Source organism: Neolamprologus brichardi, chromosome 3 (assembly GCF_056152115.1).
Source record: "Neolamprologus brichardi isolate AB-2024 chromosome 3, ASM5615211v1, whole genome shotgun sequence".
NCBI lineage: Eukaryota > Metazoa > Chordata > Actinopteri > Cichliformes > Cichlidae > Neolamprologus > Neolamprologus brichardi.
In genome coordinates this window covers 21,984,193-22,054,460 of record NC_142106.1, presented here as the reverse complement: position 1 = coordinate 22,054,460, position 70,268 = coordinate 21,984,193, and the positions used below count along the sequence as shown (strand labels likewise).

Genomic DNA, 70,268 nt, shown 5'->3' with positions numbered 1-70,268 from the left:
TTAAAAAAGTTAAACACTCTTCAGTAAGTGGATAATTTATGTTTTGCTGTTTAAAACTTTCACTTGATAGATGAAATTCAGTAGCCAGGGGCAGGAAATTCAGCAAAACATCAAAACAAAGCAGTGACATTATAAACTTGTTTAACTAGTCGGACAGTGTGGGCGTGTCATCCGGGTACAGTGAGCACCTATATTCAAATCATTAACATCTAAGAAATAAACAAGGAAGTGAGCTACAGAATAAAACACAATGATTGTGGACACTTGGTGAGCTTTGACTTATTTTCATTTTGTTTCTTTTCTTTGTTTCTTTCATTTTTTGTTGTTTATAAAATTCTTTTTAATACATTATTTTAAGATGTGTCTTTAAATCGTGCAGTGGTTACACACAGTCTGGCGGGGAAGTTATACAAGTGAAAAATAGCTGAAGTAGAGGATGCTTTCTAGAATGTGTGTTATGTGCCAGGAAAATACTTTTACTTAAATATTGACTCAAACTCCTGAAGCATAAAGTGATGAAGGGAAGTAAGACAAGACCTTAATAGAGAAAGAACAGAATCAAAACTTATCCCAGTGCAGACAGCAAAGAGCTGCAGACAGACGGTGTTCAGGAAGATGATGAAAAAGCAAATCTTTGATCTGATTTATATTATATGTTTTTTTGTATTTTTGTTCCATTTAATCTTTTGTTTGAAAAGTGTAATCATCACAGTGATTGTTTGTTGACTCTTTGATGGTCAAATAGATTTTTTCAGATTTTTTTGACAAACAATGAAACCTTAATTATAAAGTAATATAATATAAAAGTATAATTATGTATAAACAGGTCACCACCTTGTAGCTATCAAATATCTCAACAAACAGAAATAAAGCCAAGTTATAATCTGTGTGTTATTCTCACTTTTCTCTTCCATCAGGTGACTGCAGGTTACAAACATGGAAAGGTATCACACTCTAAACCTTGTATTATCTTCACTGCTAAAAGAACAAATACAGAAATGATTTCATACTACATGCAGTAACGTCATCATCTGCTCTCTCTTTTGTTAATTCATTTTAACCCTGAAAAGTTTTTCCAATATATGTTTCTCCTGGAGAGTAAAAAATGGTAAATATACAACCTTTCCTGATTCCTTTCCTCACTCCTCAGACCAGACTCTCCTGAACATGAACCTGAGCCGAGTCTCAGCTCTGTAACAATGAGGAAGAGAACCACTCAACAGGAAGACCGTCCTGACTTTAAAAGCAGGAAATTGTCTCCTGATGCAAAGTAAGAGTTAACTGAATGGATCCATGAGTAATCAGTGAGAAGTTTTAGTTTGCCACATGTGTAATCATTTATTATTATTATTATTATTATTATTATTATTATTATTGTTGTTGTTGTTGTTGTTGTTGTTGTTGTTGTTGTTGTTATTTTATTGCTGTGTTCATAAAAAAGAAGAAAACACAGCAACAAACAGACTAAAAAGAACAGAAGTCAAAGTTGTGCAGAGCATCAAACTTTTTAGCCTTCTTTTTTAGTCTTATTGTAATATTATTACTGTGACTAGCTCCAAGTTTATCCAGTACTTTTTGTGTCAGAAGGCTAAAAATGTAATTTCTCTGCCTGATGGTCTTTTTCTCTGTTCACCAGGATCACTGAGACACCAGATGCCCCTGAACCTGAACCTGGACCCAGCTGTGTGTCTTTGAAGAGTGATCGGTCAAAGGGCTATGTCATCTACTTTAAAGGAACAAAATCGGCTGCTGCTGAGGAGTAAGAAAGTTCACACCACAGATGTAGATGTAGTGTAGGCAGATTCAAGGTGTCATCATGTGGTTTTAATATGTGTATAAATTGACACAATAGGTTTGTTACAGCACAGTTGTGCTTGTTTTAATCAGGATGATCATCAAACAGCAGAAGAAGAAATCTTTGGCTCATATTTATGTGCAAAATGGTTCAAATTTCTTCATGATGTCTCCACAGAGCTGATCAGGAGAGTCTTCATCATAACCAGCAGCAACAAACTGATCTGGATTCAGTATTTAAGGTTTCTATATGTACACCAACCTCCTATTTAAATTGTTTTGATGTTGCACAGTCCAATATTCATCATCAAACACTTTTCAAAACAAAGTCTCAGTAACACTTTATAACATGGCCCACAAATAAGGCACAAGTACCCTGTACTTTAGTGGAATTTGCAGGAAACTACAGGGCACATAGATGTAAGATGGGGAAATATTGTTTGTTTTTCTGGAAATTTACCATAAAATAACCCAGTACTTAATATTACCTAAATTCATTTCTGTTATTAATTTTATTGTTTCCTGTACAAAATTACACATATTTACAGGGTACTTGTGGTCTAACTGTAATAATTATTTTAATTATTGTTTTATTGTTTCCTTCAAAATGAACGCATACAGGGTAAATGCACCTTAGTCACTCCATAACACGACGAGCGCCCCAGAAAGTACAGGGTACTTACGGTGTACTTGTTTATCAATTTTCTTTCAGAAATGTAAATTAATATTATTATTCTATGTTCTTACATCAATAAGTACCAAAATGAAAGTACACAGTTATCCAAAAAAAGTTATCCAATAATGTTATAAAAAAATGACATTTTGGAATTTCCTTTTTTCTTTTTTTCTCTCACAGGAGTATTATTTTAAAATGTTGTCTGCATATCTTTTATCAAAGTAACACTTTGTTAAATTCAAAACACACACAAAACAGATCTGTGAAAAAATATTTTTACTATGAAGATTTGATTTTAGACTTAGATTGTGTCATTTATTTCCCAGATGCTGGAGGAAAACATTATCACTTTTGTGAAGAACGAGCTAAAGAAGCTGCAGAATGATCTGAATCCAGATTATTCAGAGTGTCAGAGGGATGAAGAGGAGGTGTTGGACAGTGAGGAAGAGAAGCAGAGAAGGAGCAGCAGAGAGGCATTTCTGAAACTTGCAGTTAACTTCCTGAGAATAATGAAACAGGAGGAGCTGGCTGACTGTCTGCAAAGCAGTGAGAGGATTTCTCTTCATAAATTCAGTCTTTACAGGAATGAAATTGTCATATTTTCTATAATCATAACACTCATGTTTCTGTTGCTTCCCTGTAGAAAATCCTGATCCACTTTGTGAGTATACATTTAAATGTAACCTAAAGAAGAAGTTCCAGTGTGTCTTTGAGGGGATTGCTAAACCAGGAACCCAAACCACTCTAAATGAGATCTACACAGAGCTCTGCATCACAGAGGGGGGGACCGGAGAGGTCAACACTGAACATGAGGTCAGACAGATTGAAATGTTTTCCTGGAAACGAAACAGACCAGAAACAACAATCAGGTGTGAAGACATCTTTAAAGCTTCGACTGGAAGAGACAAACCAATCAGAACAGTTCTGACCAAAGGAGTGGCTGGCATCGGGAAAACATTCCTGACACAAAAGTTCACTTTGGACTGGAGTGAAGACAAGACCAACCAGGACATCCAGTTCATTTTTCCATTTCCATTCAGAGAGCTGAATTTACTGAAGGATAAAAAGTTCAGCTTAGTGGGACTTATTCATCACTTCTTCACTGAAATCAAAGAAGCAGGAATCTGCAACTTTAAAAAGTTCAAAGTTGTGTTCATTTTTAATGGTCTGGATGAGTGTCGACTTCCTCTGAACTTCCACATCACTGAGATCCTCACGGATGTTACAGAGTCCACATCAGTGGATGTGCTGCTGACAAACCTCATCAGGGGAAAGTTGCTTCCTTCTGCTCACATCTGGATAACCACACGACCTGCAGCAGCCAATCAGATCCCTGCTGAATATATAGACATGGTTACAGAGATCAGAGGGTTCACTGACCCAAAGAAGGAAGAGTACTTCAGGAAGAGACTCAGAGACAAGGAAGAGGCCAACACCATAATCTCTCATATCAAGACATCACGAAGCCTCCACATCATGTGTCACATCCCAATCTTCTGCTGGATCACTGCTACAGTTCTAGAGAGTTTGTTAAAAACCAAACAGGATGGAGGAAAGCTGCCCAAGACACTGACTGAGATGTACATTCACTTCCTGGTGGTTCAGACCAAACTGAAGAACATCAAGCATGATGGAGAAGCTGAGACAGATCCTCTCTGGAGTCCAGAGAGCAGGAAGATGGTTGAAGCACTGGGGAAACTGGCGTTTGAGCAGCTGCAGAAGGGGAACCTGATCTTCTATGAATCAGACCTGACAGAGTGTGGCATTAATGTCAGAGAGGCCTCAGTGTACTCAGGAGTGTTAACACAGATTTTTAAAGAGGTGAAAGGACTGTACCAGGATAGGGTGTTCTGCTTCATTCATCTGAGCATTCAGGAGTTTCTAGCTGCACTTCATGCCCATCTGACATTCACCAACTCTGGTGTCAACCTGCTGGAAGAGGAACAAACAGTCTCAGTGCATGTTTCTGAAAGCCACTTCTACCAGAGTGCAGTGAACAAGGCCTTACAGAGTCCAAATGGACACTTGGATTTGTTTCTTCGCTTCCTCCTTGGTCTTTCAATGCCGTCCAACCAGGAACTCCTACAAGGCCTACTGACACCGACAGGAAGCAGTTCACAAACAAATCAGGAAATAATCCAGTACACCAAGAATCAGATCAACCAGAATCCCTCTCCAGAGAAAAGCATCAATCTCTTCCACTGTTTAAATGAATTGAATGATGACTCTATAGTGAAGGACATTCAACGTCGCCTTAATTCAGGAAACCTTTTTATGGTTAATCTTTCCCATGCTCAGTGGTCAGCTCTGGTCTTCATCTTACTGTCATCAGAAAAACATCTCAATTTTATTGACCTGAAAACATACTCAGCTTCAGCAGAAGCTCTTCTGGGACTGCTGCCAGTGGTCAAAATCTGCAAAAAAGCTCTGTGAGTATGCAACCACCACTAAGCAAGTTAGTGGGAGTTTTCAATCAGTGCTACTTTCAAGAGTTTAGTCAGCTTAAATATTAAAAGGATGTCTTCTATTCTCTCATTAATACATTTCCAGGCTGAGTGGCTGTAACCTCACACAGACAAGTTGTGAAGCTCTGTCCTCAGTTCTCAGTGCTACGTCCTCTAGACTGATAGAGCTGGACATGAGTAACAACAATTTGCAGGATTCAGGAGTGAAGCGACTGTGTGCAGGACTCGGGAGTCCACAATGTGCACTTCAAATTCTCAGGTGAAATCAGAAACAACAAATTACAGTCAAATATATTTAAAAAAGAGTCGTTTTCTCTGCCAGTGTGACATGTGCTGTTTTGTGTTTGCAGGCTGTCAGGCTGTCAGATCACAGAGAAGAGCTGTGAGTCATTGGTTTCGGCTCTGAAGTCAAATCCCTCACACCTGAGAGAGCTGGACCTGAGCTACAATCATCCAGGAGACTCAGGAATAAAGCTGCTGTCTCCTCTATGGGAGGATCCCTGCTGGAGACTGGACACCCTTAGGTAAAGAGTCAAGTTTGTGCAGGAAAAATACCATAATAATGAAAATACATTTTGCTTTTGTGAAGGAAAAAAGTTGAAAACGTCTGTTTTTTCAAGCTAAAAGCGTTTGTGCTTTTCTTTGTCTTTACTAATTTCAGAATGGATCCTCATGGAGACCAGTGGATGAAAACGGGTCTAAAGAAATGTAAGTGTGTTTTATGTTAGTTCCTACTGTCATGTAACAAATCCCGTTATATTTAAATCCAATTTGCTCCACTCCAGCTTATACATTACATGCATCTCGTTCCTTTGTGTCCTGGAAGGTAGAGTTATTGTGCTAACACAATAAAAAAACAACAACACAATACTACGACAATAAAAGTACAGCAACATATTAAATATCCACTTTCACATGGCTGTAGCACATCACCCACGAATCAGAAAGTTGGTGGTTTGATCTCTGGCTACTACAATCTGCGTGTCAAAGTATTCTTAGTGACAATACTGAACCACAAGTTGCTCTGTGATGCATCCATCTGCGTGTGACTGTGTGCAAACATTAGGAAAAAACACACCTAGGCATAGAAAAATGTGCTTTGTGAATGTGCATAACGGGAATGAGGCATGTTATAAAATGTGTTGAGTTCTCAAAAGAGCAGAAAAGTGCTATTGATGACCCAGCTTGCAACAAAGATACTGTTTGCCCAGTGAGGGGCAGGTCTTGAGTATTTAGAGGTTTTTTGGGGAGACCAACAAAAATTGTGCAGAACATAAGATGAAGGATATTACAGTTCAATTGATTTTCATGTTTACACCACCTAAAAGGAAATTTGGACCACAAATTTCTAACATGAGAGAAGAAAAAAGTGAAAAGTGCTTATAAAATCACAAGTTTTAGTTATTATAGCAATTAAAAAATCATATATGCCAGGTATAAGAGAGCACAATGTGATCCCATGTGTTATGAAAGTTTCATAGTGTATCCTTTGATTTGGATTCAGTAGTGTTCAGGTGTGTAGTTTTATATCTTCATATTTTGTTTGTTTTAGGCTACTTTTCAGTTACGTATCGTAGAAATTTGTTCATGTCCAGTTAATTCTCCAGTACATTACATTCCACAATGTGTGTTGACAAAAGGCCATTTGCTGTCCTAGTTTGATTTGAGGTTTCATTGTTTATTGCAGTAGTAACAGTGTTTGTCTTGTTCTTTTAGATTTCTGTGGGCTGACAGTGGATCTGAACACAGTTCACCGCAATCTTAAACTATCTGACAACAACAGGAAGGTGGTGCACATGAAAGAGGACCAGCTCTATCCTGATCATCCTGACAGATTTGATAGTCCTCAGCTGATGTGTACTAACAGTCTGACGGGTCGTTCTTACTGGGAAGTTGAACACAGTGGAGAGGTTCATATTGCCGTGACTTACAAAGAAATAAAAAGGAAAGGAAACGGTGATGACAACAGGTTTGGAAGGACTGATGAATCCTGGTCTCTGTACTGTGATGATACAGATTATTTCGCAATGCACAATTACATATCAACAGCCATCAGCGTTCCCTGCTCATCTGCCCCTCACAAGGTTGCAGTATATGTGGACTGTGATGTTGGCACTGTGTCCTTCTACAAGGTCTTTCCAGATATGCTGTACCACCTCTACACTTTCAACACCACATTCACTGAAGCCATTTACCCTGGGTTTAGAGTTAGGTTTCTTGACTCCCATATCTACATCTGTCCTGACTCAGAAAACTGAACCTCTGCGGCTACTGTAGAGAGAATTCTGATATTGGTAAAGCAGCTTTTTTAATTTTGTCTTGATGCATGCTCAAATATCCAGGTAAGTAAATTTCCAAAAGTTGATTCTGTTCATCTGGATGTAGCGTTTCAGTGGGAGAAACATTTTGTCACTCATCCAAGTTATTTCTTCAGTCTCAGCTGACTGCAGGTTTCCCCAGTCTTATCAATCAATCAATCAATCAATCAACTTTATTTATAAAGCACTTTAAAACAACCACAGCTGACACAAAGTGCTGTACATTGGAACTGTAAAATAAAATTACATAAGATATAAGTAAAAACCAAATAAAAGAAGAGTGAAATCATTAAATAACTACTTCAATTAAAAGAGAAACTAAGTCTCGCTGAGGTTAAAAGCCAAGGAATAAAAGTGGGTTTTAAGACGTGATTTAAAAGCGGACAGTGAAGGGGCCTCTCTAACGTGCATGGGCAAATTATTCCATAATTTTGGAGCCACAATAGAGAAGGCCCTGTCCCCTCTGAGCTTCCTCCTGGATCTCGGTACCTCCAGGAGCAGCTGGTCAGCTGACCTGAGAGACCGACAGGGTATGTGGGGATGAAGAAGCTCAGAGAGGTAAGGCGGGGCAAGACTGTGGAGGCATTTAAAAACAAACATAAGAAGTTTAAAATTAACTCTAAAAGACACAGGCAGCCAGTGCAGAGAGGCTAGCACGGGGGTTATATGCTCTCTTTTTCGAGTTCCTGTTAGGAGTCGTGCAGCCGCATTTTGAACCAGCTGCAGACTTGAGAGCAATGACTGACTGACCCCCACATAAAGTGCGTTACAGTAGTCCAGGCGGGAAGAAATAAAAGCATGGATCACTGTTTCAAGGTGCTGTCTCGGAAGAAAAGATTTTACTCTTGTCAGTCGCCTTAAATGATAAAAACTGGACTTCACCACTGCTCTGATTTGGTTGTCCAATTTAAAATCACTGTCCAACTTAAAACCAAGGTCAGTAACAACAGGTTTAAAATAGACTTCCAGGGATCCTAAAACAACAGAGGAGGACTCACAGGGACCACTGGGTCCAAACACCAACACTTCTGTTTTCTTTTCATTAAAATTTAAAAAAAATTTATAAACAGTACAGCTTTTTTTTTTTTTTTTTAAATCTATATATATATTATTGACAAGTAAATAAACAATCGCTGGCACCCAAAATGCCACTGGTTGTTCCTCTGGCCATTGCATACCTGCTGTTTTTTTAATTACAATTGATATTATTATTGTTTATCATATTATTATGTTTTTTACCTGAAAGTGTATCTATGGTATATGTCGACTCTAATTTATCAACTTCCCTGGAAATAAAACATGTTTTCTTTTCCATAGTGTCAGATGTGTTGTAAAGACAGGTTGTGAACCTATATTTGTCACATTTAAATCCAAGTTTTCCTGGCACAAGGCTTAGGCATCAGAGGCACACGTCTCTCATATACTGTAGATACTGTTAAACAGCCATTTAAAATTGCATAAAAAATTGAAAAAAAAAACCCTTTAATTACCAAGAGGATATAAAGATTTTCAGTTATGATGTATAATTAAACAGTTTCCCAGTTTTCGTCAGTGGCTAATTGGGAAAGTCTGGCATGTTAACCACCTTAATACAACTCTGTAGGTCAGAATGCAACAGTGCGTTCAGTGTCCTCTCATTCCAACATAAACGGTTAAAAAAGAAATAAACTACTATGTGTAAATTTGCACACTAGCTTAATATAATATTTAGCTCCACAAAGCACCTTTTTTAGATTTAATCTTTAAATTTAAATGTAAAAACTTTGGAATTATTTCTATAAATATGGTTAACGGTGACTTTTAAGTCCTGTTTAAGAGCCTTTTTTTGTATTAGGTTTTATTTGTCAGGACCAAATAGTGAAAGACCAGTCACCTTCCACTTCCACAGTCTGTAACTAATCTGAGAAAAAGGCAGATCAATGTTAAGTCACATGTTAAGCCCTCACAGCAGTAAATACGGAACAAAAATTGTCACGATCAAACAAATGTCCTTTTCATCCACACAAACAGTGAAGTGTAGAAATGTTGATCACACAGATGATTATCTTAAATAAACAACTCAGAAAGGCCTGTCATACTGGTTTCTGAGCATGCTGCTGTCCCGATTCGTGATGTTGAGAACCAAAACAAAATACCAGAGGCCCAGGAGGATGCAATCAAACAGATGAGTTTATTGAACGTGCGTGGGAAGATGCACACTGCAAAACATCAGATGTAGATCTCCGCCCAAAAATACACTTCAGATTGCTTTTATAACGTCAGGGTTGGTTAACGCCCCTTCTCGTGTTGTACAAGAATATAAATTGTATTTTAAGAACATCATTTGCATGTTTTATAGACAATGAGCAATCTTAAGAGATAAATGTAGACACTGAAGTTCCCCTCTCTAGCATCTTCTCCAAATATGGCGATGGATCCAGGCTCTGACATTTCCCATGGACTTGTCCTCCTCTTTGGCCCATCTTCTGTCACCTGTTACTGAGCAAACTCAGATGCAACAATAAGCCGGATACATTCAGGCCTTCACTCAAGCCTGTTTCTAGATTATATGGATTATATGTGTTTTGTAGGTGTCACGGTTTGCCAGGGCAAGCCGTGGGGAATGTTGGAGAAAGGACCCAAACGCTGGACTTAGTGCAATGAACAGTGCATTTATTTACAGTGGGGGTAAATATACACCACACAATAAGTCTCCCGAGTGCTCCCTCAACTCCTGTGTCGTGCCTTCTCCCAAGTGCTGATATTCCGTGCTCTCTGCTCCTGTGCCCACACACACCCCGTGCGTCCTGCAGTCCCGTGTTCCGCTCTCCTGAGGAAAAACCAACAGACGCAGCCGTTAAGGCACCACTCCAGCAGGCATACACCTAGGCGTGACCAGCAGCTGGCAGGGCCACACCCATCAGGCCTGCAGGTGGCTGTCCTTCATCCTCCAGCCACACCCGCAGACACACACGTACACACACCAGCATGGAACACAAGAGCACAGTGCAGCAAACATACACCCAATAATAATAACAATAATAATAATAATAAAGGTTCACACCGTTCACGGACCCCGAGTCCCCGGAACCGGGTCCGTGACAGTAGGTGTGTGGCTTTCATACCACGATGAGCTAATGTGGGGTGAGATGACTCATATTGGAAAACAAATTGTGGCACTGGTGCATTAATGAGCACATTTTACACACAGACATCACAAACAAGTTGAAGGCTTCTTTTTGACCATTTATGGACATCCTGGTAACGTGCCTGTGCACAGGGTGTGTCCATCTTAAACACAAGCAGCACAACACAATGGCATATTTCTCAGGGCATGTTTACTCCACAGATTCAAAGGTGTTAGATGTTTACATTTAACTCAAAGGGGACATGTTGAAGAAGGAAAGATTTTAGCTGCTCCTCAGAGCTTTAACCACAGTTCTAATCACAGTTAATCCTTTTCTAAAAGCAGAGTGAGCTTGCTTTTAAAAAAGCTAAATAAAATGTTTTAAATCCCAGCTATGTGATTCAAAAATTAACAAATTAACCGTGAAGGACTTTAATGTTTATAAATCATTTAAACATTGATGTAAAACTTCAGGAACAGAGACACCCCTTAGTCTGTTCGTCTGATTATCATTTGATATTTAAATAATCTAACCATGTTTAACTACTGACTTGTTGTGTGTGCACATTCAAGTACAAGGTCTCTAAAAGATGCTGCTTTCTTAAATTACTCAATCTAAACTCCAGCAGGTAAACAGAAAGCTTTGTGTCCCTTAGACCGAAAAAAAAGACTCTATAGACTGATAGACTGAGAAGAATTGATAAAATAAAGCTTGTTCTATTTTTATTCTACATTACAAGCTGGTGTGACCACAAATGTCTGAATGGGACAGTTTAGAAATACTTGAAATATAATTTCAAAAAGATTTTGTTTCCTGAACAGAAGAATTTTCACATTGATGATAATGTTTGCAGGTTAATAACTTAATAAAAGTTAACAATTACAAAATATTTCTCAAAGGAGAGCTATTAAAATTATTTAACAAAGAAAAATGCTTTTAACATTTTGTATTGTGAGTTACTTTGTTTATCCCTTCCCCAACTTTCTGCACTCTGAGACTGGAGTTGGTCAGTAGCTGTTGTAGGAAAATGAAGTAAATTTCTTGGAGTTAAAACATTCAAACACATTTCTAATATAAAAGGCCTAATGATCTTATAACATTAAATTAAATAGATACATAAATGAAAAATTTTTACTACGCGGGGCGTGGTTTGCAGCGCCGCTGCAGGGGAGTCGGACGCACCTGAGCGGCGCCCGCAATCACGCCTTGTCGCCTTAAAGTCTGTGCTCTCTCTGTTGTTGTGTTGTCGGGGTGTGAGCTGAAAAGCTACAGCTGGCTGTATGCGTACAGCAACCGTGTGTAAAAAGTGGTCAATAAAGAGATGCTGAAAAGCATGTTCATGGAAACATCGTCGGGTCTGTCGTGATATTTTTACAATAAGACTTCTGCTCCTGAACCTCTGCGCACAGCGTCTGCAAATCGGGGCTTTCATCTTTATGCAGCACTGTAAGCTGTCATCTGTGGGGCGTGAGCGGTTTTGTTTTTAACATAGTTCACGGAGGAGAACAGCTGCCGACATAATGTGGATCCGAAGATCCATAACTGGCCTACCTGGGGTTGAAAGTCTCAATAAATGCACGGCGTTTCAGCGGGTACACCGGCTTCCGCGAGTGTGACGCTTATTTTGAGCAATGAAAAAATAATAAGATATAATTTTATTTTTATATTTCAAAATCACAATAATCTTCCAATTTAGAACTACAAGTTAAAAAAGGAACTAAACACAAATAAAATACACTAAAGCTAAATACTTCTAATTTATTTTCCCAAACCACCCGGAGCCGCAGTATAAGGACAAAAGAGCCGCATGCGGCTCCAGAGCCGCAGGTTGCCGACCCCTGTACTAAAACGCACATATCTCTTTAATGCACTGGTTTCTATGGTGGAACTACATATTAGCCTTTAGAGCTCTCTGCTGCCATACTCCATTGAGTTCAATTCAGTGTTCAGTTAGTGCAACTGCAAGTAAATTTCCTCTGAATCAAAGATGGCAGACAAACTGCCACCCCTGCCGACCACTGCTTGCATATCCTGTCAATCCTTCTATGCTAGAAGATCCCAACAGGTAAAAAAAAAATATGACGATATGCAGTAACATCTAGGGAAGGATATTATCTGTTTGGAATAAGAAATTGTTATGTCTAATATGTAGAAAACTACGATTAACCATGTGTCCATTGAAGTGGACATGCATTACCCACTATATTTTTTTAACATAAGTCATAAACTGCTTCACTGTTTCTTGGGACTGTTTGGTTATAAGTAAGCTTATAATTGTTACATTTATAAGCTACTCATTTAAAATATATATTTCTGTGCAGATCAGCTATAGTTTGAGTTACTATAATAATTATTTTATCATATTTTGTAGACTTCAAATGCAGCAAAGAATAAGGCAGCGTACAGAATAGTCCAGGAAATTCCACCCAGCTCCATTGATGATGATTTCATTGATGAGTGCAGTGATGATGAGTGGCTGCCAGAGAAGAACAGAGACATAGGAGCTACTTATGATGTAGACACAGACAGTCAGGGTACAGAAAGTGAGAATGATGAGGGCCAGGATGAAGAGGAAGGTCAGCATGATCAGGGAGCTGTGATGAGCACATGGCACCTGACCATACTCAAGCCCGCAAAAATGTTTGGAAAGTCAAAAACAATGACTTTGATGGAGACGTGCCTCCTATCTAGGAGAGTGGAAATTGAATGTGGAGGTGAAGGATCCCATAGATTTCTTCAGACATCTGTTTCCAGTAGATCTAATTGATAATATAACATACAACACCAACTTGTATGCCCTACAAAAAGGGAAAGAACTGTCAGTAACAGGAGAAGAGATTCAGGTTTTTTAGGGATCAACCTGATCATGGGGTACATTCGGTATCCTAGGGCACGAATGTACTGGTCTAGTGAGGACGGTCTTCGTCTTGGAATAGTTGCAAATGCCATGTCTGTAAACAGATATGAGCAAATCCTAAGATACCTGCACTTTGTAGATAACTTGACTTACCAGCCAGCAAACACAGACAGGCTCTTCAATCTTATGTGCTCTTCAGGAGACATTCAAGGCAGCAGCAGACCCTGATGAATTTCAGTCAGTAGATGAGCAGATAATTCCTTTCAAAGGCCTACTGTCCATCAAGCAATACATCCCAAAAAAGCCCAAACCCTGGGGAGTGAAGGTATGGGTGAGAGCAGGAACCTCAGGCTATATGAATAGATTTGAAGTCTACCAAGGCTCTGCAAGTAGTGGTCGCATCAGTGAATTGGGAATGGCTTGAGATGTTGTGATGCATCTTTGTGATGACATAAAACACAAAAATCACAAGGTGTTTTTTGATAGCTTCTTCTGCAGCATTCCACTCATCGAGGCCTTGAAAGACCAAGGGATCTATGCAGGGCTGGACTGGGACAAAAAATCGGCCCGGGCACTTTGACTAGAGACCGGCCCCCCAGGTATTATAAGAAAAGCCATAAAGCCTTTGAATGAAAACAGACGGTGTTGTGAAAGTGATGTACACTGTCTTGTTGGTATATGTATGATTTCTATATGCCTGTGAAGGTTCTCAGTCATCCAGGTCATCGTAGTAAAAGGAGCTTGCAAAGAAAAGCGTCTGAACTTCTTTAAGTTGCTTGAAGACGTTTCACCTCTCATCCGAGAAGCTTCTTCAGTTCTAACTTACTTAGAACTGTCATGCTAGTATGCAGTACGAGTTATTGTAACTGATTGTAAAAAGTCAGCACAACGAAAATAAACTCCACCTAAACTTGGTTTATATCTGACCCAGATAGACTGCAGGCCATAACTTCTTACCTGAAGTTCAGTTCACCTGACACTCGGACCGGCGGCCGCCTCGGGTCTCTCCTTCTCCTGCCTCCCCCTTCTCTCATCCACCTGCTGTCCTCCACCATTTGTTAATTTTATTGAATCTGTGGAAGCTCCGCCATAGCCACCACCAAACAACTGAGTTATTTTTACACACCGGCCAGCATCTGACCAATCCACCACCTTTCATTGTTTATACCGTTACCAAAAAAAATTAAATCATCGGCCCATAAAAACAAAACATCACCATCGGCCCACCGGGCTAATGCCCGGTACGCCCAATGGCCAGTCGAGCTATGGATCTATGGCACAGGTACATGAGGAGCAAACAGGCTGAAGGGAGCAGATCACAAACTCAAGAGTGAAAACAACTGAAAGAACTTGGCAGAGGAGCTTGTTCTCTTGTCAGCAATAATGCAAACATCACTGTCACACGTTGGCTCGACAGTTCTGTCATCCACCTGGTCTTATCCTGTGCTGGCCAATCCCCTGAAGATGGTTTTGTTATTTACGCCTAAACATTGGGGCTATATGAGTTGAAAGTTCCAAAAAATTGCTGAGATGTTTTTCAAAGCATACAAGCAAACAAGTGTTTGTATATTTACAATAGAACACAAGATAATTAATTTTTTACAGTAAGTTCCCAGTATTTCATGTTGAGTGCTCGGGTGCGTGTAGTCCACTGGATTGGAGTCTATAAGGGCTATAACTTTATAAAAAAAAACATATTTTTGGAAAAAGGGAGTTCAACTTTTTTTTCATGTCCTGAGAAGAATAAAAACACTTAAGAAACAATCTTGACCAAGGCTTTTATAATTCATGCATCAGAGGGTTAAATAAACAATTTCACATTTTGAGCTTTGTTTGTAATGAAATGTATTTTCAAGATAATTGTATCTGTGTTTTTGTGATGTGATGAGCACTTGTGTTTTGGTTTGTTTATGTAACCATGGAGATTAAAAGCCGTTAAGTTATTTGTAGTGAAATGTATTTTCAAGATAATTGCATCTGTGTTTTTGTGGTGTGTTGTGCACTTGTGTTTTGGTTTGTTTATGTAACCATAGAGATTATTCAGAGGTTTGTCTCATACTAATTCCTCCAAGCTAAGATAATCATTATATTTACCTGTCAGTCAAGTATCCTGGCCCAACCCAAGCCTCAAGCCAGAGACTGTTGTTAAAGAGATGTTAGAGATACTGAAGAGAACATGTCAATAATCAAAAATTGCACAACAGTGACATCTGAGCTCCATTTTCATGTTTCAGTTTCCATAATGAAACTAAAATGTGGTTCTTGACAATAAAAATGTTCAGATAGTAAACAATAAATTTAATTCTGTTAAGGCTACATTCCACTTTATTTACAGGCAGGCTAAATGTCTAAATTATAAAATTTAAGCGATAACATATAACTTTGTATCAGTTAAAAACTACTTTCTTTCGTTGTTAAATTCAAGGTTATTTAGTTTAAAATGAATTGTTGGTTGCTGAAAGTTGTTTACATAGTCCGGAGTGTAGTTGCCACTTAAAAACCGCGTGTGTCATTATCCAAGGGTTTGGGCTTGAATTCCTTTAAAACTGCCTATAATAATTACTTTTATTTATTGTCTAGGTTCTCTATATTTTATGTTGTCTGTGTATTCAGTTCTTGTGATAAGGTAGTTCTATAGTAATTGTAACAATAGTTGTTACAATAGCTGTTATAATTTTGTCCTTTTGTCTCTTTCTCTTGATTGTCTACATCTGTGTCTCATTGCCCTCCAGTTTTCACTTCCTTGATTACTGTTATGTGTAAAAATAGTCCTGTCATTCCCTTACTCTGTCATAGCATCTGTTGACCCTACTGTGTGTGTTCCTTGTTATTACTTCCGAAGATTTCTTAATTTGTTAATTTCCTGGGTGCGTGGTTTGTTGGCCTTTTGGTAGTCTTCACTGACTGACATCAGCCAAAATAAAGCCTTGTGTTAACAGAGTTTTCCTCTAACCCTACATTTGGGTTTATTAACATCCAGTTTGCTGCAGCCTGTTCGAAGAAAAGTTCACAGATGACCACTGACCTCACCTGAAGTGACTATTAGACTAAATCATATGAAACACGATGAAGGACACATAGTGCTTGTGGCAAGCAGGTCGACAAAGAATAGAACAAAAGCCCACAAACATCCAAAAGAAAACTTCAGAATATTCTTTAAGAAGGCTGGAGAACTATTCCTGAACAACTAAAAGACATTATTTGTGTTTCAATAAACTTCTGTACCTATTTTACATTTAATATTTCTTATGGCGAAATGTAAAGGAATGAGGAGTGGCTCAAGACTTTTGCACAGTGCTGTACTATAAGGTATGGCTCTCTCTTTTAGTAAATGTTATGTCAATAAACTAAATGTGGTAAAACTCGACATTGAAATATCAGCGCATGTATATAGAAGATTTAGATTATACATGGGATGCAGTGATGTCATCTACCACATGATCATCTTAGCTAGAAATCAGTGACTTTTAAACCTCATTCTGGTCACCTTGTTAACTGCAGATCAAGCAGGTATAATCAGGGAAATAAATCTGTTTTATTATAACATTTCTGTCATCATAATGTCAGATTTTATCACTTCTTGAATGTTGACAGCTGACTTAATTCAAACTATAATGATGATCAGATGAAAAGTCTGCTTTTTTCCCATGTTATCCTATCTGGGCCTACAGCCCAGAGCTAATTCAGGTTTTTCCTGCTGAACTTTTTTTTCTTTCTTCTTTTGGCAAAGACCACATAACCTGTGAGCTGTAGCCAAAAGTGAAAGTTTAAAGAGAAATGAAGTCAAGTTGGAACAAGTAGTGAGGGTATGATTGGCTGATCAGCAAACCGGAAGCAGATCACTCCGCCTACTGTGAGGCAATATAAAAGCAGGAGTCAGAGTAACCTAAACAGATAATAAACAGATCGCAAATGAAAGAAGAGGAGAACACTGCTGTATGTATTATATTTTTTAATGTATTTTTTTCTCCTTCTGGTCTGTTTTTATGTTTATTTGTATCAATTATCCATACAACATGAACCTGAATGCATGCAATGCCAGTTTGTCATATTTGAAACATACAGTGTTTTGTGAGTTCTACATCATCTGTGTATTTTTTCCCCCTGAGAAATCTAAATGTTTGCACAATATATTTTTAAGCAATTAAAAAAATGTCAGATGCAGCAAATATGATACAAATTAAAAGCCAAAAATGAAAATTACAATTTCTATTTTTTCTTTAATGGTTTTTTTGTTAGTTTGTTTGTTTTTTCCACTATGGTTCATTAAAATCTTGAACCAGTAATTTCTGGCAATTATTTTATAGTTGACATTTTACATGGTTAGACAATCATTTTCTCAAGCAGTGAGGTATGAAAGGTTAATTTATCAACATTTTGATTTGAATACAAAAACATACACAATCAGGCAGTCGGACTTTGAAAAACTTTAAATTCAATTTCCAAGTGTAGGAAGGACAAGGGAAGATTAAAAAAAAGAGGATTGAGAGGCGTGGGATTTTTGGAGCTTGGCAAACCTTACCAGGTTGTAGGCTAGCCAAGAAATATATTATTTCAATTTTTTTTCACTGTTGGAGGTTTTCCAACAGGATAAACAACAGCCACTAAAAGAGCAGCACAATTAATATAGACACACAGAGACAGACTTCAAACTCCCAGAACAAAAACTGCAGAAAGCTGCAGGAGTCAGTGTGTGTCAAAAAAAAAAAGTCAAATATTACAAACACTGCCATAGCCAATGATCCTACAGTGATTTAGAAGATTTGAGCAACCAAAAATTAATTTTGAAAAATATTTTTAATAAATTCAGAAAGTTTGTCTGGGTACAAATTCTGGAAATGGCTAAAAGTTTGCTAAAAAGCATCAGTTTCACAGTGTTAGAACATGCTGCAAATGTAAACTTTAAAGATAAAATATCGTCACTGTGTGAAAATTATTCTTATTCTATTCAAATTTCAGGTGGATGTTGTGAACCTGCTAAGAAGAGTACATTAAAATATGAAATATGCATCTCTGTTATCATAAGATGGTCTTATCTAACAGGTCCGACCTTATGCTTAACTAAAACATAAGTAATTAGTAAAAACAAACATAGCAAGGTAAAGGGCAGAGCCAGTTAACTTTATAATATCCTCATCCACCTAACAAGAAAAGTATGTGGCTGCTTGACACAAGCTATCCATGCCAAATAACAGTTAACAAAATTCTGATTAACTGGTAAGGTTTGACTAATTAATACAAAGAGTCTAGAAAATGGGACAAAAAACTGCTTATAAAATAACTAATATCCAAAAAACATTTGTTCTACATTAACTGCTGCTTTTTTTAAACAATGGTTGGTGGCTAATTGTGCTGTAAGCTAGTAATCAATATAGTATACTGTTGTGTAGTAATTACTTATAGAAAAGCTATTTATATGTTAACTTGCGTTCAATTCCCCTTTTGTATCTTAATGTGAAAAACATTTTGTCAGCCCTGAAAACTTTAAAATGTCAAATATTGTCAGAATAAATTAAAGTGCAGGTTTTTCTTCTTTTTGCTTCCATTGCTGTGTTTGTAGTTCATGTAGTTTTGGTCAGTCAGTGTAATAATCAGGATCATGAACAGGATCAGATGTTGTAATGAGTGAATGAAGTCAGACTGTAGATTTTCCTCCTTCTACCTGTACTGACTGACCTTTGACCTCGTGTGTTGATGACTCTTCACCTCTGTCCCCTCTCACAGGGAGAAGATGATCTGCAGGATCCTGCTGCTCGTCATCCTCACCTCATGTGTCTCTGGTTAGTTTACAGCTTCACTTTATGAACTCCAAATAAAGCTCAACAACAGATTTGTTCCAGTTCTCAGTGTGTCTGCTCCTCTCTTTCCCTCTCTGTCTCCTCAACAGGATCATTTGTAGTCAATGTGACACAGACCTGCTATCAGGCAGAGGAGAACCACAACATCACACTGGAGTGGACGTTCACCACCAAACCAGAAAGATCCTGGACTTACGTCTTCATCCTCTGTAACCTGATAACTGAGGATAAAGTCTCAGTCCTGTATCACGTTCATGAAGGTGTTGAGGTTTCAGAGTCTCAGGATAAAAAGTTTTCAAGACGAGTCCAGAGTGACAAAGACGCCCTCAGAGAAGGACGAATCAGACTTCAACTGTCCAGACTCAGGACTGATGACTCGGGTCTGTACCTGTGTGAGGTGAACACTGATTACGGCTTCGGTGTTGGAAGATGTCGACTAAACGTCACTGGTGAGATTATGCAGTAAAACATTTATTTCATGTTTAGCAGTACTTTGCATAAATAGAAATGCTCTGTTTGTGCTTTACAATTTTTTTGTGAAATGAATTCTAATATTTGTTATTTAAAAAAACAAACAAAAAACCCCCATAAATGAATCAAATTTGTTTGGTCTCTCTGCAGCAGCGCCGGATTATCCTGAATGTGAGATAAAACCGGAGACATCAAACACAGAAATTCAACAATTCACAGGTGTCTACGGTGGACTGTCAGCAGTTGTGCTACTTTTCTGCTGCTTTTCTTTCATTTACTCTCTGCATAGAAAACAGAATTTTTACTCAAAGCTCAGTGATGCATGTCAGTCAGTTTCCGTATGATCAGTAGAAACAGTATGAGTGTTTTACTTTAAGTGCTCTTTGCAAGTGTTACATGTAGGGCCATAAATCAAAAAATTTCCAAGTCAGTCTTCTTTTTTAAATGACATTTAAAATGTCATGACCATGAGATACAAGCTCTGATGTATTTCAGTATACAAACCTTCAAAGTTGTATTTTGCACAAGTGATATTAAACTGTCAATGGTGAGACATTCCTTTTCCCAGAGTTGAACATCATAAAGGTAAGACTAGTATAAGTATAAAAAACTGCAATGTTTCAATGAAATCTGTTTAACATCCTGATGGATGTACTCATGTAGGTTCAAGCTGATAAAACTGCATTTTAGTTGTTATTTAACAGAGAGTGCATTAGGACACATGCTGGCTAGAGAATAAGTGTCATGATAATGGACATCAAATGGAAGTTTTTTATCCTCTGTTTTTTGTTTGTTTGTTTGTTTGTTTAAGACACATTATCATATTGTCACTCATCAGAAAGATGATGAAATGTGCACTGTGTTCACTTTACTGTAATCATGCAGGGAAACACCTCTACCTCATGCAGCACGTGCAGATATAAATTCAGTGTTTAATGTTTTTACTGTTGTAATGTTGAAAGGATTCAGATTAATCATGTTAACAATGATGACGATCGGACGTGTTGTAAACTGTCATGGAGTTGTGTGTAGCAAAGGACATTATACTTAATATTATGTGCATATTATGTAAATGTACACAACAGACATCTCTACAGGTTCACTTATATCTGTGTTAAATTTAGAGTTAAACAAAGCTGGTAGAGCTCCTGTACCTCTCAGTCCAATGTACAAAAATGTCTGTCCCAAAATCTCTTGAAGTAAAGGTTTAATGACTTATTTTGTAAAAAGAAGTCAGACTGTTTGTGTTTCATTTATTGTTTCCTCCATATAATACAAAAAACACAGAAAGCCGTAAGGGCTGCCACTTGCTGCAGTCTAACATAAAGAAATGGTTCTCCCTTTAAGTTTTTCCTCTAGCTGATCAGAGGCCACTGTTTGGTGAAGGGCATCAACATGTGTAACATAAATGTATATGGAATTGGTTTACACTGAAAATTAAGCTGTAGAATATCTGGATTTCAGCTAATAATGTTTGTTTTAATACATAATAGATTTATATATAGTACAAGGAGGGAACCCACGCAAACACAGGGAGAGCATGCAAACTCCAGACAGAAAGATCCCGGCCTGATGGTGGAATTGAACTCGGGACCTTCTTGCTGTGCGGCAACAGTGCTAACCACCATGCCACCGTGCTGGGTTCCCTCCCGCCCACCGTCCAAAGACATGCAGCTTATGGGGATAGGTTAATTGAATAATCCAAATTGCCACAAGGTGTGAATGTGCGAGTGAATGTGAGTGCGAATGGTTGTCTGTCCCTGTGTGTTAGCCTTGCGACATACTGGCGACCTGTCCAGGGTGTACCCCGCCTCTCGCCCTATGACAGCTGGGATAGGCTCCAGCGCCCCCCGCCACCCTGAAAAGGATAAGCGGAAGCGAATGGATGGATGGATTTATATATAGTACACATATTAGGAAAAAAAGACCTTGACAGGAACATGGAGCCTGCAGCTATCAAATCAGTCATGGTCTGTGTCCACTTCGAATCTATAGACCCGAGTCATCAGTCCTGAGTCTGGACAGTTAACGTCTGATTCGTCCTTCTCTGAGGGCGTCTTTGTCACTCTGGACTCGTCCTGAAAAAGTTTTCATCCTGACACCTCAACACCTTCAAAACATGAAACAAGACTTAGTCTTTAGGACCAGTTTTGAGGCCACAGAGTATGAAGATGTAGATCCAGGATCTGTCTGGTTTGGCTGTGAAGTTGCCTCTTCTTTTGTTTCTTCTTTTGTTTCAGCCAATAGCTCTTTGAGAATCGCCTTGTTCCAGAAAAAAAAATAAAAAAAATATGTTTGTCAAACTCTGCTATCTTTGGAAATTTTTGTAGATTCAACTTAAGTAATGGGGACAGGTGTGTTTTGTCTTGTAGCAGACTGCCATATACAAATTTCTTTTGTAAGCAGTCTGTTATCCATATACATAGCAGTGGTTCATCCCTTGAGTTAGGTGAACCAGAACTGTCCTAAAAAATTGTAAATTTATTGATGCATAATATTTTTTTGTATTTTTTCTTTCTCTTTCTTCATATATTTTTATTTTCTATTGAGAAAATTGTTTATTGTTATTTTCATAACGCTTTTGGTCCATCAGCTGTCTGAGAGAAAAGTAAACTCTCTTATATAAATAGCATGCCTAAATATGTTAAATAAGCAGAAAGACCAAGCTTTGAAGAATGAAGCAATTAAGTGGTTAAAAACTCTTGTTACATTATGAAGCTCTAAACTGAAAACTTTGACAGAAATAAATTGGCAGAGACTGAATTTGGCATTGACACAGTAAACAAGTCATCTTTATTTTAGTTAAATAATAATGTGCGTGCTCACTGAGAAGCTAATGCTGAAAGCTGAGTTGGAAGTTGTAACAAATCTGGGACTCAATAAGCATACAGAGAGGAGAACGTTAGTGAAAGAAGTGCAGTAAATTTTTGAATATACAAAAGCTTGTATTTAAACAAAGATATTTTTGGTTTTAATCTAACATGAAGAAAAGAATCTATGATACTTCATTATAGAGAACATCTTTAGTTGGCTTTAATTGTATGTTGTTGTTTTTTTGTCAGAAAACATTCAAATTGAAAGCAGCAACATAAAACATAGGAGATGAAGTAGTTCATTTTAAAAGAGGACTTTCTATCTTATGTTTTCTAAAAGACTACACAAGACCCTGGACGGCAATAATGATCAAAAATATCATGCCACTAACTATTAAAAGTGCACTCTCTAAAACTCCCAGAACAATTTTAATTTGATCCCAGTAGTTCTTATTTCGACTTTCAGCACCTGCAAGAAGAAAAAACAGATGAACTTAGAATCTTCTTGATCAAGACCTTCCCATATCACAGCCTCGCACTTCTGGCCTTCTTGGTCTTCGAAGGACCCGGCCAACGTAGACTGCGAAGGCCGGGTCCTCCGAAGGATGCAGCCTATGAATTGGCACATAGCTGTTATGTCCCTCTGAGTTACTGATTCTGTCACTATTTAGCTAGTCTATAAGTTAGTTTATTAGCCAGAGCCAACCGACACATAATGCAATGCTCTGTACTGACAGCAGATGGTGCTACTACTACTGAATTACTTATTTCTTACATTCAGCTTAACAGACAGTCTTACATCTATCTCATTTTTTGAGAGCATGGCTGAATTATGTAAATTAGCCTTTATGTTTGTAGCGTTTCATGTTCTCTTTAACAGAGAGAATAACACAAGGGGATAAGATGGAGGAAAACACTCAGGTGGCTTCTTAAACTCCATAAATACAAATACCAAGAATAAGTAAAATATAACTATAACTAGAGTTTAAAAATAAAGTTAAATAAAGAAACTACAAACAAATAAAATTAAGAAGCAAATAGAAAACCCTTAATAATAAGCAAGAATGTTAACCCAACAAACTGTCAGTCCAGGCACGGATCACAACAATTATATTTTGGAACTATTTTTCAGCCATGACTAGACTCATAAACAGCTGTAGGGTAAATTTTACAGGACATAAACAAATTAAAAAATCAGACAAATAATAGAAATCTCCACATACTGCTCAGTGTGACACTGATAATTATCCTTTAAAAAAGGTGAAATAAAAAACTTACCAGAAACACTGACTCTGCATCTGGCAGAACTGAACCTGTAATCAGTGTTCACCTCACACATGTACAGACCCGAGTCATCAGTCCTGAGTCTGGACAGGTGAAGTCTGATTCGTCCTTCTCTGAGGGCGTCTTTGTCACTCTGGACTCGTCCTGAAAATGTTTTATCCCGAGACTTTGACAACTCAACACCATGAATGACACGATACAGGACAAAGTGTTCAAGGCGAGCAATAAGGCAACAAATGATGGAAAGAGTTTTGGTAGATCTGTCAGGTTTGGTGGTGAACGTCCACTCCAGTGTGATGTTGTGGTTCTCCTCTGCCTGATAGCAGGTCTGTGTCACATTGACTACAAATGATCCTGTTGAGGAGACAGAGAGGGAAAGAGAGGAGCAGACACACTGAGAACTGGAACAAATCTGTTGTTGAGCTTTATTTGGAGTTCATAAAGTGAAGCTGTAAACTAACCAGAGACACATGAGGTGAGGATGATGAGCAGCAGGATCCTGCAGATCATCTTCTCCCTGTGAGAGGGGACAGAGGTGAAGAGTCATCAACACGTGAGGTCAAAGGTCAGTCAGTACAGCTCGAAGAAGGAAAATCTACAGTCTGACTTAAGTCACTCATTACAACATCTGATCCTGTTCATGATCCTGATTTTTACAGTGAAAGCTCTTCTTCTGATGCCTTCTGTTTTCTGTCAGGATGATCCCACACTGCTTCAACAAGTTTGAGATCCTCTGGATCAATCAAGCCATGACTGATTGTGTGCAATGTACGCATTTCTACCGAGCTGTACTTTTAATGCTAAAGAAGCTGCCAGTCTGATTTTTTTTCCAGATTTTATTTCATAGTGTACAAAATCTGAACGTATCTTAATCGGCATTCATAATTGCATCAATTTTGACTGGCTGAAATACATCCCCAAACTAGGACTCGGCATTTAGAAATGATTTATAGATGACTGTAGAGACTCGCTGTTGTACCACTCTCCTTACCTCTTCTTTATATACAGATCATGAATTGAACTAAATGTTTTAAATTTGGTATAATAACTCTATAAGACCTATTGCTACTGCATCCCATTTTTTGTGAAGCAGGGGAAGTGAGTTCATTCAAAGAGTGGCTGGGCTCTACCTCAAAGATATGGTGAGGTCAGTAATTCAAGAGGGACTCAGAGTAGAGTTGCTAATCCTACACATTGAAAGGAGACAGTTGAGGTAGTTCGGGCATCTAATTAGGATGCCTCCTGGACGCTTCTAAGGTTTCTAGGTGAAGTGTTTTGGCATTTCCTACCACTAGGAGGCCCTGGGGCAGACCCATGGCTTATTGCTGACATTAGGCTTAGGAACAGCTCCCATGGATGACCACAAAGATTGTTGGGCTGACGGAGGTCTGGGTTTCCCTGCATAGAGTTTTGGGCCCACAACGTGAACACAGATAGCAGTAAAGGGTGGACGCATGGATGAATGTGGAAGTTAATGTACCCCGAGACTGTTAAACTGAAACCTGTTACAGTTTCTTAAGAAATTATTCTTGTTAAATTTCTCAGCTAGATCTGGTATTGTCTCCAATATTCTGACAAATTTCAGTCTCGGAAGTTCCCATCAATATTATGAAAGCAGCAAGAACATCTAAGTTTCTTTTTTCTTCCTTTTATTTTTTTAATGACTGTGATACTTAATTTGGGCCCTGTGGCAAATAATAACTGAATAAATAGATAAATAGTCCCATTTATTATACTGGAATTAGATGAGTTAGCGAGTTTTTACTGTGAATGAAAAATAACCCATTGTTTCATTTAGGGCTTATTGCTCTCTGCTGCAAATATTAAACACTCAGTGCTGTCTGTGTTAAGCTGCAGAAAATAGTTTGCCATCCAGCTATTAATTGCTTTAAGACAATCCATTAGAATGGATAGTTTATCCAGTTCACAAGGTTTAAAGTGAGGTACAATTGGATATATATATATATATATATATATATATATATATATATATATATATATATATATATATATATATATTCCTATATAATCAGATAATAGGAAAATAATTTAAAACTACTAATAATAAGGTGTAATGACAAGATCTATAATAAGAATAACAAAGGTCTTAAAACAGATCCTTGCAGAACACCACATGGAAATTCAGTTACATCTGACCAAAGGTTTACCACTGAGACAAAGTAAGGTTCCCTGCCAAGAAATCCCTACTATAAATCTACTGTTCTTTTTTTGCACTTAAAAATATAAATACTAACATAAAACAACTGGAGAGATACATACTCCTGCTGCATCCTCTTCTTTGAGTTGGTATCTGTTTCCAAAAACAACCTCCAGCTCTGTTATGCATCTTCAGTCTGCCCAAACTGCCCAAAGACACCAAGTTGATATGCAGTGTTACTTTTTATGCTGTATACATAAACAAGTAGCTGGCTGCTCACAGATAAGCATTTTGGCATCAGTCTCTGTGGTTTTATTTTTAACATAGAGTGAACACTATGTTATCATCTCTGCACATTCAGCAGTTTACCAACAGGTAAGGATGTGGAATTTTTTTTAATGAGGTTAGGATAAGTTAATGCATTCCATTAGAAATACATTAACTCTTCTGGTTTACTTTTGTAAAGGGATTGATTTACAGGTGAGTTTACTGCAATGATATTTTCATAATCTATAACTCAGACTACATCTCGATTTCAAATGTCAGCATTTATTTTTCCATCTTCAACTTACAGAAAAAAATGTCAAATATCTGCACTTTTTTGTGTGTTAGCACCAATTTCTGACAGTAAGAAGGCTGTGAATTAGAGATATCAAATTATTCTTATCTCCCTAAATACAGAAATGTGTTCAGTATACACAGCCATCACCACACGCCCACCCTCTGGTCATGACTTATTAACTGGGAGGACGAGAAACTCCTTCTAGTTTCAACTACCTTTACTTGATACAGAACGAACTGTACTCATGTTTAAACTGTCATTATTACCCATATTCATGTTTTCTATGCAGTAAACTGAAGCATCGCTTCCTTTTCCTGAGAGTTCATAACACATTATAAAAAATTTACACCTACAACTTACTTGTAATCAGCAAGAAAACATGGTGCAGATAAGGTACACATAACAGAGACCTCTCCAGACTCTCAGTTTTAATTGTGACGGTTATTTCTTCATTTCCTCAACAGGGAGGTTTGTTTTTAAAAGGATTTCAAACATCAAAAAGGCAGAGGAGGAGGAGACCATTAACATCAGTTTGGACAGTCGGATCCAAACGGATATCTCTCTCATCAACGGGATTTGTTTTTACCAGTTGGATAAAATTTTATATAAAATGATAAAAGGTGTTGAGGACTCCCTACACACAGTCTGCAGGATGGGTTCAGTGTGACAGAGATACTCTGGGGGGAACAAGAGTCAGACTTCGTCTGCCCGGAGTCGCAGCTGAAGTCTCTGGAAAATATTCACTTCTTAAACCATTAACAACCAAGTGGTCGAGCACATAAGACTTTTTCCATTGTTTTTTTTTCTTGGTGGGGTAGTTAAAGGGTTAAGCTAACTGTCTGCACTCATAAACAAAGATTTACCAGAGAGAGGAGACCATAATAAAATCATCAGTCTATGACATTATCTGCAGATGAGTCGGAAGGGAAAAAACTACTAGGTGAAACTGTGCACCCTTAACCTGAGATTATACTTCACAGCTCTCACAAGTATTTGTTGACTTTAGTGCAGCACAATGTCACAGTTTTGTTTTATATTATCTGTGATGGTGTATAGGAATTTCTTTTACTTATGTATTAATCACATTATTTTATTGTATAATGCCTTGGTGCCACTGGATTCTAACATGTGTCACATTCATGCAGTTAGACAGATGGTGGGGGTCTAGTAAGGAAGTTGGGGGAAGCAGACCACTCCAGAGGACCAGTCTTTTGTCTCTTCGAGGACTCTGGGAAGTAGCAAGGGAGCGTGAACCTTAAGGTGTGAAAAAGCTGTGTACTGCCTTTTGTTCCTGGAGAAGGTATTTGACTGAGAGCCATGTTTGACTCAGGGGAAACTCTGCTGACTGTCTGCCCTGCGATCATGTAGGCTCTCCACAAGCTTGGTTTGTCTGTTCTTTGATTTGATTAAAGAATGTTAGCTACCACTCACCGCTCATCTGCAGGCTTTATTCAATGGAAAACTTCCACAACAATGGCTAACTAAGACAGAGCACATCCTGCACAGCTCACTAGCAACCAAGAGATAGGAAATCATTCACCTCCACACCTACAACCATTTAAGGATTAGCAGTGGCTCTAACATTGAAAGAACACTCATGCAAGCATAAGAATAGAGAGGTTAGATAGATTAAATTAGATAAAACTTTATTAATCCCTCGGGTGGGTTCTTCTGGGAAATTCGGTTTCCAAATAGCACAGCACCGACAGAAGTTACAGAGTGTGAGCAGAATACCATATATACACATATATAATTACAGAGACATATATAAATAAAGAGTATACAAAAGGGATAAATAGAATAAATAGGAATAAGAATACAAAGGAATTGCACATTTCAAGTATTGAAGTCTATTTCACTGTTGGATATTAACAAAATGTATTGCACAGTGAAAAGGCACTACAGCTTAGTTGTTCACCCACTCCTTTGTCCTCCTGTTTCCTCTCCCTCTCCCCTCCAGAGAGGAGTTGAACAGTTTGATGGTGTGTGGGACAAAGGAGTTTTTAAGTCTGTTGGTTCTTGTCTTTGGGAGAAGCAACCTGTCACTGAACAGACTCCTCTGGAATAGCATGCAAAGGCTACATGGAAATGCAACACTGCTAACTATTGAAGCACAACAAGTCAAAAATATTCAACAAAGAATTAAATACCACAAATTCAAGATAGGCAGTTTATCAAATTTATTAGATTTTTTTAAAACCAATTTTAAACTTTGCTTTCTTTGAATGATTCATCTGATATCAAATAAAAGTTCTGAAATATCTTAAAACAGGCGCAAAACATGAACCAGCAGGTTCAAGGCATCAAGCTGTTTGCCTGAATTTGAGCAAAGTAAGACCACTTCTTGCATGTGTAACCCTGACAATGCTGTTTGTTAACATAAAGTATCCAGTGTTTCTGACTCTCTTTAGTCTATGTACAGCTCTTCAGACTGTGGCATTGTAAAGAAACCGCGGCAGACCCAATGACGTTTTCGTGCTTTTCAGCATCTTTACTGACTTGCTTTCATCAGCGGTTGTCATTTCCACACGGCTGGAGCACAAACACCAACAGCAACAATAACCAGTGCAGACCTTTTATGTCGGTGAGGCATGATTGCAGATGCTGTGCAGTTGCGTCCACCTCCCCTGCAGCAGCAGCGCAGACCACGCCCCACCACAGGCATAAAAGTATATTTGATGTTTTTTTTAATAAGTGTTGTAAACTGACATTGTGAACTGTAACAGAACTCAGTATTTTTACTGTTTTTTGTTTTTTTTACATTTGTACATATGTGAAAAAATTTAAATATGACTGCTTGTGTCTCAAAAAGAAACAGCAGAAATTTAAATAACTGCTTTAGGTAGTCTGCATTCAGTCAGTTGTGTTAATGCTAAACAACACGTTTTAAAATAAGAAAAAAAAGATTAAAAAGCAGAGAAGCTGACCAGTCTCTGTAACTCCCTCTGTTTTACTGCTTTTATCATTTTCATTTGACTATTACAGCCACGTCATGATAGTGATATGGCAATTCAGTGCTGTTTTGCATTTAAATTTTTGCTGAAGGAGAATTCAGGACAGATGATTTACACAGCAGGTGCCAGGACAGCTGACCTGGTTGAGTCAGCAGTCTGTGCACTGCAGGCTAACACCCATCTGTGTAGGGGCCTGGGTTGAAGTCTTTCAAACCGTTTAATGTCTGTGGAAAACAACATTATACTGACACTGATAACTCTGTGTCCAACTGTGAAAGATTTACTGCATTACATGAAAGTGTGACATTACGGATTTGCTGAAGTTTTATGGGAATTTGTTTTAGATTATGTATCAGAGTTTTATCTCCACTTATTATATACTGTCTCTTTCAATCCTGCAGCGCAACACTAGTATGGAATCAGCATCAATTCAGCTAAACCCTAGAAAACTGTTCAAGTAAAATACCCCATGCTGTGCAGTTATGCTGCAATAGGTGAAGGCTGCTGGGGATTCCCATGATGCATTGAGTATTTCTTCTTCAGTCACCTTTCTCACTCAGTATATGTTAATAGACCTCTCTGCACTGAATCGTACTTGTTATTAATCTCTGTCTCTCTTCCACAGCATGTCTTTATCCCGTTTTCCTTCTCTCACCTCAACCAGTCGCAGCAGATGGCCGCCCCTCCCTGAGCCTGGTTCTGCTGGAGGTTTCTTCCTGTTAAAAGGGATTTTTTCCTTCCCACTGTCGCCAAAGTACTTGCTCATAGGGGGTCATATGATTGTTGGGTTTTTCTCTGTATGTATTATTGTACGATCTACTGTACAATATAAAGCGCCTTGAGGCGACTGTTCTTGTGATTTGGCGGCATTTAAATAAAACAACTTGAATTGAATTGAATTGTTCCAGGTATGATTGGATGAGACAGTGTGACTCAATGTCCAGTTGTATCCCTGAGAGTGTACCGGAGGAGGTTGTGTTACTGAAACAGAGGCTCCACAAATGAAAAATGTCTGTTTTGTGAAAGTGAAGTATGATCTAAAAAGTGTCAAGTATCCGAAGGATGACCAATAACCATAGCTGGGATAACAGTGTTCCAGCAACTCAGTCCAGTTTTGTTTTTGTTTTTTCATTGCATTGACTAAATTACAAAAAATTGCTTATATCTATTTAAACAGTGCAGGATTGTTTCTTGTTTCCCTCAGTAACACTGCATTTAGTAGGAAATTAGAAGAGTTTATTTTTAATTCTGTCATACTGACAGAATGACATTAAATGACAGTAGAACATCCTTCAACATAATGAATGAAACAGTAAACAGATCAATAGAAAATACTATTTACATGAAATTACACATTACTTAAAACGAATTATCCTGTACTTAAAATTACAGTATAATCGTATCAGATTTGTTCCAGTTCTCAGTGTGTCTGCTCCTCTCGTTCCCTCTCTGTCTCCTCAACAGGATCATTTGTAGTCAATGTGACACAGACCTGCTATCAGGCAGAGGAGAAACACAACATCACACTGGAGTGGACGTTCACCACCAAACCTGACAGATCCACCAAAACTCTGTTTCCATCATCTATCAACAGATGACTAATTATAAAATCTTTGGCTTCTATCATGTGTCCAATGGTGTTGAGATGTCAGCATCTTCAACTGTCCAGACTCAGGACTGATGACTCGGGTTTGTACCTGTGTGAGGTGAACACTGATCATGGTGCTGGTTATGAGAGCTGTCGCCTCAGCGTCACAGGTAAATTACTAAGGAGTATTTGTATTATTTTCTTTTTTCTTATTTAAATATGATTTCACTACTGAGGATAATAAGGGCATTACTGCTTTTCATAACAGATGCATAATATATTAATGGCAACGCATGTCTCTGTGTTTTTTACAACAGCAGCTGATCAACGTCAGAGACTGACACTGAGTCCTCTAGAGAGCTGGAGAAGCATGAGCTTGTACGTTGGTCTGGGGCTGGGAGTAGCTGCTGTAGTTTCTGTGATTATTGGACAGGAGAAAAAGCCACAAAACCCAGCAGGGAGTGCCTTAGAGACACAACCCATCAGGACTAAGGGGACTTTTTCTGAAGGACCCGCTTCCTATGAGGACACATCATTTCAGATGTACTTATAGACATGAACCTCTCTCCCATTAACATCTGTTTGAAATGTCAGACAGCAGTTTATGATCTAAAACAGAAAACTGTAGTTTTTCTGTTTCATGATGTTTGTGCCACACTTGGTTTGACTGTTACATAACTAATAATAATAATGACGGATTGCATTTATATAGCGCTTTTCGAGAACCTCAAAGTGCTGTACAATTCATTCACTCTCACATTCACACACTGGTGGAGGCAAGCTACAGTTGTAGCCACAGCTGCCCCAACTACAGCAGTTTCCCCCGATGTGTAAAGAAAGAAACGATGATCAAACATTTACTGTTTTATTATAAATGTCATTACATCTTTGACATTCTCATTTAACCTCCATATTACTGTTTTAAGTAATGTTAATTTTAAACTTGTTTTGAATCCCACTGTATCTTGTTTTAAGAGATCAAGAAATTCTTGCATGTCCTAACTGACATGGATATGGTTCGGTTAGTGTTGCTTTTTTATTTTGTTTGATATTTATTGTGTTGTTTAGGGTGTTTTACTGAAGCAGTTTGCAATAAGTGCCATAAAATAATAATAATGTTATTATTAATACTACTACTACTAATAATATATTTGATTGGATACAGTGAAGTGGTGAGCTTATAGCACCATCATCTGGCCAAGAGGGTGAATTTCACTTAGTTCCATAAGTGGAGGAAAATACTTATTTTCATGGATATTTTTCTTTCCCTATAAAAACAAATCTTTCCATGCCTAAATCATTTTGATGAAATTCTTGTTGCTGTTATACTCCTTCTCCATAATGCATAAAGAACTGTATGTTGTATCTTCATGCAGGAACAACGTCTCATATTGACCTCAGAATCTGTTTCCAGACATGATTTGTGTCCTGCAGGCAGCGTCTTGAAATCTGAGTGTGGTTCAAAGTTTAGACTGGATTTAAAACAAGAAGAAAGCATCGGGCACGAGACATGAAATTCCTCCAGTTCACGAACTCCAGCTCAAAGAAATCGAGTTCATCAGCCTGTGCATGTTGATTTGAGAGAGAAATGAAATAAAAGCTGCTGCCACAGCTTTAGTTTGAGTTTGTTGAAACCATAAGTTACATTTTAGGAACAGGAACCTGCAGCAGAATTTTACACTTTTCTTTTATTTCTGCTTCTAAAGTATTTTTAAAACCATAAGCAATGAAACATTGAACCATCTGCTCACCTGAGACCCTTGTTTATGGAATATGCATGTATCAAAGTCTAATAACAAAGCCTAACTCTTGTATGTGCATAAAGAAAGGACTATTTTGTCACTGCATGTTTTTTATTGCAAATCTTGTAAACTCTTATTAATAAAGTTTATTGCTGTTTGTAAAAACAAAAGGGTCGTGACAGTGTGCTTCTTAAAGGAACACATACACGTTGAGGAAACAGGAAGCAAATGAAGCGTGTTATCTGCCGTAACAAAGTCCAGTCCCTACTGTCAGGATTAAATAACAGAACATTTCCTTCTTTGGTCTTGTTGACTCCAGGCACTTGTTAAAGTTTAACCACTGAATACAGCTGATGGGAAAACAGCACATTTATAGGCTAAATCCTCTGGTGGATTAAAGGCCGTACAAACTGAAGAGAGCAAACGTTTGTTTTTGGGTTTTTTTTAAAGTTCCCATTTGGTGGCAGGATGAGCGTCCAGCTTAGAAATAATAAACAGGACACACATGGGAGCATAACCTACCCCATCATCCTTTCTGCAGTGATACATGAGCACATGATATGCACTTCATATCACAATGAGGCTTTCTGATACTTCAAACATACATTATGCAGTCTTGGATTCTTGAACGTCAGGTTTTCTGCCTGATGGCTCCCTCCAAGTCCTGCTTTTAATTTCTCTTGGTGCAAAACGACACCACAAAGCTCCTGTTAAACATTTAAATGAAATTTTGGTATCTTCTCAGCCGAGTACGACATCTTAAGGCACAGAAGCGATTAACCAGTAAAACTGTAAAGCCAAGTAAAGCTGCCAGTTCGAATCCCAGTGCAGTGTAGAGGACCGTCCTTTGCATCCAGGTGTGTGCTGATGGACTCAAAGTTGATCCCTGAGGTTTGGAACGAACAGCAGCTGCTGCAAAGGAGAGAAAAATGAAGAGAGAATATTTTAATATCACTGGTAGCTGTTAGCAGTTCCTGTTCTGAAAGCATCCTAAAGAAAGAAACAACAAAAAACTTTGATAACAACTGGAGCATAAAGAACTCGATGAACAATAAGATTACTGACAGGCCCTGCTGCTCTCTTATATTGCAGAATTGATAAATATGAAGTTAAAGGGAACCAACAAGTCAACTGTATATCAGTACAGTGATATATGACCCCTTTAACCTGGGGTGTCGAACTCCAGGCCTCAAGGGCCGGTGTCCTGCAGGTTTTAGATAACACCATGGGTCAACACACCTGAATCAAATGATTACTTCATTACCAGGCCTCTGGAGAATTATAAGACATGTTGGGGAGGCAATTTAGCCATTTGAATCAGCTGTGTTGGTTCAAGGACACATCTAAAACCTGCAGGACAACAGCCCTCGAGGCCTGGAGTTCGACGCCTGTGCCTTGAACATTGGAAATTGTCTTTTCTACTCTTTTGTCCAGCTTTAAAAAGGCAAAAAAAAAAAAAAAAAAACTTTCAAGGTTCTGAGATGCAGACACAGTATCCTTCAGATAGAAAAAATACAGCTATTTGCAGACTTTATGCTTTCAAAATTTACATTGCTTTGATCTTTAAAGCACAGGCAGGAGGAACTTCATCTAATTTTAAATCTTTATAAAAACAATTTGTACTGCTTTTATCAATTTATGCTATTTTTAAAGAAGTGTTATTCGAATGTATATTTAGAATATAAACAGATTCTATTACAGGGGTGGGCAATCCCAGTCCACGAGAGCCGGTGTCCCTGCAGGATTTAGATGTGTCCTCGACCCAACACAGCTGATTTAAATGGCTAAATTAGCTCCTCAACATGTCCTGAAGTTCTCCAGAGGCCTGGTAACGAAGTAATCATTTGATTCAGGTGTGTTGACCCAAGGTGAGATCTAAAACCTGCAGGACTGGACCCCTCATGGACTGAAATTGCCCACCCCTGTTCTATTATTTGTTTTAGGAAAACAAATATTCTTTGTTGGTTTCTGAATGTCAAGATGGAGTAATTCGTACTGCTTTAACCTTCTTACCACGTATGCTGAGTCGACAGTAGTCAAAGCCATAATCATACTCGGTTTTCACCTCACACAGGTACAGACCCGAATCATCAGTCCTGAGTCTGGACAGTTGAAGTCTGATTCGTCCTTCTCTGAGGGCGTCTTTGTCACTCTGGACTCGCCCTGAAAACTTTGCATCCTGAGACTCTGACACCTCAACACCATTGGACACATGATAGAAGCCCGAGGTTTCATAATTAGTCATCTGTTGACAGATGATGGAAACAGAGTTTGTGGAGTTGTCATGTTTGGTGGTGAACGTCCACTCCAGTGTGATGTTGTGGTTCTCCTCTGCCTGATAGGAGGTCTGTGTCACATTGACTACAAATGATCCTGTTGAGGAGACAGAGAGGGAAAGAGAGGAGCAGACACACTGAGAACTGGAACAAATCTGTTGTTGAGCTTTATTTGGAGTTCATAAAGTGAAGCTGTAAACTAACCAGAGACACATGAGGTGAGGATGATGAGCAGCAGGATCCTGCAGATCATCTTCTCCCTGTGAGAGGAGACAGAGGTGAAGAGTCATCAACACTTGAGGTCAAAGGTCAGGCAGTACAGGTAGAAGAAGGAAAATCTACAGTCTGACTTCATTCACTCATTACATCTGATCCTGTTCATGATCTTGTTAGAAGTAACGTTAACTCGGTCACCAAGAGCTGAAAAAAATATTTAGTCTGTTTACTTCAGTAGAAGTCAGAATCCTGCTTATGCAACCACGACGGGTGTGGCTTATGACTCAGCTGCAGGGATGGGGTGGAGCAGCAGGTTCAGGGTGTGGTTTCAGGGGAGGCTGACCCACATAGCTGTTTATCATCACTAGGTCATTCATTCCGTATTTCAGTAGGTTAACAGGACCTGACAGGATTGGTGTGTGGTGTGAAGCAACAAAGGTAGCAAACGGTGCAAATAAATATAGCTCGACTTTGACTTCGGTGTGTGCTTCAGGTCCTTCTTGTTAAAGTAACATGTTAGCATCAACTTAAAAAAATAAAAATAAAAAATCCAGGACAGAGATTATTACAAAAAAGTGATCAAAACAAAACAAAGCACTTGAGGTAGGTTTGGAAAAGTAAAAATATATCAACACTTTCCAGCTTTGGCTTCTCAAGTTCATAGAGACTCAAACAGCCACAGAACTATTATGATGTCACTCACCACAGCTGTGCAACACTAAGCATCATTCCCTTCAGCCTCTGGGAGAAAAAAAGTTACTATGGCCTTTTAAAGGCATCAGTCCGTGCCCAGTACATAGTAGGGATCGGCAGATAGATCGAAATATTAATATTAATAGTATCCATGTGGACGCTGGTATTGGTGTCAGATCGATATGAATGTGGTGCAATCGATACTGTCATTTCTGTTTTCTTCGTTCAGTGTGTCGCTCCCATTTCAAAGTGATCGGTCATCACTGAGGCCCTCGTGTGATGAGTGAATAACTTTTATGCTTAAAAAATATATATTTAAATTATAAGCAAAACTTAGCTGTGATGAGGATTGGGAAAGCTGGGACTTATGTGTCAGAGGTAATCAATTCAAAAATCAATATTAGGCCGTAACACAGTGAGTTACATCCGCCGACAGGTACAGTGGGAGGATGACATCAGGAAGGGGGTAAGGGTAGCCCAAACTAGAAAACAGCTTATCCCTAAATCAGGGCCCATTTATTCTAGCGGGCAGTGGTAATGCAGATAAGGGGAAGACACCCTGGGTGAGACAGACTCACTTTGTAGCATAAGGCAGGTGCCTTATGCTACAAAGTGAGCATAAGCACAACAATCATATGACCTCCTAACAGTGGGAAGGAAAAACTCCCTTTTAACAGGAAGAAACCTCCAGCAGAACCAGGCTCAGGGAGGGGCGGCCATCTGCTGCGACTATTTGACAAGCTGTAAAAGACACCAAGAGATTAATAATAACTAATAATTCTCATCAGTAACACAGACATGAGTTCATCAGGCCTCTCTGTGTTGATTTGACAGGCAAATGAAATGAAAGCAGCAGCCTGCTGCCAAAGCTTTAGTTTGACTCTGTAGAAATCCAAAGTTATATTTTAGGAGCAGAAACCTGCAGCACAACTTTAGACTTTTTTTTTTATTTCTGCTTCTAAATTATTTTTAAAACCATAACAACTGAAAAACAGAAACATCTGCTCAGCTCGCTCTTTCTCTGTGGAGTTTGCATGCCCCCTCCTCCCCTCACCTCACACTGGATTCCTCTCAGTTCTCAAAAAGATTAGTATTTTTTTCCTCTAATATTAAAGGATAACAGATGCATATACATAAACAAAAGACTATTTTCTCACTGCATGATTGTTATTGCAAATTTGTAAACCACATTATTACTAAAGTTTATTCTTGTTCTTGCTTCACATCTTGGTGTCGACACAAAAGGGTCATGGCAGTGTGCTTTTTAATGCAACGCGTACAGTTTTAGGAAACAGGAAGTGAATGAAATGTTTTATCTACTGTACTGAAGGCACATTTCCTTCTTTGGTCTTGTTGACTCCGATTATTGAATACAGCTGCTGGGAGAACATCATATTTATTTGGGGAAAAGAAAAATGTCCTTTCACTCAAGCTGCGGTCCTTCTCCCACAAATCACCTCTGACACTCGTCTCCACCCACTCCACCCTTCCTGCACGCACTTCCTCGCTTCTCTTGTCTTTCGCTTTGGATGGTATTTAAAACTTATCTGCCTTCACTGTTACACCCGCCTCCTTCTCATTCACACACACGTACTCTGACTTACTTCTACTGGCTTTCATTCAACTTCTAGCCAGAGCATCCCTCCACCTATCCAGGCTTCTTCCACCTGCTCTCTACTCTCACTACAAATCACTATATGTGATCTGCAAACATCACAGTCCACGGACACTGTTGCCTGACCTCATCTGTCAGCCTCTTCATAATCACTGCATACAAGAAGCTCTTTCTTGGCATGAAGCCTGCTGCTCACTGATCATCAACAACTTCTTCCCATATCTTCACGGTGTGGCTCATCAGCTTGAGCCACCTGTACTTACTTGGGCTCTGCACATCACCTTTGCTCTTGGAAAATCAGCACCAGCACATTTGTTCTGGTTTGTGATCCATGATTGTGTTCAACAGTCAGTTCAAAAACTCCACCTCTCTCTCTCTCTCTCTGCCACATATCACACCTGCACAGGTTTGCCATCTGGGCCACATGCACTTCCACTCTCCATCCCCTCCACAGCTGCCCTCACTTCCTCTTTATTAAAACTTTGCATTTCCTGGATCACCAACCGTCATCCAGCACTCCTCCCCCACCTCTCTCTCATTTTTCTTCAATCTCCTCAAAGTACCCCATCCAACCTCTTCAACACACCACCTTCACTCGCAGGCACATTCCCACCTCTATCCTTAATCCAAACCTGTTGCACATCCTTTCCTCCCCAAGCCAATCGATGTAAGTCCTTTTTTTCTCTCCTTACTGAGACGATCCAACCGTTTAATGAATGAATGAAAAGACAGCATCCTTCAGAGCAGAAGTACAAGACACTGCAGGTAAAAATGACCAAGAAATCACTGAGAAACAGCGCTTACCCGCTTACCCTGCGATGACTGTGGACAGGGCACCGTGGGAATAAAACTCTGGTGCTGCTGAGCGAGTGAAGGACGGAGCTACATCCTCACACATGAAAAAATGAAACACACAAATGTAGCACAAAAACGAACTTCGTGCTCCTATGGTTTCCTCTATCAGATATAGCGCTGTCGTCTTCAGTGAGCCCGGGGCAGTGAAGCCCCGCCCTCTATAAACGTTGCCATCCATCGACCAATCAAGTCATTCTTAACTAATTCGACTGAGTTTTTATTTCTTTTTTCCTCTTTTTTTCTCCGCTTTTCTTGATATTCCGGTTATTTAGATATCGTTCTGTCCAAACTCACCGTTAAGCTTATTTTGTATTACAGATACATGAGCTAAAAGTTTATTTTTTTATGATCTTTTGTCGGTCTGACGCTGGAGAGACAACTTTAAGACAGTTTTTACACATCGGGGAAGACAACGTGTGCCCTCGTGTACATCTGATTTATCCATGTGCTTGTATTCCTGTGTAGGTGAAAGGGTTAACTGTTGTTATTAACGCGAGGAAGAGTTCAGGTTGCCTTTGTCAGTGTTGTTTGGGCATCAAGCGGACTGTGGGGACTGACGTGATCTATTACGATTCAGCTGTTTTCGAGGGCACTAGGAAAACATCCACACCCACCATGTTTGTCTAGTGTGCGTGAGACAAATAACAGGTCTTGCTGATCAAACCGGTGTTCTGACAAACCTTCTACTTTGGCAAAACGTCCTACCGTAAGTAGTTTATGCACATTTCTGCTGTCACAGAGGAATACCAGCACAAATATAAGTAGGTATGACGGTTTGCCACTTAACGTTGCCCATCAGAGTATGCTTGTAGCTTATATTCGTAAAGCCAGGGTGGTTTGGCACTTCATTTTACCCGTTAAAGTATGCTTGTAGGTCACATTCACAAAGGTAGCATGGTTTGGCACTTAATTTTAGCTGTTAAAGTATGCTTCTAGCTCAGATTAACAAAGGTAGGATGGTTTGGCACTGAATTTTAGCCATCAGAGTATTTTTCTGGCTAATATTCACAAAGGTAGGACGGTTCGCCACTTAATTAATTTCATGAATTAATTTAAGAAATAACGGGTAGGATGGATTCCCAGAACACCAGCCGTTCAAATGCCAGTTTCCGTAGTAATTGGGAAACAGTAAGTGTAGTGATGGGATTTCCGGCTCTTTTTAGAGAACCGGCTCTTTCGGCTTCGAACCGACTCTTCTTCAGGTTGTTTTGTTGCTTTAATTAATTTATTATTAACAATAATATAAAATTATGCACAAAAGGAATTACTAATGTAAAAAAAGTGGTTTTATTTATATATGTTTATATATAAATATTTACGGTGGCCCCTAGAGACAAAACACGTACAAACTCCAAAAAGCACATACAAACTCCAAAACACAGCTACCTAGATCACTTAAATTACACAATTGAAAGCATACTTGTATGGTTTGTCTATTTATACACAAGCACTCATATATTCAAATAATTTAAAAAAATGTTCATTTACCTGTTACTACCACACACCAAATCCGGTCGTGGGTACTTGCTGGCTTGTGTAGCCACTAGGTAACAAAAGCTCAACACTGCGCCGAGCATCCTGGAGCACTTCTGTTGTGTTTTGTACGTGTTTTGGAGTTTTTACATGCTTCTGAGTTTTTATGTGTTTTGAAGTTTGTACATGCTTTGTCTCTAGGGTCCACCGTAAATATACTTTTATTTATTCACTCCACATAAAATGTAATAAATAAATCATATAATACAAAAACGAACTATTCACAGTTCAACTTTTAACTATTTACATTTTCAGCTTCTTCCTTTTAAACAAATTTAAGAGCCATTTCATTCACGACTTACACATCACTAATGTGAAGTTAACTGGCTGTAACCGGTTTCAATTCCTTTTCCCCTTATTTTTCAGGTACTTTGGGTTTTTAATCAAACTTATTCTTCGATGTTTTTTATTTGATTTTATTTACTATCGTTTTTTTTTTTTTATTTAGTCTCTAGTGTTAGACAATTTTGCAGTTTTGAATTTCTTGTTTGTGTTTTTACTTTACTTTACTCTTAGGTTTTTATTTGTTTTTCTCTGTTGAATTCCCTTAAGCTATACTAACAATGAGACTGTGTCGTGTTTGGAAATAAAGCTCCAAAGTATGGTTGGAAACACCCAGGTCACGTGATTGTGGTTAATTGCGGTTTTGGTGCACTCCGCCACAAATTCGCCAGGTGGCCTTGCTTAGCTGCTGCTTCCAGGCAGGTGAGGCGCCTGCAGGATTAACATCTTGGCTGATACTTGTTGTTACTGAATGGATGTTTTTGATGCTTCTATTTATAACAAGCGGCAACATGCCCGGATTTAATCGCGACAGTCCATTTTACACTGACCAACAGCTTTTCAACCTCAGCAAACACATTCAGAGGTTGTTCAAGGAGGATAAAGAAACTTCATTATTGTTATTATTATTAGTAGTAGTATATTACTGCTCTGGAAGCCATATCTGGTGACATGGGCATGATTTATTCAGATTGAATCTGCATGTATGAGATTTTACGTTACAACAGTTGGAATAATAAAAAAATATAATAATATTAATATTTTCTTGAGAGTTAGTACGAAGTAGACCATGTGCAATTAATGGATTTTTTTCTTGCTTTTTTGCAGGATGAATCGTCCTTCAGTTTCTGACTGAGCCGTATGTGGGGCAAACTCAAACATTAAGTGCAGCTGACTGAAGCGGAAACAGCATGGACTTAGTTTCCTGTTAGAGGATCAGGGTCAGGAGAAGGGATGTCAGGGTTAAATAGTTTATTCTTCATAGAAATGATGCTGGACATGGGGTGTATATGCGTGGGGTGTGTGTGTATGTGGTAGAAGAAAATGTCCAGTGCACGGTAAGCCGCAGAGTCAGCAATTAAAGCGGAGCTGAAAAGGCAACAGGTCCTGTGACTGTAATTAACTTCTTCACCACCAGGTGGTATTGCTGGGTTCCCCAACACACTTCATAGAGCATTTTCTATTGAAAGTAGGAACAATAGAGAAAAATAGAACTGAGAAATGTCTGCCTCTTTTATTGTGACATTGAAAGTTTCTTTTCAGATCATTTAATAAATTTACAGCACAGAGCACATCTCTCTCTCTCTCCGTGCCGATATTTATTTAATGACACTCTGGGTTTCAGTGATTGAACAGTCTGTATTGATCTTTACAATCCACAGCAAAAACAATAATGAGATCAGATATTGTTTTATTCCTTACATGTGTGTGCGCCGTTAAAAAACAAAACAAAAAACCTCTGGTTCATAAAAGAAAAGGTTATTCCCCGTGCCTCGCCTGCCTGGAAGCAGCAGGTACACCACATGTTGAAACTTGAGTGAAGTCCAAATATCGCAATTAGCCATGGTTACATGACGTGTGTGTTTTGACCCACCCACACCTTGGAGCAGTGTTTCCAAACCTCTGAGCTTAGAAAGCTCGACACAGTGTAAAAATGTAATTACTGACGCCCCACCCAAACTCAGCTCAATACTGCTCAATAGTGAAGCTAGTGCTTCATTACAAGCTCTTGTAATGCTTTCTTGTATCAAATCCTGCCTCTGCTACACTGACTGTAGTCTATCTATCTAGATATAATATAGATATTGTTTAAATAAACATTGTTTATTTGAAGCTGAAATTGAGGTTGTATCCGTCTCAGAGTTTCCATCAGTACAAACAGAAAGCATCTGTTCATGGTCTAGTTTTTCATGCATACAGACACCAACAGGAATTTTGCTTCAGCAATTACACAACAGCTTCAACGCAAATTGGTGACAGCAGCGCTTACAGTACACATGACTGCAGCCTCCTCAGGCAGCAGTATAAGGGACTGACGACTCCTCAAGTATCTAGTATGTTGTGTGTTTCAAGTGTGTGTCATTCACTGTCTGTGTGTGTAAAAATTGCTCCATGCTGTGAATTTAAGAACCCCAACATGAAATATAAGATGAGATTTGTCATCACTCTGAGTTTGTTGGAACATCTTTTACCCTCCTCTCTGTGCCTTCAGTCATCTGCTGGGGAATCCAGAGACACGACAAAGAGTCAGGGACTGGTTTTAGTTTTACTGCCAGGTTAGATGCAGGTTTGCGATGGTGGGGTCACAGTCTGGTATCAGGTATTGAGCTTGAGGTCAGCTGAGTTTTCTTAGTGAACCACTTGTTGTAGTCAAATGTTGTGAACATGAATAAAAATCTTGTCGGTTTGATTCTTGACTTTTTAGTTAACAGGACCCAAAGAGTCCAGGTAAATATTGTCCTGTCCAACCAGGTCTGCTCCTCGACAGGGATTTGTGCACTCACCCTTATCATTTATCCTATATACAAATGTATACAAATATATGTTAGAGTAAGTTTGAAAATAGGGCCATTTTAAAGTATGCAGACAACTTTCAGGCTGCTCCAGGAAAATAGATCCAGCCACGGCCCAGTGCTTGCTGAGTTTGTCAAATGCTGTGATTAGTCCTGCATTCAGTTGAGCAAGACTAAGTGTAAGACTAAAGACATGATCATTAATAAAAAAACAAACAACAAGCATGCACCCAAAGTCACTTTTATTGAAATTCAGATTGTGGAGTGTGTTCAGTGTCATAAATATCCTGGAACAGTTATTGATTCAAAGCTTCATTTAAAGCAAACTGAAAACAAGAAGCTCTCTCATGTGTGAGAAGGCTTTCTTGTTTCTACATTGATAAAACCACAATGATTTTATTTATATCTACTCTTCATTGGATCTGCTTTATGTTTTTCTTTGGTGGCTTAAGAGGCTGATAAAGTGCGTAACAGTTTGTCAGCTGCTCGGATCCAGTTTTACTGCTGTGTTCACTGGTACAGCGGAGTTATTGACCTTTAACTAAAACTGAAAGAAAAGATGAAACATAAACAAAGTCATGAGCGGTCACTTACCACTAATGCCTCACCTCACTGATAGGAGAAGTGCTGAGTATATCTTATCTTATGTTCTCGTGGCTTGAAAGTAAAGCCAACTGAATACAAATCTACTGAGAGGGGAAGCGATAAGAGTTTGCATTTGATTCTCTAGTAGGCTTTTTATGTGCATGGTTTATTTATTTATCTATAAAATGTCTTTAAGTGTAGGTAGTAAAGTAGCAGGTCCAAAAAAATAACATCTCTGTTTTACTGTAATGTAAATGTTTAATCACAGTCTGTAAAGCAGGGTGTGACTGGAATGAGCAGTTTGGAGACTTTGTGTTTGTCACGTGTCTGAATAGACAGGTTTAACAGTGAGCTGAAGCTTCTTCTTTATCTGAAATATTCAGGCTGTTGTTTGTTCTTTCAGCTTATTAAATCGAAGTGGACAGATTGCTGGTCGCTCTCCTATAAACAAGTAAGTAGACTTTAAAACATCCTGTGTGAACGTGTGTGCTTTTGTTGTTTACTTTTTGATGCAAGCGCCTTTTAAAAAAAGACCGTGTGGTATGTGGGCAAACCATGATCAGTTTCAAGCAGCGTCAGAAAAGCAAACAGCTACCATGACAGAAAAAGCAGGACAGAGACAGGAAAGCAGCTTTTAGTTTGCTCATGTGATGCAAAACAAGAAACACCACAAGGGGTTTTATGAAAGTGCGCAACAGGAAGAAAACAGCGGCACAGTGGTGTCTACAGTGCTACTAATGCTTAGGCTATAATAATAATAATAATAATAATAATAATAATAATAATAAAAAAATAGTATCTCTATTACTATTATTGCTATTATTATGTTGTTGTGGTTTTGTTGTTTACCTGAATTAATGACGTGACACAGTAAAAACATAAATAAGGAAACAAAACATACACAGATCCCTTTACCTTGATGTCCCTTGGGGCCGTCTTATTTGACTTAATTTATTTTGCTACTGACCATCGACCCCATGGACTAATGTTCAGCTTGAGTTTAATTCAGTTTCATTAATATAGCACCAAATCAAGACAAACTTTATATTATAAGGTAACAACCCTACAATAATATATATATATATATATATATATATATATATATATATATATATATATATATATATATATATATATGAGAGAAAACGACAACAATCATATGACCTCCTATGAGCAAGTGTCACTTTAGCGCACCCAGTAAAGTCAACAGGAAAACTTTACATGCTCTTCCGTGTTCGTAGAGAGGAGCTCATGGTTCGTAGAGACAGCTGCCAGAGACGGAGAAACACAAGAACAGGTAGAAAACTAAGCCTAAAAACATCTAAACATGTTATTGGAGTAATACTGAAAACACACTTCACTCTGATGTCAACAGACCATTTTAAATCTTGTAGCTGAAACATGCGCATAATTATGATCATGGTTTGGCTCATAGACATATATTAATTCATGTGCTGGTGAGCTGCACAGAAACTGTGTCTGTGTACACTCTGTGTGGGGAAATCACTCAGTGGTTTTTAAGCTGGTGAAAAATGTGAAATATTTCACTTTTATTTTTATTGTCTTTTTAAAAAAAAAAGATATTTATTAAAACGTTCTTCCTCTGATTCGTTCTCACAGAGAGAAGATGATCAGGATCCTTCTGTTTCTCGGCCTGGCGTCCTCTGTCTGTGAGTGTCCACATTTAGACACAGTTATCTTTTGGTAAATTCAAATAAATAAATAAAAAGGATAAATGAACACACAATAATGAGGTGGTGTCTTCTCAACAGGGACGTTTGTTTTGAAAAGGACTGCGACTGTCTTTGAGGCCAAGGAGGACGACAACATCACCATCAGATTGAACAGTCAGCTCCAAGCTGACGTGTCTCTGGCTGACATGATGTGTGTTTTCCACTCAGACGTCACTAAGATTTTGTTTAAAATGATCAGAGGAGTGGAGGACTCTGAGTCTCAGGATGAGCAGTTTGCAGGACGAGTTCAGACTGACAGAGACGCTCTGAGAGGAGGACGAATCAGACTTCATCTGTCCAGAGTCACAGCTGAAGACTCTGGAAGCTACAGGTGTGACGTGGCTGCCGACTACGACGACAGCCTGAAGAGATGGAGGCTCGAGACAAATGGTAAGTTGACTCCTGTATCTCCTTACGACTGGACTGTAGCTACAATGTTCAGATTTTCATCTAATTCAGATTTTCATCCTCAGAAAATTTTGTTTTGAGTGTGGGTCGAACCTCTGATGGAAACAGCACTTATGTCTTACTCAGACCTCTGATATTTGGACTACCAAAAGGTAAATCAACAATCTTTATCCACAGTTCTGAGTACCCTTTTTAACACATCACACTTTAGTCGTCTAAAAGGTTTGGTGTTTGAAATTTACAGTGAATTGTGGAATTATTCTGTCGGGCTGGGTCTGTGACCCAGCAATTTGAGTGCTTTTTGTAAATGTGTGTTTTATTATAAATATATGTGTAGTTCTGTAGGTTTTAGATGAGTGTATTCTAGTTTAGGTCCATCTAGGTCCTCTTCTGTAAGTCTGTTCTTCTCTAGGTAGTTTGTCATATATTTGTTGTCTGCGTATTTCATTTTGTCTAGTTTGTGATGTCATGCCAGCCTCTCAGTGTTTCCTGTTGTATTTTGGAAGTCTAGTGTTCCCTTGTTCAGTGTGCTTAGTTTTATAGTTCCCCTGTGGTGTCATTATGTTCATTAGTGTCAGCTGTTTCCCCATGTGTTTCCTCTTCCTCTGATAATCCCTTGTGTGTGTTTAGCCTGTCTTTGTCAGAACGTCTGTGTTACCACGCCGAGTCATAGAAATCATAGCAGTCATAGTCTTTATAGTTGTCTCTATGTTTCGTCACAGTTGGCTTTTAGTTTTCCCAGTATGGGTTCCAGTTTAGTTGTCGCTCCTGATTTTGCCTTTGTTCATGTTTACCAGCCTAAATAAAACAGCTCGCTTTTGGTTCAAGTCTCCGCTCCGTCTTCTTCTCTGTCTGGATTTGGGTCCACTGCTTCACTACACCGGCGTACCCCACCGTGACATATTTAAGTTAAAATGGTCTGAACTTCATCACATTTGTGATAGCTGCCACGCAATCAAACAAGCATGTAATGAACACAGGGCGACATCTCACGGGAAATACATGTTATAGATATATAATTTTATATAACATGATGTACATTATGCAATCATTTATTGTTTGGGGCAGAATTTCTTATTCATAATCAAGTTTTTCATGCTTTATTAATCAAAAAAAGAATAACAACTTACTTTTTTCAGTGAATAGATGCATGTAATTTTGATTGATGTATTTGGTTTTGTCTTTTTATTACATCTACTTTTGAACCTAGTTTTTTATTATTATTATTATTATTATTATTATTATTATTATTATTATTATTTCTGTTTCTATTGTTTAAGCTTTCCTGTTTCTACCTTTGTTTTATCTGTACAGGTTTTGCGTCTCTGCACATGATTGCGAGGAAAATAAAGGTGGACGACAAAAAGAAAGTTTTGATTGCAGGTGATACTGAAGTTAATTCAGGACTTCCTTTGAAAGACGGTGGTGGGTTTACTCATTGATCAACTGCAAAAAGATTTGCCAACTGTGACATCACAGAGCTTTCTTGCTGCACAACAAGCCCAATTCTTACCCTTAAAGTCTAAATACAATGTTTAGTTTCCAGATTTGTTCCTTTTTGTGTTTGACAATTGGCTGATTTCTGTGCCTGTACTGTTACGTCCCTTTTGTTGGCTTTGATACAATTGTTTATTTTATGGTCTGTTTTCTCCACACAGGTCCAAAGCCAGCAGAAGAAAGGGCATGTCATGAAAAAATCTCATTATTTGTTCTAATGGCATTTTTAAATGTGGCAACTGCAGGAGTTGTATTACTTTTCATAAGAGGTCTTTGTAACCTGTTACGATGGTAAGGTACACTGGCAAACTTTGGATCGAAATGTTTGACTCAGTTGTCCTCGTTTGATTTAGTCTGACTGTCCTGTTTATTGTTACAGTTCAACACCACATGGAAACGTCCACACTGTAATAAAACGACTTAAATCAACAGTGAATTCCCTGCCTGTTAATGTTGTGAATTTGATTTAATTAAATTCTACTGCTGTGCTTAAAAAATAAATACAAAAAAATATATATAAGTAAAAGAAAGGGAATCTTTGCACCTGTAAGATTTCCTTCAAACGAGGAAAAAATAGAAAAGTCATATGTGATGTTACAACACTGATTCTTAGCTCTAAGTCAAACAAATTATTTTAGAAAAAAAACCCCATCATAATAGACCCAGTGAGTTATGGTGTCCATTTCCCAAATACATTACATACTTTTTTTCTTTAAAATATATGTAAGTAAAGCAGATCATGGAGTCAGCATTTGAAAGTTTCAAATTATACTGCATGCACTCTTTTGTCACTGACTTTGCAGTACTTTAAAAGGATCCCAGAACAGAAACACTGATCTTAACCACCCCATCTAGTGCTGCAATTGCACTATAATTTTAGGCTGGATTGTTGAGTAGTATTATCTTTTTTTAATTGTTGATTTTGAGAATAACATGTAAATATTATTTTACATGTGTTATTTTTCCTTCTGAACAGACACGGTTTGTTGAACTATATGTTTAAAATCCTACAACACTACATCAGATGTGACAGTCAGATACCCGTTGGATGCTGGGATAGGAAACCATTTTTTGAGATCCCCAGAAAACACAAAGTATCTCTTTGAGGTCCAACCCTACCTTCATTGTTCATTCTTATTTTGTCATGCCTGGCAATGCCAATAAACTTGCCAATGCTTCAGGATTCACTGTCACATAACAAACAGGTGGCAGCAGCACCCACAGTACACATGAAACCAGTATGACAGGACTCCAAGGCCCGTGGTGCAGGGCTGTGTCCAACTTTTTATGACCTCTATGCAAGATTCTGTTTGTGGACTGTGCAATTATAAACCTACAGAGAATGATAACAAAAGGTCAACAATGGGGCTCATCTAAGTCCATGTTATTCTTGAAATTTAGATTTTATTCTCTGAATGAACAATTAAAAAAACATAATACTAAATAACAGACACTGCATTTTCTTCATAAATGATCATTTTAAATGTAAGAAACTTAAACTTAGCTTTTAAACAGCCCTGCTAAGATTGGCAACCTGTCCAGGGTTTACCTTGCCTCACCACAGGCTTACCCATATAGTCATTTGATTTTGGGGTTGTTTGTGTTTTCTTTGTATTTTTGTAGGTTCTTTACCTTACAATATAAAGCACCTTGTTGCTGTTATTTGGTGCTATATAAATAAAACTGAATTACACTGAATAGGGCCTATCCAAGCTACCCTCATGACCCTGGTATGGACAAGTGGAAGAGAATGAAGTTCTTAAACATGAAATGTAACAACATAAAAATATCTCCCTCCTGCCCTAAGACAATAAATCAATAAACTGGGTCATTTTACAGTTGAATGGAAAATAAATTCAGTCATTACATTGAATAAAAGAATGCTCAATATCCATATAAAGGAACAAAGAACAACTCAAGATAGAAACAAAACAAAATGGCATAATAGCTATAATTAAATTTTAATAAACATGTATCTATCTTGTTTATTAAAGAAGAGCATCTATTTGAGAAGAATACTGCTGCTGTAGTTGGAAATGAATCATATATAAGTCTCTATTCCACCAAACTGCTTCCTGGATTTCAATTAACATTAAGTGATTGATTTCTGTATGACTTTATCAGTATCTCACATTGTTGGATTTTTAACCTAATCTTTTTTGCACTGCTGCTTCAGTTCATTGAGGTTTGCAGACATTTGTGTATGTACAGCTTGCTTGAGGTCCCGCTACACCAGTTAAATACAGTCGAGGTCTTTTTCTGATTGGGCCACTGCAGCCTCTTGATTCATTGCTGGTGTGTTTGGGATCAGCACCCTGTTTAAGCCAAGTTTTAGCTTTTGGACAGATGGCTTTACATTTGGCTGTAGAATACTTTGTACTACAGAGTGCACAGATCCAGTGGCTGGACAACAAGCCCAAATCCTTCCCTTTCACCACCGCACAGGCAGTTGGTATGATTTGTTTGTGTTGGTTTGGTTTTCTCTGAACATGGGGCTATGAGTTGCGGACAAATATCCCCACTTTGGTCTCATTTGTCCAAAAAGCATTGTTCCAGAAGTCATGTGTTTTGTCCAACTTTGTGCGGCTGTGTTCTTTTTAGAGATGGGAGGCTTTCTCCTGGAAATCCTTCCAACCAGCCACACAGTTTCTCAGGGCATTGCATGGTCTGACTCTTGGGAAAATTGATGGACCTGTGTGGTCCTCCTCATGTGGGTCCAGTTAGGTTTTTGTTGTGTGATTTTTTTGCTCCTGCCTTATGTTATGTTTACATTAACACCGCAGAATTTGGGTTTTTTGTCTTGCTTTCCGAGCCTCACATTTGGATCCCACTCTGCCTGCTACACAGCGGAGCCTTGACGATAAGTGTATGACAGTGAGTGCTCAATACTTCTAAAGATGATCAAAAGAAAAAGACAAAGACATAGAGAGGAGGAAACATGTCTTTTAACAAAATTAGACTTTATTTATTTCAAAGTGATGTCCTTAAATATAAAGTCGTACAGCAGCTGATACAAAAGAAAAAGTCATGAGACCACAATACATAGTCACAATGCTGGGTTTGCCTATGTAGGTACTCAGTTAATTATAGTCTAATGACGACACCTGTTTCTAAACTTAACTCTGTATTATTAATGTTTACGTTGGTGAAACACTACAGTTTATGGTCACAGTGTTCAGGTTAAAATACAATGTGATTGTGTGTTTGTTGAAATGATTCAGAATATGTTTTTTTCAACCTTATTAACATCAACCTCATATCCTCATGCTTATTTCTGGAAATTCAGAGCTAACATATTACATTTAGACACCAATTCTGCCTGTTGTTTTGTTTTTTTAATGTTGATTCTGATGTTTTCAGGCTTCTAGTATTAAGAGTTAAAATAAATAAAGAAGCCATTTTTAAAGTGAGTTGAGTTCATTTCATGACATGTTTGAGCAGTGTGTGGTTCTTCTTTAATAACTCAGTGTTGCAGTCACATGTTAACAAGTGAAAGAAAAGAAAGATTGTTTACGCATTTGCTTCTTTTGTCAGCTTAACCCCCGATGTCCTTACTCTTATTTTTGAAGACAGTTGGAGTTATAAATAATATAAATATAAATCTTTATGTGAAAATAATTTCCTTACAAAGTTTTTAAACAGTTTTTGGATCCAAAAACACTTTATTAGCCTGTGATGATCCAAATAAACCTCCTAAAACTAAATAACAAGTGAGACTCTGACACTTAAATAAAGTGCGCAACAGCTTGTCAGCTGATCGGATCCCGTTTTACTGACAACGGCACTGAGTCATTGTGCTTTAAGTCAAAATGAAAGTGAAACTAAAACACACACGGCAATAAACAACAAGAAAAAAAAACCCAACAGATGAATGCTGACTGGCCAGTATATCATGATATCGCAAAACGCAGTATCGGCGCGTTGAAGTGAATAAAAAGCTACCAACGGGAAGAAGAAGAGACAACAGGAGTATGAACTTGATCTTTTAGTATGTTTTGCTGTGTTTCTGTGTCATTCTTCCTTGTTTTGTACTGCAGTTGATATTTATTTATTATTATTACGTTTTTATCTCTTTCTTAAAATGCCTTTGTAAAGTAGCAGGACTGAAATGTTACATGTCCGATAATGAACACGTTTAATCACAGTCTGTAAAGAGGATGTGACTGGAATTAACAGTTTGAACACTTCGTGGTATTCTGCTTCATCCGAAACATTCAGAGTGTTGTTTGTTCTTCCAGCTGATCATCAGGTGACAGAACTGATGTGATAGAAAGTGGACAGATCGCCGATCGCTCTCTTACAAACAAGTAAGTAGACGTTAAAACATCCTGTGTGAACGTGTGTGCTCTTGTTGTTTACTTTCTGTTGCACTCACTGTTTAAATAAGCTACGTGGGCTAATTTTCATCAGATTGGAAACAGGATAAAAAACAAAACAAAACAAATATCTGACAGAAAAAGGACAGAGAAAGACAAACAGCTCTTAGTTGGTTCATGTGATACAAAACATGAAAACCCAAAGGGGTTATGAAAGTGCGCAACATGAAGTAAACTGTGTTTACAGTGTCAATAAGAGTTTATAATAATAATAATAATAATAATAATAATAATAATAATAATAATAATAATAATAATAATAACAATTATAATTATAATTATAATAATGATTTTGTTGTTGTTGTCAAAAACACGAGGCTTGTGGCTTTTCCTATCACAAAAAACAGAAAACTGAATGTTTATGTGCAAAATAAAAGACACGCACCAGATAGGAAGATGCAACCCGCGTTCGTGTACATATAAAAGGCACTGTTTTTGTCTGCTAGAGTGGGATTTTCACGGCATATTCTGCACCAAATCTCTGTGCATCCATCATTTGCCTCCTGCAACCACTTTTCCGAGAATACGTGCTTCTTTTGCGGTTCGGATTCCTTCTGACATTTCTTTGGAGGTGGAGGAACACCAGAGTAATTGCTTAAAGGAGCTTGCTTCTTCGACATCCTTAGGAGTTCTAAACAAATGTGTGTCCTCCTCCAGAAAATCTTATGTATGCAAACACGCGTTGCAACTTCTTATCTGGTGCACGTCTTTTATTTTGACAGCGAATGAGCACCTGGGGATATGTGCACCCCTGCATATAGAAAACTATATCAACCATTTAACAAACTGTTAGAAAAAATTTTAACAAAATAAATCAAAAATAAATCTGAATCTGTCTAAAAGTTCATTACATATATTTTTGTGAAATTTCAGGAAGGAGATTTAAACCGACAGTGAGCACGTGACCTTGATGTCCCTTTGAGGCCTTCTGAATTTACTTCATTTAATTTTCTGGTGAGCACCGATGGTCGTTGCCTAATGTTCAGTTTTGTTATCTGTGAGGTCTGATGAAATGAAAATCAATAACACTGATTTTTTTTTCTTTTTAAATTTCACAGGTTAGTGAGTGTAATGCACCCAGTAAAGTCAACAGGAAAACTTTACATGCTCTTCCACATTGGTAGAGACAGCTGCCAGAGACGGAGAAACACAAGAACAGGTAGAAAACTAAGCCTAAAAACATCTAAACATGTTATTGGAGTAATACTGAAAACACACTTCACTCTGATGTCAACAGACCATTTTAAATCTCGTAGCTGAAACATGCGCATAATTATGATCATGGTTTGGCTCATAGACGTACATTAATTCATGTGCTGGTGAGCTGCACAGAAACTGTGTCTGTGTACACTCTGTGTGGGGAAATCACTCAGTGGTTTTTAAGCCAGTGAAAAATGTGAAATATTTCACTTTTATTTTTATTGTCTTTTAAAAAAAAGATATTTATTAAAATGTTCTTCCTCTGATTCATTCTCACAGAGAGAAGATGATCAGGATCCTTCTGTTTCTCGGCCTGGCGTCCTCTGTCTGTGAGTGTCCACATTTAGACACAGTTATCTTTTGGTAAATTCAGATAAATAAATAAATAAAAAGGATAAATGAACACACAATAATGAGGTGGTGTCTTCTCAACAGGGACGTTAGTTTTGAAAAGGACTGCGACTGTCTTTGAGGCCAAGGAGGACGACAACATCACCATCAGATTGAACAGTCAGCTCCAAGCTGACGTGTCTCTGGCTGACATGATGTGTGTTTTCCACTCAGACGTCACTAAGATTTTGTTTAAAATGATCAGAGGAGTGGAGGACTCTGAGTCTCAGCATGAGCAGTTTGCAGGACGAGTTCAGACTGACAGAGACGCTCTGAGAGGAGGACGAATCAGACTTCATCTGTCCAGAGTCACAGCTGAAGACTCTGGAAGCTACAGGTGTAACGTGGCTGCCGACTACGACGACAGCCTGAAGAGATGGAGGCTCGAGACAAATGGTAAGTTGACTCCTGTATCTCTTTACGACTGGACTGTATTTATATTGCAGATGAACAAACATTAATTCAGATTTTCATCCTTAGAAAACTTTGTTTTGAGTGTGGATCGAACCTCTGATGGAGACAGCAGTGATGTCTCACTCAAACCTCCAATGTTTGGACCACCAAAAGGTAAAACAGATTTGAGGAGCCGCATTCAGAGAGTGTTTCAATAAATTTTATTTTTATTTGTCTAAAACGTTCAGAGTCATAAATTTACAGTAAATTGTGGAATTATTTAAGTTAAAAATGTCTAGACTTCATTATGGTTGTGATAACCTCCACAATGATTTGCACTGACAGGAAAAGTTATAGAAAAAACTATAGAAATGTAATAAAGATATTTATTCAGGAAAATGATGCAGGGGGGGTTGGGGCACATACAATACAAGCCATGCATGTGTTACAGAAAGTAGAGGTTACAGCATGCAGGATGAGAACTCATTACTGTATGTACTGTTTTCAAAAACAATCCTTTGTTTTCTAGATCCACAACTAGCAGGAAGAAAGACAAGTCAGGAGGAAACGGTGCTGTTTGTTCTGGCTGTAGTTTTAATTATTGCAAATGCAGGAACCATCGTACTTTTAATAAAATTTCTTCATGATGGTTTAAAACGGTACGTTGGCAAACTTTTATTGCATCTACATGTTTGACTGTTGTCTGCATTTGATTTTGCCTGACTGTGGTGTTGTGTGTTGTATATTACAGATCAACAACATGATGAAACACTGCTACTGTGTCCCTGATCAAATGAGTCAAACCAACAACGACTTTCTTACCTGCTCCAGTTGTGCTAATGTTAAAAACAAACTAACAAATAAACAACAGCAAAAAAAAGCTTACTATAAGAAAATTACACTTAGAAGATGAAAAAAGACAAAAAAAAAAAAAGAATCACAGATGTTAAAATGCTGTTTCTTTGCTTTCGAAAATCTTTTTCAGTATTTGTTTCTTTTCTAAATTGAGCCTTTAAACTAAGAGTTGATAGAAATGATATTTCAGAAGCAAATAATTCTACATTTAGTGAGTTAGGATTTAATTTCCTCATATATAACGCATATACAATATGATGTATTTTTCTCACTTAAAAATACTCAAATTAAGATCAGTGTATATCATGGGAATAACAGCTGTGGGGTTTAAGGAAGAAAGAACAGATGTAATTTTCTGTACGATCTCTTCAAAGTCCTTCTTTTCTGTATCTATTACCACATTGTATTCATATGCACAGAGCAATAACTTACTTGTTATCAAAAGGGACTTTGATATATGATTTCATCAATTAAATTGCACAAGGCATATTGTAGAGGGTACAGCAGCCATGCACAAATGCTAACTTTATTTGAAACATCTTGTATGTAGATATTTTGATTCTGTTCTTGAAATAATCCAGTGCTGCGTGGTAGACTGCTGCAACAGCTGCCAGCACATGTGTTCTTAAGCTTCCTGTTTTTCTGGTTCTTTTTGTCACACTCTTGGCAGTCAAGACTCTTTGCCAGCTCATCCTTCTGGCAGTGCATATCCTGTTTGCTTTGAAGTGAACACAACATGGTTTCAGAGCTGAAGCTAACTGGAGGACTAAGCAGCTATCAGAGATCCATGATATGGACAAAACTGGGGAACAGAATCCGCATTGCGGTTTGATGTAAATCATGGACAAGGCTCTGCACTCACACTTCCTGGACTATGGTGTGACCAATTTTTTGAGTGGACAGAGACATTAATCTGAGAGGCAAGAAGAAAGGTGGAGGAATTCTACGGTTTCTCAATATAAAGGGCTTTAATAATTTGGTATTTATAACACAATAATTTCCCTGCTTTTGGGTTAAATAAAGCATATTTTATCTCACCTTATTTTTTATTCAGTGAATAAACTCAAAGACTGGAAGCAGCATTAACTGTTAATAATGATTACAGTTTAAAAACCAAGTGCAGTCAAAAGGAAGCATGCGTGTGAGCTGTGAAAGACCTTTTCCAAGTAGGACTTCACGGTATAAGAGTATCATATGGTCATACTGATGCATAAACAGCAAATAAATCCTTGTATCTCCTACTATTAAGTAAATATAACGAGATTGTGATATTTTTCCTTAGTTTACAACATTAGTGGCTAATTTCTAAAGAAATAAAGCACCTCTTATTGTTATATTGTTGTCCCAAGTAAAATAAAGTAATTTTTTTACAGAGAGCATTGACTTGCTCTTGCTTTAGTGTACAGGTTGTGCACCAAAAGCACACAGTATGGTTCTTAAATGGGTCTTAAAGGGGGCATGAAAGCTCCACAGGCTAATTCACACCATTGAGCCATGCTCTAAATAACGGGCACAGATATAACTCTGTCTATGAAGCTAGATTTAAGAAAAGGGTGCTTGAAGTTCAAGTTTTAAAAACAAGTTTAGCACCATCTTGTGCTAGTAAAGAACGAGACATCACCAGTTTGGCTCGTTGCAGCTAATAGACTTACATTAGTTTATGTTAGCTAACTAACAACAACAACAACAACAACAACAACAATAATAATAATAATAATAATAATAATAATACATTTTATTTGAAAGCGCCTTTCAGAACACTCAAGGACACTGTACATGGTAGAATAATAAAAGCAACATAAAAGCAAGCAGTTTACACAATCATAAAAGCATAAGACATAAAATAAATTTAAAATAGCAGAGTGGAGAGGTTATGTGGGATAAGCTATTTTGAACATGTGAGTTTTGAGTTGGGACTTAAAGAGAGAGAAGGAAGAGACATTTCTTAAATCAGGAGGCAGGGAATTCCAGAGTCGTGGAGCACAGCAGCTGAAAGCCCTGCTCCCCATGGTGGCAAGACGGGGGGGGGTGTCTCTTATTGTATCTCTGAACCATGTACAGTTTTATGACGCAATAACACAGAAAATTCTTTGACCTGAGCTAAAAAGTCAGATAAGAATGTGAAAGAACTACAAAATGAAGACAGACTGAAGAAGAAAGGAGAAAAGGGAATATGTTTTTTTTTTGTTTTGTTTTTTTACTGGTGAGCTTATTGCACCATCATTTGTCCAAGAGGAAGAATATTAGTTCCATAACTTGAAGAAAAAAAAAAACCATACACTACCGGTCAAAAATTTGGACACACCTTTTCAATTTAATGTTGTTTTTTTATTTTCACGACTATTTACATTGTAGATTCTCACTGACACATCAAAAGTATGAATGAACACACATGGAGTTATGTTAGTAAACAAAAAACTGTGAAATCACTCAAAACATGTTTTATATTTCAGATTCTTTAAAATAGCTTCCCTTTGCTTTGATTACTACTTGGCACACTCTTGGCATTCTCTCAGTGAGCTTCATGAGGTCGTCACCTGAATTGGTTTTCCAACAGTCTTGAAGGAGTTCCCAGAGGTGCTGAGCACTCATTGGTCCGTTTGCCTTCACTCTGCGGTCCATCCCATCCTAAACCATCTTGATTGGGTTTAGGCCTAGTGTGAGCCAGTTTTGTCATAGCGCTTGATAGTTTTTGCAACTGCACTTGGGGACACATTCAAATTTTTTGCAATTTGCTGGACTGACTGACCTTCAGTTCTTAAAGTAAGGATTGACTGTTGTTTCTCTTTACTCAGCTGATTGGTTCTTGCCGTAATATGAATTCTAACAGTTATCAAATACGGCTGTCAGCTGTGTACCAGCCTGACTTTTGCACAACACAACTGATGGTCCCAACCCAGTTATGAAAGCAACAAATTCCAGAAATGACCCCTGACAAGGCACACCTGTGAAGTGAAAAAAACATTTCAGGTGACATGTCTGTGAAGGTTCTCAGTCATCCAGGTCATTGTAGTCTAAGGAGCTTGGAAAGAAAAAGCATCTGGACTTCTTTAAATTGCTTGAAGAAGTTTCACCTCTCATCCGAGAAGCTTCTTCAGTTCTAGGGTCAAATGGTGGAGAGTCTCCGATATCTCCACCCCCCCCCCCCACCCCCCCGAAAAAAAAGAAGGACAAAAGGACCCCCTGAGGATCCTTTACCTAATCACAGAAGCTAAGGTGTGAAAACGGGTGTGCGTCACAATCAGCCAGGGTTTCGGGTGAGCTTATTGTGAAACCTAGCCCCACCCTATCATGTGATTTCTTGAGGTCAGATGGCCCTCCTCTGTTCAAAGATGTCTTTGAACGACACCAACTGTCTGCCATCTACAATCCAGTTTTGAGATCCCTTCCCAGACGCCTTAACACCCACTCACACCCTGGGCCATCTGACCTCAGGAAATCACATGATAGGGTTTCTTTCCAAGCTCCTTAGACCACTTCAAGTGACTACATCATAAAGAGAAGGTGTGTCCGGACCTTTGACTGGAAGTATGATATAACACACACACACACACACACACACACACACACACTATGAAGATCTAGATCTAAAAAACCAGTCCTCTTTATAGCGGTTGGATTATTTCTGTAAATTGATGAAGCTGAAGTTGGAATTATGCAGTCCAGTCATTTATTTCATTGGTGCAGGTATTCACACAGCACATGAATGAACAGCAGCTTCGGGTTTTACACACTTTGTAAGCTGTGTATAAAAAGAATAAACAATAATAAACAAAATTTACATTAATATTACAGATGAAACTGGTTCACTCATTTCTGTGTTGAACCAGCTAACTCAAATCTCTCCTGCTGTTACATCAACAATGTCATCTGGTGGTTACGAGTTTAGAGCAGAGTAAACTTGTGTCTGAAGCTTTATGTTTTGTGATGAATCTTTCTGATAGATGTGTGGACTGTAGGTTCCTGTTAGTACCGATGGGATATTACTATAAGAAGCTCAGCATCTGTACTTCTGCTACAGGGTTCTGCGTCCTGGCTTTATTTCTGAAATAAAATAAAAGTATAACAAACACAGCCAGCAGAGCTGCTGACACTCCCATTAAAATGTAGAAACCAATCATTCCCCCATTTTCTGCTGTTGAGTTTGTTGTTGGTCTCTGAGGTTGGAGCTGGTCAGAAACTGCTGTAAATGACATGAAAATATTAACATTAAACATCAGAATTAAACTGGTAACAGTTCAGTTCATAGTGTTAGTTAGAGATCATATAACAAAAATCTCATAATAATAACTTTAATGTATAGAATAAAACAGCCCTTAGTTTGTAAACTCTATTAAGGCTACTTCATGGACTATGTAAAAGACAGAGGTAGCCACGATGACATGACATCATCTATTGTTTAGTGAAGGCCTGTTATGAAGCATTGATCTGAGTGTTTTTACCGTCGCCATCCTGATTTTTTTCAGATTTGGACATGAGGAGCGAGAGGCAAATCTGACTGAGAAACTGTATAATTCTCCTTACCAGGTTTAGCCTGCTAAGTTAAGACGAACAGGCAAAGATTTTAGGAGATTAACTGGTGAAACAAAGTTTGAGGCCAGAGTAGCTGACTGATAATCTGCAGGTTTCACCTTTCAGATGATGACATTTCTTTGACTGAGATGTTTTCATACATCATCCTAGACATAAACATCATAAACAAATTGACTGTAAACCACTTAATAAGAAAGTTTAACTAAATCAGGTTACCAGTCACATTGAGTCGACATCTTCCAACACTGAAGCCATAATCAGTGTTCACCTCACACAGGTACAGACCTGAGTCATCAGTCCTGAGTCTGGACAGTTGAAGTCTGATTCGTCCTTCTCTGAGGGCGTCGTTGTCACTCTGGACTCGTCCTGAAAACTTTTCATCCTGAGACTCTGACAAGTGACAAAGACATGCAGCTTGTGGGGATAGGTTAATTGGATAATCCAAATTGCCATCAGGTGTGAATGTGCGAGTGAATGTGAGTGCGAATGGTTGTCTGTCCCTGTGTGTTGGCCCTGCGACAGACTGGCGACCTGTCCAGGGTGTACCCTGCCTCTCGCCCTATGACAGCTGGGATAGGCTCCAGCGCCCCCCGCAACCCTGAAAAGGATAAGCGGAAGCGAATGGATGGACTCTGACACCTCAACACCTTCATGAACATGATAGAAGCCCGAGGTTTCATAATTAGTCATCTGTTGACAGATGATGGAAACAGAGTTTGTGGATCTGTCAGTTTGGTGGTGAACGTCCACTCCAGTGTGATGTTGTGGTTCTCCTCTGCCTGATAGGAGCTCTGTGTCACATTGACTACAAATGATCCTGTTGAGGAGACAGAGAGGGAAAGAGAGGAGCAGACACACTGAGAACTGGAACAAATCTGTTGTTGAGCTTTATTTGGAGTTCATAAAGTGAAGCTGTAAACTAACCAGAGACACATGAGGTGAGGATGATGAGCAGCAGGATCCTGCAGATCATCTTCTCCCTGTGAGAGGAGACAGAGGTGAAGAGCCATCAACACATGAGGTCAAAGGTCAGTCAGTGCAGCTAGAAGAAAAATCTGCAGTCTGATTTTATTCACTCATTACAACTTCTGATCCTGTTTGTGATCCTGATAGGAATAAACTGAACATATGAACAAGACTGATGAAATAAATATGTAAACTCTTTATTTTGTAGCTACTTTTGGCTGCTTCCTTGTCATAAGCAGTCACCACAGCAGGTAGTGCCTCATGTTTGATTTAGCAGAGTTCTCAATGTTCCGGATCGAATCAAATTATCAACCCCTCACATGTCAAGTCAATGTGTAAACTACTGAGCTACTGAAGCACAAATGATAGCAGAGTGATTGCCCCACACAAACAGATGCTGCATGTGTAAATGGTGCCCTACTTACTCAGCCTGGTCTCACAGCAAAATATGAAAATCACAAAAGAATCAATGCATAAAAGGGTTCGGAGACACAAATGTTTTTGTTTTTTTTATGTGACGGTCAGTAATGTGAAAATGATATATTTCGGTAAGAAAGATATTTTTTGTCTGTAGCACGAGCCAGGTCTCAGAGTTACTGACTGATACTGACTGACAACGGTCAGTATCAGCACACAGATGAAAAACTGTGTCCAGTGAATGACAAATAATCTGTGTCCAGAAACACAAATCAGTTGCTATTACTTCATGAACTGCTGTGAATATCTTACCTTATCAGTATTTTGCACCTCACAGCCACAGAATCCAACTCTAAGTGGGAACAATTTATGTCAGGTACAGTCTGATTAATACAGTTCTGAGTATAACTGCACAGTAGTCAAGGCACTGCAAAGTCCTCCACTCCAGCATGATAACAAGAGATACTGAGCAGCACTAAAAGACAGAGCTACATCCAAAATATTAAGGAGACACAAATGCAAGAAAAGAACAGACAAGATAACATGCTCACTCCCACTGTTTTCTCTGTGCGCACTTCATATTGTCTGTTCAATGAAATGTGCCACTTTACATACGAGGCCTCCAGACGTCTATGCATACCAACCGATTGCTGTCATAGGTGTGTTACCACGTTTGTATTAGGTATACGCCACATACCATATTCAACTGTTTCAGTTTTACTTCTATAGTGAGCTAATTATAGTTCCACTGTGTGGCTGTTTTTAGTCACAAGATGACTCATTTCTGCCAACACGAAAATAAAAAATGCAAACAGACACAGGTAGTCTTTTTGCTATTGGCAAAATGAAATATTTTACATAGAATAAGTTCTTCTTGTTAGTACTACAGACATCTTATTAAATCCAGCAGAAATATGAACAAAGTTGAAGTGATCGTTTGTCTAACTTCTTGAGCAACTTGTTACGTGAGTGTAGACAAATATTGTGGACATGAAAGCTGATTATTTGCACAAAACCTCATCTTTGTTAGAAATATTTAACCTCATTTGTTATATTTCCATCAGTATAACATTTCTGCAGCTGACATACTCTAATGAAACACTAGTTCATGTTAAAGGCGAGGGAGACTAGTGAAGGTTTACTGGAACGAAACAGAATGAAATAAAGAGCTTTTCAAATCAAGTTCAGTTCAATAAATAATGAACTTTTTAAAAATATGTCGGGCTGAATAAAGGTTATGTCACCTTGGCTACGATTATATTTAGTTGTGTGTTAACAAGAAGAAAAGAAAAGATGAGTTCCTCATTTTTATTTTCTGTTTTAGCATCCTGCTATTTCTTATATTTGTTCAGAAAGTTGTATTGATTTTGGTCTGTATGAGTCCCTGAGATGAATGATTGTGTACCTTCAAAAACAAAATAATTGATAGAGACTTGGACACTGATGTAACCTAAAATGCAGGTTGTTCCTGAAAGCTTTAATCTAATAAATAAACATATTAGTCCTTCTTCTGAAAGTCAGATTTATTTATTTTTTGCATTTATTACAATCAGTAAAATCAAATAGTTGGACAACAAAATTCTCGATTAAATTTTTGTCAGCTGATCAGAGTCAATTCTCCTGCTGAGGTAATACCTCTAAGTTACCAGATCATGTGAACAGTATTTGAAACAGGTCTGCTTGTAATATGTTTCATTTAGCTTTTCTAATTGCATAAATGCTGTATAGCAGAAAGGATCAGTTATTGCTGTTAGTGGAAACTTTGAGGAGGAACTATATGCTTTTGTCACATTGCCTTTTGTATTTGACTGGAATGCAGACTGCAGTCTTTTACATCCAAGGTTACGTCGCAGTCAACTTTCCTACAAACACATCACCCACCTGTGTGAATCATTCCACCATTATTACATTACATTATTACATTAGTTACAACTGCATACCCTTCATAATGATTAGTCTATTTTTACCTTCTTTAGCTTTTATACTTTCATGCTTGTTTTTTAAATTTTTCATTTACCTTATGTTTTTATTTATTTGTTTTGTACTATTGTAAGGTGACCTTGAGGGTCTTCAAAGGCACCTATAAATAACATATATAGTTAGTATTATACTATTACAGTCAAAAATAGTCCTTAGCTTTTCTTGAACTCTGTAGTTGAGGTGATATTTAATACCGAGTGCCAAACTCTTTTTTCTCCTTTCAGTATTAAACAAAATAAACAGCTAAAAGCTCCAGTCGATCGAACTGAGTTTCAAAATGGTTGTCTGAAATGATGTCATGTTTTTGTACTTTCAGTCATTTTTGCAGTAAACCCGGTGCAGAGAACAGAATGAGGAAAGAGAAACATAATGTGAGGCTGACTGGCTTTAAGACCCCAATTTTAATGTCATGTTACGTCATTTTTATTTATTTTATTTTTTTAGGCAACATTGATGCTAATTTGAGAAGGTATAGAGAAATGGCACAGAGCCTTTTGAATATTCTGGACAGTCATGGAATGAACATGAGGAGGGGGGAAATGGGAACCTAAATGAACGGGGACATTACACATGACTAACAGCAGAGACCAAATAAAACAGTAGGAGAGAAACATGCAAACAAGAGGAGATGATGGGAGACAAAGACATCACTAAAACACACAAAAGGCGAGGGAGAGTTAAACACAGGGAACTTGACATACTCGCACACTGGAGGCATGACACCATAACCAACATAGTGGGGAAGACACAGTGTGGCGGAGGTGTGGTCTCTGGCTGATGCAATGAGCTCGCAGAGCTGACAAGATAGGTGTGTGGCATGGAGTGTGTTGTGTTGGGCTCTTGAATAAAACTGCTGCTCAAGCGATAACGTCGAGCAACAACAATCTTTTACAGTTTTTCTTGATTGGTTTGGCTCATTTCTTGAAACAGAAATTACATTCTCAAAATAACATGGACCAACCTCCAAACCTCTTGGCATATGTTCACAACAGAATGGCATTTCTCATTCATTTTATCAAATGGCAAATGCCTTAGTACATGTCTCAATTGTCTCAGTGCATCTTTGCAAATGATTAAGTACAAGTAGCCTACAGTTATACAGTTAGCCCACATGTAGCACATTTTCCAAATGAATAGATCTTGTAGATCTAAACTGATTAGTTGATTCTCAGTCTAATGATCATTCCCTCCAAAACATGTCAGCATGATTTCATTGTATAAGTACTCGCATGCACAACCGTCTGTTCAATTGTCAAAATTGGTCAAGAACATAATACCATGAATACCATATATGAATTTCTTTGAATATTTGATAAATTGATGACAGTCATTGACAGTCAGGTGAAACTAGGTGTCACACACAGGTGTGTTCCATGATTGTGTGCTGCCAAACACAGATATATAGAGCTTGACCAGAGCCAGTCCGATCTCTGAACATGGATAGACAAGGCCAAGCAAACGGACAAGGGGAAGTTCTTCCTTAAGGAAGAGGAGGAAGAAGAAGAAGAAGAGGAGGACTGAGAATGCGTGGTGGAGGAATAGGGGGAAGAGGAGGCCGAGGAGCGCGAAGACACTGTGCTGTCCCGAATGAAATTCGGGCCACAATTATAGACCATGTCATAAACCATGGCCTCACAATGTCAGAGGCAGGTCGTCGAGTGCAGCCTAATGTGCCTCGCTCTACAGTCTCCTCCATTATCCAAATCTTTCGCAGGGAAAACAGGTATGTACTCTATGTAATCTATGATGGAATTATATGTTGTATAGGACAGGGCACTGTGCGTGAGGCAAAAAATGTATAACTTACTGTAGAGATTTTGTGTGCATCTGCCTACAGTGGTAGGTCTATACTAGCAGGTGGAGAGGACTAGTGGAATGTTTTGATACTAAATATGACAAGAAATATATTGAACAAATTACTGTAAACTATGGAATTACATAATTTATACAGTTTAGAGAAGTATTCCAGTCACCGTGCAGCGGGAGAATGAGTACAGCAACCACTGAATAAGTCCTTGTTTTTTGATTTTGTGTTCATACAATTTACTACTGTAATGTACATTTTCTTTTTACATATGTATGAAACTTCCTTTGCGTGTGAATAAAAAATGGTTATCATTTCCTTGGTAGTGTGAGTGCAATCTGTGATGTCAAACCTTGGAGGCTACTCTTTTCTGTTGTATATTGTTGGTCCTCTGCCATAGTGACAAAACATCTAAACATTTTGTATGGCAGTACTCACACAATGCCAAAGGGACGATGCATTTTGGGGGCACTGACTATTCAGATTAGAAAGAAATGTAGTTTTGACACATGAGTGAACTGTTTTAGGGGAGATATGAGCTTTTGCAGGTGGACCATGTTGTTGTGATCAACCATCCAGGTTTATTTTGACAAAAGCACCAAGAATGATGAGAATGTCCGATCTGTGTCGAGAAATGAGCCAAAGCTATTGAGAAGGATCTTTGCCATTTTGGAGACACTGACTGTTTAAATGAGAAAGGGATTTAGATTGAAGCCTGAGTGAACAGTTTTGGAAGAGATATGAGCTTTTGCAGGTGAGATATAGTGTTGTGCTAAACTGTAAGAGTGTTTTGCCAAATGATCTTAGAGTTTTGAGAATGTAATTTCTGTTTAAAGAAATGAGCCAAACCAATGGAGAAAAACTGTAATATAGCTTCTTCTCATGGCTGTTTACATACCCCCCATTTCCTGTTTAGTGGGTAAGTACTGCCACCTAGTGGCGCATGCATGTACATCAATATAGATTACACTACATCCCCCTTACTGAAGTTAGGTTGGTACATTCTTTGCGCATCAATCAAAACATAACTGCAAAATATTTTTTCGATACAGACATACCCCTGCATTTCAGGAAACATAAACTTTGGTATTTTCATAAACACCTTCTCTTACACTCCTAACACAAGTTAAACCTTTTTGTCCTTTTAAACATGCTATTCTCAAAAACAAAACTTAGCATTTCGAAATACAAACTTTTTTCTTTCCAAACAATTAGCTTCACAGATCAAGTCTTTTTGGTTTAATCACTTCCCTACCAGACCAGGTTCTAACCACACCTGGTATATGGGGTGCGCTTGGCTCAGAAACAGTCTCTATAGGAGTGGACTGGATCTGTTTTGCTTCGGTTTGAGTCTCTGTTTGTGAGATCGGATGACTGCGGTTTCTTCTGATTGTGCCTTGAGGTCCACTGATGATGTACGATCGTGGAGTTGGGTGGACTGATGTCACTGTGCCTTGTGCTTACATCCGTGATCCAGACTGGTTGCCCTGGCAACAATTTATCCAGCTCTCTTGTTCTGTCTTTTGTTAAAACATTCGGTTTGTCTCAGCCTTTTCTCTCTCTCAGAATGACAAATCTACTGAAAATCAGGCAGACATGGCTCTAAGGTTTCAGGAAGCAATGGTAAAGTAGTACGAAGCCTGGGCCCCATGAGAAGTTGAGCCAGGCTGTAGCCATTCGCCAGTGCTGTTGTTCTGTAAGCTAGCAACGCTTTGTATGGATGGCTTTTTTGAGGAGATTTTTGATGGTCTGGACGCCTCTCCGCCTCTCCTTTGCAAAGTCTTTCATTTCTTGACATGCAAATTGTGGGCCATTATCGGTAATCAATGCTTCGGGTATTCCATGGTGTGCAAATATTGACTTTAAATGCACAATCACATTGGCCAAACAAGTTGGGCTGAGTTGAGCAATCTCGACATTTCTCGAGAAATAATCTAGTACCAACAGTTAGTTTTTGTCTTTTAGTGTGAACAAATCAGCTCCTAAATTCTGCCATGGCCTCTCAGGTAAACGTGTGAGCATAAGATGTTCCCTCACATTGACTCTCTCCTGTATGCACAGCCTGCACTTAAGGACAAATTCACTGATGTGATTACTTAAGCCTGGCCACCACACTGCTTGTCGGCCGCGTTCTCTACACTTAATTATTTTCTGACATGCACAGCATCCACGGCTGTTTTGCTAGCGCTGCTTTTACCTCTTAGGTCAGTTTGCTTTCTTTTTATTTCCTCAGATTGTCTCGCCATTGTGATAGCTTTAGTTAGGGTCAAATCTTTGTTGAGCTGCATTCTCTCCGACAGTGATGAATCTTTAAAGACCCACAATGAGCCTATCCCTCAAAAGTTCATCGTGAAGTTCACCATATTCACAGTTTTCAGCGAGAGCATATAGAGCTGTTATGAAGGAGTCAACTATTTCTGCTGGCTGTTGTACTAGCTTATTAAACTTTGCTCTTTCATAGATCACATTTTTTCTGGGGACAAAATGTCTATCATATGCGTTTCTGACTGCATCGTACTGCTGGCGCTGCCCGTCTGTTAGGTCAAGTCCCCTTAGCACGTCGTCAGCCTCGTCTCCCATGCAGTAAACTAATATGTTCACTTGGTTAGCATCTGTTGAGCTGTTCAGATTACTTGCCACTCTAAAACACTCGAAACGTCTGATCCACTTCTCAGACTCCTGGGGCTTTGCAAAGTCGAATGGTTCCGGTGGTTTGATGGTGAAAGTAGCCGCTGGTGGAGCTGCCATAACCAGGCCAGGTGCCGCTGCTGCCGCCGGTAGAGCTGCTGCTTGCTCCGTCATGTTTGTTACTAGCCAATCGCCAAGCTGACTTTCTTTTCAGTTTTCTCAGTTCACCGCTTAGAGCAAGTGCTCTTCTGACACCATGTTGTGTTGGGCTCTTGAATAAAACTCCTGCTCAAGCAATAACGTGGAGCAACAACAATCTTTTAATATAGCTTCTTCTCGTGGCTGCTTACATACCCCCCATTTCCTGTTGTAGTGGGTAAGTACTGCCGCCTAGTTGCACATGCATGTGCATCAATATAGATTACACCACAGAGTGAGGAGTAGGGATGGGTACCGGTAGTAACCAGACCGAAAAGCAGCGCACATTTCGGTGCTTTATTTCTCTGTCGTTGTGTCCTTGGGCAAGACACTTCACCCATTGCCTACTGGTGGTGGTCAGAGGGCCCGGTGGCGCCAGTGTTCGGCAGCCTCGCCTCTGTCAGTGCGCCCCAGGGTGGCTGTGGCTACAACGTAGCTTGCCATCACCAGTGTGTGAATGTGTGTGTGAATAGGTGGATGACTGGATGTGTAAAGCGCTTTGGTGTCCTTAGGGACTAGTAAAGCGCTATACAAATACAGGCCATTTACCATTTACCATTTATTTCGGTGCTTTTTTTTTCTTGAGGTTTCATACACTTTCGATTCTAGCCAATCATTTTACCTTTCCAAGGATAGTAGGCGGGCCCAGGTACGTACCTTCTTTTAGAGCAGAACTACAGATTAAAAATACCCAAGGCGAAGAGGCCAAAATTCTTGCTGTACCTCACAGCAAAAGATGCAAACTCAGCAGCCTGCAACAAGTGCTTTAAGGTGATACTGTGCAAAGGAGGCAACACCTCGAATCTGATGAAACACCTGGCGACGCATAGCGTTTTTTTAAAAGCCGAGAAATGCACCGTATTTGATAGCTTGCTGCAAGACTGAGCACCGAACACATCTACTGCAGGTGTGGTGCCTGTTATCGGACCTGGAGTTAGCAACATCCCCCAAGAACCCGAAGAGGAGAGTCCTGGCCCCTAGCCCTGCCAGTGTAGCAGAAATGATGACGGATGATGATGGCAGCCGCAGCCGTTCTTCTCTGGGTGAGTAGCTTAATGTTGTTCGTGTGTAATTTACGTTGAATAAGCTAACCACGTCATTACATTAATGCACATAAGGTGAACTAGCAAACACCGTCGTAGTTACATGCAGCTTCCTGTTTGATAGAGTGATACCATATATATACCATATATGCCCTAGAGCTGCAAAAAAGGCTAACATTGTTATCTTTTTACAAAAAAAAACCCAGCTAAACATGAGAGGTTTTAGGATAAAGTTTGTGTTTTCCATTGTTGAAGCACTGGTTCCAACTAAAGGAGGTATGTTGTATCAACAGAAAAGGCAAACTTGGTTATCATTTTCAGAAAAAAAGAGACTCCTAAAAATAAAAACATAAGAGGTTTTTGGACAAAGTTTGTGTTATCCATTCTTTAAGCACCTGTTCGAGCACCGTTTAAGCACTGGCACCATTTCAAAAGTACTGGTCTGGCACCGGTATCGGATAAAACCTAAATGATACTGTCAGGCGTTGTGTGGAGGCGAGGAAGAAGGAACCCAAACGCAGGACTCACAGGTAGGTGAAGACTGGTGGATGTTTATTATAAGGAGTGGAGGAACAGAGGGTGAACGGACACTGACTGGCTGGAACACTGAATGGCTGACTGACTGAGAGAACACGGGGAGGACAACATCACACGAACATCATCAATGACACGACAAAGAACGAATGGAAACAGAAGACTTAAATACACAGACTGATGAGGATGATAATGAGAGACCGGTGAGTACACAGCTGAACATAATCTGGCTAATAGCACGAGACGAGGTGACAGGAACAAACAGGAAATGAAACAGGAAGTGGCAAAATAAACTGAACATGAACAAAACGGAAAGCACTGGGTCACCGACCCAGGAACCCTGACAGTACCCCCCCCTCCAAAGGCCGGCACCCGACGGCCAAAAGAAAGAAAAACCAGAACAGGGAGGGCGGAGGGGGCCCAGGACGGAGGGACGGAGTCCACAGAGAGACAAACAGTTCAGGCGGGCGGCCGCGTGGCCGGCGGCCGAGACGAGACAGTTCAGGCGGGCGGCCGCGTGGCCGGCGGCCGAGACGAGACAGTTCAGGCGGGCGGCCGCGTGGCCGGCGGCCGAGACGAGACAGTTCAGGCGGGCGGCCGCGTGGCCGGCGGCCGCGACGAGACAGTTCAGGCGGGCGGCCGCGAGGAAGGCGGCAACGGCCGCTGAGCTGGTCCGGCGGGCGGCCACGAGGAAGGCGGCGGCGGCCGCTGAGCTGGTCCGGCGGGCGGCCGCGAGGAAGGCGGCGGCGGCCGCTGAGCTGGTCCGGTGGGCGGCCGCGAGGAAGGCGGCGGCGGCGGCCGCTAAGCAGGTCCGGTGGGCGGCCGCGCCGGCGATGACGTCCAGAACGTGGCTGGGGCGACGGTGCGGCAGCCGCAGGACCAGGCGAAGCGGAGGCTGGCGACGCGGCAGCCGCCGGACCAGGCGAAGCTGAAGCTGAAGCAGAGGCTGAGTCCGGACCAGGCGAAGCTGAAGCAGAGGCTGAGTCCGGACCAGGCGAAGCAGACGCTGAAGCAGAGGCTGAGTCCGGACCAGGCGAAGCAGACGCTGAAGCAGAGGCTGAGTCCGGACCAGGCGAAGCAGAAGCAGAGGCTGAGTCCGGACCAGGCGAAGCAGAAGCAGAGGCTGAGTCCGGACCAGGCGAAGCTGAAGCTGAAGCAGAGGCTGAGTCCGGACCAGGCGAAGCAGACGCTGACGCTGAAGCTGAGTCCGGACCAGGCGAAGCAGACGCTGACGCTGAAGCTGAGTCCGGACCAGGCGAAGCAGACGCTGACGCTGAAGCTGAGTCCGGACCAGGCGAAGCAGACGCTGATGCTGAAGCTGAGTCTGAGGCCGGCCCAGGCGAAGCAGACGCAGACGCTGAGTCCGGCCCAGGCGACGCAGACGCTGAAGCTGAGTCTGAGGCTGGCCCAGGCGATGCAGACGCTGACGCTGAGGCTGGACCAGGTGACGGCACGGGAGCCGGGGGTGACGGAGCCACAGCTTTGGGGCCAGCGGGCGCGGAGGCCCCTGGCTGGAGACAGGCAGGGCCAGCGGGCGCGGAGGCCCCTGGCTGGAGACAGGCTGGGCCAGCGGGCGCGGAGGCCCCTGGCTGGAGACAGGCTGGGCCAGCGGGCGCGGAGGCCCCTGGCTGGAGACAGGCTGGGCCAGCGGGCGCGGAGGCCCCTGGCTGGAGACAGGCAGGGCCAGCGGGCGCGGAGGCCCCTGGCTGGAGACAGGCAGGGCCAGCGGGCGCGGAGGCCCCTGGCTGGAGACAGGCCGGGCCAGCGGGCGCGGAGGCCCCTGGCGGGAGAGCGGCCGGGCCAGCGGGCGCGGAGGCCCCTGGCGGGAGAGCGGCCGGGCCAGCGGGCGCGGAGGCCCCTGGCGGGAGAGCGGCCGGGCCAGCGGGCGCGGAGGCCCCTGGCGGGAGAGCGGCCGGGCCAGCGGGCGCGGAGGCCCCTGGCTGACAAGCAGGAGGGCTCACAGCTGGCTCTGGGTGCTGTGGCTGCAGGTCCAGGAACTGAACTGACTGGACGGGAGGCGACGGGACTGACTGGACGGGAGGCGACGGGACTGACTGGACGGGAGGCGACGGGACTGACTGGACTACAGGGGACTGGAGGACGGGAGGCGACGGGACTACAGACTGGACTACAGGGGACTGGAGGACGGGAGGAGACT

General features: G+C 39.5%; 6 protein-coding genes across 8 annotated transcripts in view; 4 read left to right on the top strand and 2 right to left on the bottom strand.

Moving 5' to 3' along the window:
• Positions 1–7,195, top strand: part of LOC102780251 (protein NLRC3-like) — a 15,194-nt gene extending 7,999 nt beyond the window's left edge. Inside the window, exons 2-10 of the mRNA XM_087833981.1 lie at positions 1,151–1,270; positions 1,637–1,759; positions 1,973–2,036; positions 2,797–3,016; positions 3,114–4,899; positions 5,021–5,194; positions 5,286–5,459; positions 5,597–5,643; positions 6,652–7,195. Coding sequence (XP_087690107.1) covers positions 1,151–1,270; positions 1,637–1,759; positions 1,973–2,036; positions 2,797–3,016; positions 3,114–4,899; positions 5,021–5,194; positions 5,286–5,459; positions 5,597–5,643; positions 6,652–7,193 — 3,250 coding nt within the window. The 3' untranslated portion in view covers positions 7,194–7,195. The remainder of the gene's footprint in view (positions 1–1,150; positions 1,271–1,636; positions 1,760–1,972; positions 2,037–2,796; positions 3,017–3,113; positions 4,900–5,020; positions 5,195–5,285; positions 5,460–5,596; positions 5,644–6,651) is intronic.
• Positions 7,196–12,347: 5,152 nt separating this feature from the next.
• Positions 12,348–19,830, top strand: LOC148103909 (uncharacterized). Its single transcript, XM_087838235.1, has 6 exons — positions 12,348–12,425; positions 12,732–12,936; positions 13,052–13,178; positions 18,942–18,997; positions 19,105–19,464; positions 19,637–19,830. The coding sequence occupies exons 1-6, from the start codon at positions 12,348–12,350 to the stop codon at positions 19,828–19,830; spliced, it is 1,020 nt and encodes a 339-aa protein (XP_087694361.1).
• Positions 19,831–22,249: 2,419 nt separating this feature from the next.
• On the bottom strand, positions 22,250–25,968 carry LOC148103908 (uncharacterized). The gene is made up of 4 exons (XM_087834655.1): positions 25,864–25,968; positions 24,045–24,100; positions 23,578–23,937; positions 22,250–22,768 (listed from the first exon to the last, which is right to left on the bottom strand). Exons 1-4 carry the CDS (start codon positions 25,872–25,874, stop codon positions 22,641–22,643), a joined length of 555 nt encoding a protein of 184 aa, XP_087690781.1. The 5' UTR covers positions 25,875–25,968; the 3' UTR covers positions 22,250–22,640.
• Positions 25,969–32,515: 6,547 nt separating this feature from the next.
• On the bottom strand, positions 32,516–38,420 carry LOC148103907 (uncharacterized). The gene is made up of 4 exons (XM_087834496.1): positions 38,200–38,420; positions 35,068–35,123; positions 34,601–34,960; positions 32,516–33,499 (listed from the first exon to the last, which is right to left on the bottom strand). Exons 1-4 carry the CDS (start codon positions 38,418–38,420, stop codon positions 33,306–33,308), a joined length of 831 nt encoding a protein of 276 aa, XP_087690622.1. The 3' UTR covers positions 32,516–33,305.
• A 5,911-nt stretch (positions 38,421–44,331) lies between these two features.
• Positions 44,332–47,229, top strand: LOC148103906 (uncharacterized). 2 transcript variants are annotated; one of them, XM_087834524.1, is made up of 6 exons: positions 44,332–44,452; positions 44,776–44,825; positions 44,928–45,278; positions 45,362–45,448; positions 46,611–46,679; positions 46,955–47,229. In XM_087834524.1, exons 2-6 carry the CDS (start codon positions 44,783–44,785, stop codon positions 47,086–47,088), a joined length of 684 nt encoding a protein of 227 aa, XP_087690650.1. In that variant the 5' UTR covers positions 44,332–44,452; positions 44,776–44,782; the 3' UTR covers positions 47,089–47,229. The 2 variants fall into 2 exon arrangements, with proteins under 2 accessions (XP_087690650.1, XP_087690642.1); XM_087834516.1 differs by having other exon boundaries at positions 46,611–46,721.
• Positions 47,230–50,661: 3,432 nt separating this feature from the next.
• LOC102799914 (uncharacterized) lies at positions 50,662–55,023 on the top strand. Of its 2 annotated transcripts, none has more exons than XM_087834555.1 (9): positions 50,662–50,781; positions 51,032–51,100; positions 52,043–52,123; positions 52,228–52,328; positions 52,649–52,698; positions 52,805–53,155; positions 53,240–53,326; positions 53,682–53,811; positions 53,904–55,023. In XM_087834555.1, exons 5-9 carry the CDS (start codon positions 52,656–52,658, stop codon positions 53,914–53,916), a joined length of 624 nt encoding a protein of 207 aa, XP_087690681.1. In that variant the 5' UTR covers positions 50,662–50,781; positions 51,032–51,100; positions 52,043–52,123; positions 52,228–52,328; positions 52,649–52,655; the 3' UTR covers positions 53,917–55,023. The 2 variants fall into 2 exon arrangements, with proteins under 2 accessions (XP_087690681.1, XP_087690686.1); XM_087834560.1 differs by having other exon boundaries at positions 50,681–50,762.
• Positions 55,024–70,268: the final 15,245 nt, after the last annotated feature.

Bases quoted from the DNA above. Each gene is read 5' to 3' on its own strand.
- LOC148103909 (XM_087838235.1), top strand. From the start codon at position 12,348: ATGGCAGACAAACTGCCACCCCTGCCGACCACTGCTTGCATATCCTGT. The intron at 13,179-18,941 runs GTCAGTAACAGG...CCCCTCTCACAG, and splicing joins CTACAAAAAGGGAAAGAACT to GGAGAAGATGATCTGCAGGA. The intron at 18,998-19,104 runs GTTAGTTTACAG...TCTCCTCAACAG, and splicing joins CCTCACCTCATGTGTCTCTG to GATCATTTGTAGTCAATGTG.
- LOC148103908 (XM_087834655.1), bottom strand. The intron at 23,938-24,044 runs GTTAGTTTACAG...TCTCCTCAACAG, and splicing joins CCTCACCTCATGTGTCTCTG to GATCATTTGTAGTCAATGTG. The intron at 22,769-23,577 runs GTAAGTTTTTTA...TTCTTCTTGCAG, and splicing joins ATGCAGAGTCAGTGTTTCTG to GTGCTGAAAGTCGAAATAAG.
- LOC148103907 (XM_087834496.1), bottom strand. From the start codon at position 38,420: ATGGATGGCAACGTTTATAGAGGGCGGGGCTTCACTGCCCCGGGCTCA. The intron at 34,961-35,067 runs GTTAGTTTACAG...TCTCCTCAACAG, and splicing joins CCTCACCTCATGTGTCTCTG to GATCATTTGTAGTCAATGTG. The intron at 33,500-34,600 runs GTAAGAAGGTTA...TCTCCTTTGCAG, and splicing joins CTGTCGACTCAGCATACGTG to CAGCTGCTGTTCGTTCCAAA.
- LOC148103906 (XM_087834516.1), top strand. From the start codon at position 44,783: ATGATCAGGATCCTTCTGTTTCTCGGCCTGGCGTCCTCTGTCT. The intron at 45,279-45,361 runs GTAAGTTGACTC...TTTCATCCTCAG, and splicing joins ATGGAGGCTCGAGACAAATG to AAAATTTTGTTTTGAGTGTG. The intron at 46,722-46,954 runs GTGGGTTTACTC...TTCTCCACACAG, and splicing joins ACTTCCTTTGAAAGACGGTG to GTCCAAAGCCAGCAGAAGAA.
- LOC102799914 (XM_087834555.1), top strand. From the start codon at position 52,656: ATGATCAGGATCCTTCTGTTTCTCGGCCTGGCGTCCTCTGTCT. The intron at 53,156-53,239 runs GTAAGTTGACTC...TTTCATCCTTAG, and splicing joins ATGGAGGCTCGAGACAAATG to AAAACTTTGTTTTGAGTGTG. The intron at 53,327-53,681 runs GTAAAACAGATT...TTTGTTTTCTAG, and splicing joins AATGTTTGGACCACCAAAAG to ATCCACAACTAGCAGGAAGA.